The sequence below is a fragment of the Mangifera indica genome, chromosome 1 (assembly GCF_011075055.1).
Source record: "Mangifera indica cultivar Alphonso chromosome 1, CATAS_Mindica_2.1, whole genome shotgun sequence".
Taxonomy (NCBI): Eukaryota; Viridiplantae; Streptophyta; class Magnoliopsida; order Sapindales; family Anacardiaceae; genus Mangifera; species Mangifera indica.
The window spans coordinates 2,034,340-2,095,572 of record NC_058137.1 but is presented as its reverse complement, the minus strand read 5'-3'; the positions used below and the strand labels follow the sequence as shown (position 1 = coordinate 2,095,572).

General features: G+C 31.7%; 5 protein-coding genes across 10 annotated transcripts; 3 read left to right on the top strand and 2 right to left on the bottom strand.

Moving 5' to 3' along the window:
• Positions 1–624: 624 nt before the first annotated feature.
• Positions 625–4,755, bottom strand: LOC123213713 (kinesin-like protein KIN-10B). Of its 2 annotated transcripts, none has more exons than XM_044633198.1 (13): positions 4,441–4,755; positions 4,178–4,346; positions 3,141–3,534; positions 2,809–3,014; positions 2,424–2,725; positions 2,267–2,330; positions 1,948–2,023; positions 1,564–1,862; positions 1,432–1,478; positions 1,304–1,328; positions 1,135–1,197; positions 1,017–1,055; positions 625–916 (listed from the first exon to the last, which is right to left on the bottom strand). In XM_044633198.1, exons 1-13 carry the CDS (start codon positions 4,698–4,700, stop codon positions 833–835), a joined length of 2,028 nt encoding a protein of 675 aa, XP_044489133.1. In that variant the 5' UTR covers positions 4,701–4,755; the 3' UTR covers positions 625–832. The 2 variants fall into 2 exon arrangements, with proteins under 2 accessions (XP_044489133.1, XP_044489140.1); XM_044633205.1 differs by having other exon boundaries at positions 1,304–1,325; positions 4,441–4,753.
• Positions 4,756–6,328: 1,573 nt separating this feature from the next.
• On the top strand, positions 6,329–11,508 carry LOC123227324 (transcription factor MYB3R-5). Of its 3 annotated transcripts, none has more exons than XM_044652092.1 (9): positions 6,329–6,487; positions 6,861–7,040; positions 7,255–7,306; positions 7,601–7,658; positions 8,381–8,475; positions 8,573–8,676; positions 8,928–9,056; positions 9,697–10,695; positions 11,071–11,508. In XM_044652092.1, exons 2-8 carry the CDS (start codon positions 6,895–6,897, stop codon positions 10,682–10,684), a joined length of 1,572 nt encoding a protein of 523 aa, XP_044508027.1. In that variant the 5' UTR covers positions 6,329–6,487; positions 6,861–6,894; the 3' UTR covers positions 10,685–10,695; positions 11,071–11,508. The 3 variants fall into 3 exon arrangements, with proteins under 3 accessions (XP_044508027.1, XP_044508032.1, XP_044508042.1); XM_044652097.1 differs by having other exon boundaries at positions 6,334–6,487; positions 6,889–7,040; XM_044652107.1 differs by having other exon boundaries at positions 6,339–6,487; positions 6,878–7,040.
• A 97-nt stretch (positions 11,509–11,605) lies between these two features.
• On the bottom strand, positions 11,606–23,234 carry LOC123227316 (E3 ubiquitin-protein ligase PRT6). 2 transcript variants are annotated; one of them, XM_044652080.1, is made up of 18 exons: positions 22,850–23,234; positions 21,442–22,533; positions 19,223–20,379; positions 18,934–19,074; positions 18,077–18,320; positions 17,276–17,995; positions 16,711–16,902; positions 15,929–16,578; positions 15,625–15,676; positions 14,871–15,507; positions 14,002–14,210; positions 13,374–13,912; positions 13,188–13,292; positions 12,944–13,010; positions 12,752–12,829; positions 12,153–12,221; positions 11,895–11,983; positions 11,606–11,801 (listed from the first exon to the last, which is right to left on the bottom strand). In XM_044652080.1, the coding sequence occupies exons 1-17, from the start codon at positions 22,907–22,909 to the stop codon at positions 11,909–11,911; spliced, it is 6,087 nt and encodes a 2,028-aa protein (XP_044508015.1). In that variant the 5' UTR covers positions 22,910–23,234; the 3' UTR covers positions 11,606–11,801; positions 11,895–11,908. The 2 variants fall into 2 exon arrangements, with proteins under 2 accessions (XP_044508015.1, XP_044508005.1); XM_044652070.1 differs by having other exon boundaries at positions 11,606–11,983.
• Positions 23,235–27,271: 4,037 nt separating this feature from the next.
• On the top strand, positions 27,272–30,706 carry LOC123194767. Of its 2 annotated transcripts, XM_044608168.1 has the most exons (7): positions 27,272–27,462; positions 28,269–28,365; positions 28,796–28,843; positions 29,598–29,693; positions 29,781–29,900; positions 30,019–30,110; positions 30,191–30,706. In XM_044608168.1, the coding sequence occupies exons 1-6, from the start codon at positions 27,287–27,289 to the stop codon at positions 30,103–30,105; spliced, it is 624 nt and encodes a 207-aa protein (XP_044464103.1). In that variant the 5' UTR covers positions 27,272–27,286; the 3' UTR covers positions 30,106–30,110; positions 30,191–30,706. The 2 variants fall into 2 exon arrangements, with proteins under 2 accessions (XP_044464103.1, XP_044464111.1); XM_044608176.1 differs by lacking the exon at positions 28,796–28,843.
• A 5,721-nt stretch (positions 30,707–36,427) lies between these two features.
• On the top strand, positions 36,428–38,198 carry LOC123208459. The gene is made up of 6 exons (XM_044625998.1): positions 36,428–36,585; positions 36,719–36,838; positions 36,944–37,072; positions 37,206–37,337; positions 37,489–37,617; positions 37,718–38,198. Exons 1-6 carry the CDS (start codon positions 36,574–36,576, stop codon positions 37,745–37,747), a joined length of 552 nt encoding a protein of 183 aa, XP_044481933.1. The 5' UTR covers positions 36,428–36,573; the 3' UTR covers positions 37,748–38,198.
• Positions 38,199–61,233: the final 23,035 nt, after the last annotated feature.

Below are 61,233 nucleotides of genomic sequence, written 5' to 3'. Positions count from 1 at the left end.
ACACTTTCATTTTGTATTTACAGCTTCACTGTCATTCTTTCTCACAGTCTAAAAATGTCTTGCTGTGATGAAAAGGCTCAAACTGCCGCCTGTGGAGAGTAAGTTCTCCGTTTCCCACGTCCATTTTCTGATAACATTAATCAAAACAATATGAATTGCTTGCTTCTTTTTATATTATGCAGCGATAAAAAAAACTGCTGGGACTCTCTGCTCGTGCTGTTGCACCCGAGAAGCCGGAAGTTTTGTAAAATCCTGACCTCAAATTCTCAGAATTTTAGATATCTTTTTTTTTATGTTTGGTTTCTAGGAGAAGTTCTTGTGAGGTGAATAATGCTGGCAAGGTGAGGGAGCCTGTAAATGTGAGAACTGCAAGTGCAGACCCAACTGCAACTGCTTGTAACAATGATAAACGAGAGACATCTTAACACCTGTAAAGAGCAGAGATGGCTCTTTCAATCAAATAAGAGACATATTAGGTGGGTTGATCTTGTAGGCTTTCTGGTGAATGTTTAGATGGTTTCTTGGCATGAATATTTACCAGCATCTGCTTTGTTTATATATATATATATATATATATAAATATATATATAAAGAAAACGATTTAAGAAAATGATTGGAAGCTTCTTTTTGTAGTAATATATTTTGCACAATACTCATTCCAACTTTGTTTCAGAGTTCATAAGCAAACCTACCTCACATGTTAAACTAAATCATCCAAACCTACATCTTGTTACACTGAATCATAGTCACATTAAGGAATTCATTACAACATATCATAAAAGAATATGAAGCTCCATTAAAATGGTTACAACCAAATACATATTTATGTGACTTAGAAGATTTCTGGACAACCAGGAGTTGCACTTTCTGCTCCATCAAAAATTCCTTTTGCGGTTTTGTTGAACAAGTTATAGACCTGTAACAAGTTTTTAAATTGATTGTTATTATATAAGTTCATTATTCCTATATTTTAATAGCTGAAAGTCTGAGTTTTCTAAAGGTAAGATAAGATATACCTGTTTGGATGAAAGCCCTATTTTCTCTAAATCGGTTAGCTGCAAACAGTTTAAATTAGCTTTTTACTTGCATAAGTGAAACAAAATTGAAGTTCTTTTACTTGCAGACTTTACTTACCAACTTCAAGGGGCTAGTTTCTCTTAGCTCATAGATATAATCTGCCAACTTAGGTCCAATCCCCTGAATGATACTCGAGGGTCAGTGAAAATTATTAAAAAAACAAAAACCATCTGAGATTACTTGATAAGAATTTGTCAGTCATTTCTATTGATCAGAGGTGGCATACCTTTAACTCAAGTAGCTCTTCTCTGCTTTGTAAAAGACAATTGCAAAATTAGTTTTCATATATCATGATATGTGGACATATAAAAATTAAAGAAACATTGAAACAGAGAAATAGAGAAATAGAGTTACCTGCTTGCAGTGTTCAAGAAATCAATGTATTCTTGTATAAGTGAGCTCTGTCAGTAAAATAATATCTTGAAGTGAGAACCCACCAAAAGTGCATAAAATGAATTGTTATGGCTTTAGATTTATTTATTTTACCTTTAAACTAGCACTTTGTGCACCAAATTTCTCGAGTGGAGTGTTAACTGGTTGCAATTTGTTAGCACATGCCAGAGTAAAAGGTGTTCTGGGGGTCTTTGGTTCAGTTACTTGGCATAAATGGTCAGCGCATGATAGTTCCTCATGATGATTTGGATTCACATTGAAGTTGACAGGGGAGAGTGCTTTTCTTAAGGGACTTTGCCTTGCAGCTATCCTCTCACAAATTGGTGAAGACGCCATAGGGTTTATGATTGTTGCCTTCTCTTCTGCTGGCATATCTACAACAATTTCAAAGCCTAGGAAACTCTATAACATGTCCACAATGGTTCCTATAATTCAACATTATTTCTACAGTTTGCATAAACAATAGAGACAACATACCAGTTGATTTAGGTACCATTCCGTCAGTACCAATGCTTGTTTCTTCTGTATCGTTTGTTACTGAATTGATGAGGTTCTGCAAAGATTCGTAGATTTTAATAACATATAATCTGTTAATAATCACACCATAATACCCAGTATCCTAAATTTTCTAGCCGTAAAAATTGGTTGTTTAATGATAAAATCAACAATCAGTCCCCAATATTCAAACTGTTTATGATGTTGGCCTGAAGGAATCCTAGAGTCCTACTACCATTGAGGAATTATTTTGTATAATGGTGATGGACAAAATCTGTGTTCGCTAGATTCTTGAACTTACCACTGAACAAGAATCACTTAAACCTTCAGTAACAAATAAGTTCCTGAAAGGACCACATAAATCCCTGCATACAAGGTTAAAAAAAAAAAAAAATTAAATATCATGCATTGACTATCCGGTTAAAAGAACAAGAAGTTAACTAGTTATATCTCCATACCTGTCTTTAGCAATAGAAGTGCTTTGGTTGGTGGAAGCCTTCACTTTTGCAGAGCTGTGATTAATGGTTTTCTTGACTGAGGTTGTAGGAGCTTTGCCTTGAAAGGGAGAACCAAAAGCTGCCATTCTTTGTGAACTCTTAGTCTTGCCTTTTGATTCAAGCCAAGCTTGCAACTTTGCTTCCATGTCAACTTTAACTGTTGGAGTCTCAAACTTTTGGGCTGATGGAACAGAGTTTGAAATGTGGCGTGATCTAGCAGCCAAGCTAACAGTATGAACAGATTCATGGTACTCTCCTGGATTCTGTTCATGGACAAAGTTGATTGTAAACTTAAATTATGTCAGAATACAGATAGAGAGCATAAGCTTTAAAAAGAATTCCCTACCAGACAAGCAATCATCAAGGCACGACTTGTCCCTCCAAGTGAGTCTTGCAAGATACGAGTCAATTTGCTTTCTCTATAAGGCACTCGGGGTTTGTTGTTATTCAGTGCATATATCACATTTGACAATGCAAACAAGGATTGGTTGATCTTGCCACTCTCTAGAAGACGAATCCCTTCATTGCAGCTCCTTCTATTATCTTCATTACCTGATTTGAATGACAAAACCAGATAATAAATAGAAGATAGCACCTACAAACTCGTAATTAGCAAACAGGGAAAAAAAAACTGGAGTTGCAGAAACAGTTGGGCAACTTAAAGTATGCAAAATTAACCTGCTAAATCTATGAGGTTCAGCTTCCCAATGAAGGGAGCACCAGAATCATCAAGCCTAGGAGTGGAAACAGATATCACAAGCACACCATGGCTTCTACTAGAAACATCATTCAATCCCGTGTGTGCTACTTTCCGTCTATAGATTCCACAATAGAATACCTCTTGAAATTCTGTCATGGAGTTAACTGGAACTCGAGAGAGTCCCTTAAGATGTATTTGCCCATCCTTGTCATCTAAAATAGCAATTTCTTTTGCTTTTAGCTCTAAAAGATCATAACACCTATCCATATAGACTTCATAATATGAAATCTCTGCTGTGCTTCCTGTTCCCTGGCACATAGATAAAATTGTGGACATGGCTAATGACATTAGGCCTGGCTTCTCATCAGTACCCTGCATTGTCAGTCACGCCCCCATTATCTTTCACCAGTATAATGTGATATACTGACACCACAAAATCTGAGAAAATTTATCATTTAGAAATACATGAAGTATATTATATGCAACCAAGACTTTGAACCCCATGAAAATAAGACCTTGAGTCCTTGAAACTCTAAATAGATGAAACTAAGACCTTGAACCGCTCAAAAAAATGAAAATTCAAACACTTTAGTATGATAGCTGAAACTAAGACCTAAAGCATATTTACTTAAGGGCAGTGATGCACAAATTTCACACTCCCTTATTAACCATGCCCTCATTATCTTCAGTAGTATAATTAAATTAACTTGATAATTAGACATGATCTCTAATAGGAAAAAATTAGCTGCCAAAAACTTAGTATGGTAGACGAACTGAGACCTTGAACACCTTAAATTTTCAATTAATAATTTACTCAATGGATGTTGAACTTTTAAACTTATAGCAAGCTAAACAGCATCATATGAAAATTCAAAAACTTTTAAGTACCATAGATGAAAGTGAAACTTAAATTTGGATTTCCCTTGCTAACTGTTCTTATGCCCTAACTTAGAGGTTGGGTCTTCAAATTCCAAGCCAAAATATCAGATCAAATAAAATAAAATAACAAAAGTACCTGCATTGTGTAAGTCTTTCCACTACCAGTGGCTCCATAAGCAAACACCGTAGCGTTGCAGCCATAAAAGACTCCTGGGATCAACGGGCTCACTTCACTGTAAAATATCTTGCTCACTGTGTCATCTGTTTGGTCGAAAATCGAGTCCAACTGATAGGTCTCGCTCCGACTTAAAAATAAAGAAACCCATGCATAATTAGCAGCGAAGACCAAATCCATAAATAGAAATCAAAAGAAAGAAAGTTTTAAAACACAGCACTCACATGGTATTAGGATCTTTGAGATGAACAGTAACTTCATTACAAGATCCAGATTCTTTATCGAGAACTGAAATACAGGACTTAGGGTTTCCCTTCTTCGCCGAAATTTCTTGAGAGAGGAAGGGGCGAACTCTGACTACTACCCTCACCTTAGAGATGGAATTTGAGACAGAGCGTTTTGAAGGAGTGCTTAATGTTTCCATGTTGAATTTCCAGAGAATTTTGTTAAGGAGAAATTGTGAATTTTGAGAGAGGCGAATCATCAGCAGGAAGAAGGAGTGGGAAATGTTTGTTTAAAAGGATTTGACCGTTGGGAGAACTTCAGTGGACGTTACATCTGATTTGAATTTGTCTTGCCGTTGAACATTCGGGTCCACGTGGAGTTGCTTTTACGTAGTATTGCGAGCAGCATCATGAATCATGTGGGTCCTCATGGATTATAATGGGAAGGCCCAAAGACTCCACCCAAGCTTCAGTGCTCCCGCAAACTCTTTCCTATTAAATTATAAAAATACAAATATTCAAATATCTATTAAATATTATTGTTATAATCAAATATAAAAATATTATTTAAAAAAACCCGTTTTTCTATTTTAGTTTTGAAAAATTGATAATCCTCTTTTAGTCTAATATTTTTCATATTTAAAAACTAATTTTTCCCTTCTCAACTGTAGGGTTGCAATCTCTCATATTTTTTTTGTTTGTAGTCACCCACCAACTTTTTGAAAATTTCAATTTCACTCTCTCTTTAGCTTCAATTTCCAAATCCCCATCGATATCCTTCTCCATTTGTCTCTGACATCCTCCTTTGCCAAAACCGAGTTATTGTGGTATCCTTTTTTCATCTTCTTCTCATTTGATGTAAAATTTGGCTAAAATCAAGAGATCTCGTTCAATTTTAATTAGATTCACATTGACACGAGTCACTAGGGAGGAAGGTTGACACCAATAATGAGAACAAAACAAACCAAAACCCTAAACCTTTTTTCTGGATGATCAAAAGAGACATGTGATAAAATTCGAAAGAGAAAGAGACACACGACGACTGGAAGGGGAAACATTATGAACTTCTTAAATTGTGATGCCTTACTCCAACTCGGCTACCTTAATGGTGATGTCTTACTCCTATATAATAAAAATTTTAAACAAATATAGTTGTTGAATTTGATTAATACCCACAACTTCCACTTAATTTAGTGAATTATTGAATTAATTTAATGAACTTTTTATTTAAAAAAATACTAAAAATGGGAAAAAATTATTTATCTTGATTTTTAATTTAAATTTAAACTAATATTTAATTCATCAAAACTTATCACAATTTCAAATTTCTTAAATTTATCATAAATCTTTCTAGACGTTCATCTAAACCTAAATTTAATTCACATTTTGTTTCTCTTTTTTTAACCGACAAAGCAATTTTAATATTTTTCCTTCAATCCGACGGTCCATGTTACACTGAGCAGATCAATCGTTTCTACCAAAACCGTCGATGTTACGTGATATAAATTTGGACTGTTGATATCCCATCATCATCTGATGTCCCAGTCAACTTTAATCCAAAGCTTCCTACAATTAATTAATTAAAAAAAAAAAGAAATATCGTGTCAATTAATCTCCCGACAATTAGTTCGCATCCAACGGTCAGAAATTACCCGCGAATTCATCAATTCCTTAAAATATGTTCGAGATTTAACGTATACATAGTTGAGTTGAGTGCCGTTTGAGTTTCAAACTTTTGCTCCCTAACGTTAACTTTACTCGCTAACCGCCGTTAACTGTAGGGGTTTAAAGCCCCGCAAAAAACACATTAGTTTTCAGTAACGGCAATTAACGGAGACGTCGGTGCCAATATATTCGTTACAGTTTTTTCATTTGTTTAATTAATTAAATATTATTTATTTGTTTTGTTACTTCTCTCTCTGTCTTTTGGTTCAACGGGCGAGGATTTTTCGAAACAAGTTGTGTTTTTTTTTTCCAATTTCCTTGTTTGTTTCACGAAAGGGTTTTCTTTCGATGAGCTTTAGTTTGATTCTTGTAACTTAAAGAGGTAAGATTTTAACTCTTATGATGTTCGGAGATATATTGTTTTTTACGTTTTGTTTCACTGTTTTTGATCATGTTACCGTTATATTTTGAACCACAAATAGCTCTGATTGTTACAAGATTGATTTTCTTCTTGTTCTGTTTAAAACCCTAGAATTGTTTATGATTTTATTTTTGGGTTTTTAATTTGTTTTTGATCTGATAAGTGATTTTTAAGATCTGGGTTTGTCTGTATGTGTGTTCGCGGTGGTGGGGTTTGGAGAGTTTTGCTCAACAATAAGATTTTTAGGGCTTGCTGTGATTTTGATTTTTTTTTCTTGAGAATATTGGGAAGTGTTAGTTTCTATTTTGTTGTTTACTTAGTTTTTGTTGATTAGGATTTTGGGTTTTGGAGATGATGTGTAGAACGACATGGCAGAGTTGAAAGTAGAGGAGTGTTGCCTTGAGAATAAACAATTAACAGCCGCTTCAAGCTCTTCTGTATCTGAAGGTAGTGGCAGTGCTATTCTCAAGTCCCCTGGAGTATCAAGCCCTGCAACTAAATCACCAACTCACAGGTATTCATAATTAAGTTATTTTTTATATTGCAGATTGCTTTCAAGTACAACTGGGGTGCGTATATCATGTTCAGAGTAATATTAGGACTGTGATTCTTTTGGACTAGGGTTTACCTTGAATGTTTTTACAGTTCTAGCGGTCAATTTACATTGGTTTTGATTGATGCAATTGATGTTTGACCACTGAGCTTAATTGGTGGATTGGATTTTGCAGGAGGACCACTGGCCCGATTAGGCGAGCTAAAGGAGGTTGGACACCAGAGGAGGTTAGGCATTCTTTTCTTTAAATTACGTTACGTTGTATATTTAAGTTGCTGCTAGCTAGAATTTGTTTGCTACATGTTTGTTTTTTCCGGATGCTTATGCAGAGTGAGTTCAAGTCTTAATTTATCAAATATGGGAAAAATTAAAGCTTAAATCAGTTTACTGGTTTTTAGCTGAATTGGATAGACAATAGCTACTAAACATACATTATTTCTTCAATAATAGGTGCTTGTGTTTTCAATACTCTTTATAGTTTTATTATCTAAGTTACCAACAATTTTTACAATTGTTTACAGGATGAGACATTAAGAAATGCTGTGGCAACTTTTAAAGGGAAGAGTTGGAAGAAAATTGGTTTGTTTCTTTTCTCAAAATTTCTCAATATTACTTGGAAAATCTGCTTCTTGAGTATTTAATTTTTTTTAATTAAAATTGATATTTCATACAACACTACGCAATATAACAACATTCTAAGGGCTATGTCTCTCCTTATCAAATTGGCCTATTACTTAAAGAAGTTATATTTCAAATTGGATAATATGAAGAAACTGAACAATAGGCCACCCAAAATAGAACCTGAACCTTCTGACTGCAACATGACATCTGTTGCAAGTGACAAATGAGACTCAATTATATACAGGGAATGCAAATAGTTGCACATTAGTAATTTTTTTACTCTTAGGTGTTATCTGGAGTGTGTAGTCACTCCTTTTGCGTCAGCCTATTGTTCACCATTAATGACCAGATTCTAAGATGACTTGGAAAGATATGGATTACCAAATAATTTTGAAAGTGAAGTGTATGAATAGAAAATAATTTACTGGTTATTGCTGCTTGAGCACAATATCAATTATATCATAAGCCTATTTGGAATGCAATCATGCTGTTTTCAATATGTATTATTATAATGTTATTTAGTGATGCATTTTTGTGCCCATGTCCATCAGAAAGTCATCTAGTGGCTATGATATTGAGCACAAACGATATTGACTTATGCAACATCTAGTTTTTGTGTTAGCTACTTTCTGTTTAAGTTTATAAAACAACTCTTATGCTTGCTTTCAATTTGTCTGCAGCTGAGTTTTTTCCTGATAGATCAGAAGTGCAATGTCTGCATCGGTGGCAGAAAGTTCTCAATCCAGACCTTGTCAAAGGACCTTGGACTCAAGAGGTGGGCACTTGACTGCCACCTCCCTTTTTTTTTTTTTTGCCTTTGTTCCAGAAATTGGATTCAAGCACTAAAGATTTGTTACTTGTTTGGCTCATAGGAGGATGATAAAATAATTGAACTTGTGTCAAGATATGGGCCCACAAAATGGTCTGTCATTGCGAAGTCTTTACCTGGTCGCATAGGGAAACAATGCCGAGAGAGGTAAGTTGTACAAATGTTTATCAGTTTAGATTTTTTTCCTTCAACAATTTTCAATACGAATACATGGCTATGGAACGTTTGCAGAATATAAATTTGACACGATGCCACTGCACCTTGGGCAATTTCTTTTCTTTTCTTTTTGTAGTTTATTGATTCCTCACTTTGTCATCATGCATTCTTACTGGTTGGATTTTCCAACTTTGGTTCTCCTGCTGAATTACTGATCTACTTATTGAAATCCATGTCTGCAGGTGGCACAATCATTTGAATCCTGATATAAAGAAGGATGCCTGGACGCTAGAGGAGGAATTAGCTCTAATGAATGCCCACCGGAGATATGGGAACAAATGGGCTGAAATTGCAAAGGTTTTACCTGGAAGGTATCATATTTTTTTTTATTTATGAAATTTTCATATGCCGGAAACTGTGATGCAATACTGCTATGAATTTGTAATATATTATTGACTGCAGAAAGATGTTTCATGTCTTGGACTAATATTGGTGCACCTTAAAGCTTTTAATGTATTGAATTAAGTTATAGACAGTAGATGACTATTCCTCTGAGCCAGAAGAACTGGTCCAAGTAAATTGTAAATTTGATGCTGTGGCATCGATCAAAAGACAATATTATTTTGTTAATTTACTAAATTTAGCAGCTTTGAAATACATTCTTATCACCTGCAGATTAACGCATATTAATGAAATTTTCATAAACATATTCATGTTACAAGATGAATATATAACATTCATGGGATGAGTTCTCATGGCAAGAGATATTCATGAAAAAAGTTATCATGTAAATTCATATTTATGAAACACGTACTCATCTTTTGTGGCTCCTGGAATATGCATGCTTTGAAAGTGAATGATTTGTTGGTGGTAGTGGAAAGTTCGAATAATTTTTATCTTCTTCAATGCCAGTGTAAACTTTTCAAAAAAACTGTAGCTATGTGATAGGGATTTCAGAATGTTGTAGTGATTTAATTATGTCAATAATGTGACTTAGTTTTGTTTATTCAGGACTGATAATTCCATAAAGAATCACTGGAATAGTTCCTTGAAGAAGAAATTGGATTTCTATTTGGCTACTGGGAAACTTCCTCCTGTTGCGAAGAATGGTCCCCAAAATGGCTCCAAAGATACAAATCAATCGACTGCTGCTACTAAACATTTTTTTATTTATTCAACTAGAGACTCTGATTCAACTGCCCAAACTTCATCAGGAACTACAGACTTAGGCAAGCTGGATGAAGACGGCAAGGATCAACTAGAGTCCTCAACTCCAGTTCTAGATATGGCAGCTTCATCCTGTGTTCGTCCAAATGATTCTCTAGATTCTGAAGACGTTGAATGTAAGCTAGAGTCACCTAATATAGATCTTAGCTGCTCAGAGTCAATGCCAAAGATTGAAAATTGTGCAATCAATTCTGAACATGTTGATGACAGAGTGATTGGATCACAACAGCAAATTGGAACTCCAACCTACGGCTCTATATACTATGTGCCGCCTCAGTTAAAAAGTAGTGTTCCATTAGATTCAGATCCTTTAAACACATGTTCTCTGCAGCATGAATGCAACTCTACCCCCATTACTTCACCTATTAGTTACTTCACTCCACCTTGTGTGAAGGGCAGTGGTTTAAGTGCAAGAAGTCCTGAATCTATATTGAAGATTGCTGCTAAGACCTTCCCCTATACTCCTTCTATTTTAAGAAAGAGAAAGTCAGAAGGTCGAGTGTTGTCTGGTACTAAAATAACTGGAAAAGTAGATGGGGAGACAACAGATACTAGTAGCCCTGTTGAGCCTACTGGAAAAGATTTCAATGCATCTCCTCCGTATCGGTTAAGATCCAAACGTACTGCTGTTTTCAAGTCTGTGGAGAGGCAACTTGAATTCACTTTCAACAAGGAGAAGCAAGATGATAATACCAAATCTCGGGAATTGTCTGTGAATGCAAGTTGTCCTGTTATTGAAGATTTGCACATAACAAAACTCAGGGTGACCTAGGACTTAAAACTGTAAGTAAAAGTTCCACTTAACTGTGATCTCTGATTCTAGCATTCTTTCATCCAAACTGCTGGCATTTTCTGACTGGGGCTTCTGTACTTTGACTAACGTTTGGTCATGTGAACACTGAAAATTTTCGCAATTTTGATCAGTGGTTATTGACGATGGAGATAAAGAATTATCTGTATCATGGATTACAATGTTCTTATCATATTAGGCCGTTGAGCATGATTCTCCTATGCCAAGGAACCCGGAAATATTTTATTCTCAATAAAGAAACATGTTTACAATAGGACACACTGTTGGATGTTATATATTGTATCAGTGATTGATTTTATAGTGTGATAATTGATTTTGACTCATTTGACATGTTTGTGATGATACAGGGACAAACGAAGATACTCTGGGAATTTGTGAAATGAGAACCGAATTTTACTCTGCAAATGTTCAATAGTGGCGAAGATTACAAAATTTTTCTCATGCTCAAGAATGTTAACACTTTTCACTTACAGACTGCTTGATCGTATTGCAGAGATCCATTCAAGGGTTTTTTTCTTCTACAGCTCTACTCTTATTAGGATCTTATTTCTGTAGAATAAGAAAATTGTGGGATTGAATAATCGGAGAATACTGACGGTAACAGTGTACAGAGTCACTTCTCAAGACAAGAATATGCTCATAAATTTATCAGCCAATATGCCCAGATACATGATGTAGCATTATTTAGGTGACTTCATTTCAAGAAATTGAGGTTTTGCTGTTTTCTATGGACAGCTTCTACTTTTCAAGAGTTGAATATGCAACAAATGATATGATTCTTTGGCTTTTTTGCCTTCTACTGAAATGTTATTGGTTAGGAATACAAATGGAATTTCATACAAAGTTATTAATTAGGCTATATAATTATAACATGATCAACACTAAAAATAAAGAGTAATCACTTAAACTTCTTGATAGGCAGTTTAATGGCCGAAGGGTCAAAGTCATATGAACAAATATGGTATAGAACGTTATATACCAAAGATGACAATTTCAGTGGTAATTTCTCAAATTTATTTTCGATGAACTAAAATTGGGTAATTTGGCAATCTTAAGCTTTTTGAAAAACCACACTACCCTGAAAATCATCAAGAAAATATTGATTTAACCGACAAGCAAAGTAAATATGAAAGAAACAATAAGCGAGCAGTAACAGTCACAGGAACCTTACAGATAAACTCCAAACTAAACCAAGAAAAGACTTCCAATAGTAGTTTGGCCAAGAACTTTAGAACTCCGATCAAGACCATGAGTAGCAACCTACCATTAACATTAACAATACATTATTATTATTATTATGAAAAAAGTAAAAAAGTCCTGTACAAAGATCCAAATAAGCGCACTTATGGTCTTCATAATCACTCTCCATCATAATAAATAAATTAATTATAAGAAAGATAAAAATAAAACAAAGCAAAGATCTCCTCACCATGTATGTAAGTGCAGCATAACGCTCCTCATTCAAGAATAGCGGCTTTCCTCTTTGCATATCCATATCCTGCAACAGAAATAACTCAATATGTAGTGCACCTTCAAATAGAAAACTAAAAATAAATCTGATGTACACGTAACGAAAGCAAAAAGCATAGAAATATAACAGAACAGTCAAACAGGGCCTATCATCTTCATAGATAAAGATTGAACTCCAGAAAAAGTTACACTGATCCAAAATTTAAATGAGCTATTTCTAGTTTTACTTTAGAAATGACAGTAACTCATGTCCAAACAACTATCATGGGCATCAGAGAAAGTTTGGTTCCATGTATTCAAAGAAAGATTTAACATTGACCTTTGATCAATCAGTCAATTGTGAGAAAGTTTTTCAATAAAGTGAAGGAGAAGCCATACTTCAAAAGAAACAAGAAATATAACTCTGGTACAGTTAAAATTTCTGTAGGAACACGTATCTTCTCCCAGGCAGAGGATTAAAAGCCAGCTTATAAAAGTTGACAAGCATACAGAAACGAAAATTATTACTTCCTTTGTTTACTACCTCAAAAAGTAATAATACAAAAAAAAAAAAATCACCTCTTCACCAAATGCATCTAAGTAGGGAGATGGCCAAGGAGCCTGGCGAGCACATCTTTGCAGCAGAATTGTTGTTCTCTATAACAATAAAGGCTATTGGTAATGAATCTAAGCCAGCAACAAGTAAAATGAAAAAGAAAGAAACTGGTATATACAACACAAGATAATATTCAATATTCCTATCCAACATACCCTGATCAACAGGAATACACCAGTACCAGCACCACAGGTCCGTGCATGAATTTGAGATCCACTTTTCCTTCAAAATTCAAAAGAGGTACTAATGAAAATTTAAAATTTGAATAATACTAATATAAAATATGATAGTTAAGCTCAACAAAATAAAACAAGCTGGCCATGCAGAGCAGGCAAGATTGTATGTCTTGCCACCACATAATCTTAAGAACTTTGGCATGAAGATAGATGGAACATGAACCTGCAGCATGACTTCCCGCTAGGAGAGCATAATCTACCACACAACAGACACAACGCAGGCTCTTGAAGAGAAGATTGGCAATCACGGCAACTCAGTTTTATATACCTAATGAAACACAATAGTTAGAAATGACTTTTCGTAAGAAATAAGGGCCCATAGCATAAAAGAGACAAGTTTAAAACAAACCTCTGCAATAGATCCTGGTAAAGATGAGGAAGTTGCATCAACTTAAATGGAACAGTTGGGTTGGAGTACAAAATTGTTTGAAAACTGTGAACTTCAAACTTCTTGCAAAAATGATGGAACCATTTTAATGCTAGAGTGCGTAACACTTCATCCTTGAGAACAGAATCCAATGGGGGAATCTTAAACCACTTCTCAAGTTCCTGAATTTCATTAAGGTCAGCTACAGCACCATCACAGCTATCCATCATATCATCGATATCATGAAGTGATTGATCTAATACATCATCTCTATCAGAGAAAGGTGTTGAGGCAGTAGAATTCAGTAATTTCCAAAGTAAAGCACACCGCCTTAAGTAAGGGAAACTAAATTTACGAATCATATCATTAATATCACAAGAAGGGTCAACCCAGTTTGAAATAAAATACTCCCGTGCAGATCCAAATCCTCCCAAGATTTTGGAGATGTCAGTAATCAGACTTTCAGAAGGACCTAAGTAATTAATTTTGCATTCAGGTCTCCCACAATATGAAATAACAGCCTGCATTTCAACATACTTGGATAAGGAAAACTGGCTTGTAATGGTACACTGAAATTACCAATACAGGGCAAGAAGTAGTAGTAACACACCTGAACTATAGCCACAGCGTAGAACATATGCACAAGGGATAATATGGACTCCTTACATGATATAAATGGGCATGGTAGACAAAAAAGAACCCACATCAATGATGAAAATGGATCGTGAGCAAGGACTGGATCAGATGCCCGATTCCAAAATCTAATATCAGGATATGACACTTCTGTATCAGCATCCTTCACAATACTTAAAATATTACCTGTGAAGCACAGAATTGATAAAGACCAATTTAAATGAAATATAACTTTTAGAAAGAATAAAACATTTAAAAAATAATCATAAACAAAATCTGAAATGCATCACTTTCCAGACATGGTTGCTGCACACGCACATAAGGACATGTGCCCCTTCAAATAACATGATTACAATTTGAAAATCTCAATTAAACAGTAGCAACCACTAACAAATTTAATTAATGCAACTTATAAGTGTCATTCAGCTGATGAAATTTGTGCAATGCGTTACAACCCAAAATGGCTAACATACAGTACTTAAATTCTACTAACTTCAGCATCATCAAACTTAGTTTCAGTGATCATGCCATTTCAATAGTAGTTACCACACTTTTGGGTCCTTATCTTTACCAAAAACATGTTCCATTGGGAGAACAGAAACTTTGATCAAATTAAGAAAGAATTCAGTAAAGTTCCCTTACAAAGTCTTAATAAAATTATCATGACCAAATTTGATGATACATCTCAAAAGTTAAGAATCAACATAGAGCAGTGCTCTCTATGCGTGCAAATGGCATAAAAAGTAATAATAATGTTTGAGATAGAACGATGAAAGCTTAAAGAAATATAAAACAGCAATGTTTTCCAACCATATAGAAAGGCAGAAGAAGTAACAAAAAACATACCTCCTCCCTCACATGCTCTGTTGGAATAATCTCCGAAAATCCCAGAGCAAATAGACTCTGCAAAAAGCTGAACACCTCTAAATCTTTGAAGCACATGAAGAGAATTCTTACTTCGCATACTCTGTACAACTTTTAGCAATAAAGACAATACAAATCCACTAGAAGATTTAAGTTCTTTATACAATGCATTAACATCATATATTGGAGTCAGAGAAGTCCTTTCACAACGAGCAGCAATTTCCATTGACATGAGAGTGTATTTAAGAGTGTCCCACATGATCATTGAGTGGCTAACCCTTGCAGATCCAGAAAAACTATTCTGTTTGTTTTGGAAATACATTTTACCAATCAAATGAGAGACAGGATCAAGATTTGCTGACATTTTTTCATTTCTTTGCAGAGGAAAAGCTTCTATCAAAACACCTTTTCCAACCACATTGGCAGCAGATTGCAAGAGAGACAAAGCTTGCTGAAGCCAGAGAGAATTGATTTCTGCCCCTGGCAGAATTGAGTTGCCAATAAGTGGTGCACCACTACTTGAAATCATAGGTTGCTTGTAAACCTTCTGGAATTCCCCAGGCAGCACAGGCAAGACAGAGTTCACTAATTGTCGACATACAGGGCAAAGAAACTCCCCCTTACATATAGAAGGATGCAAAAGATAAAAAATTAAGAAAGTAAATAAACAAAACTCATTGTGAAACACTTAAAATAAATCACTGGAATAAAAAATAATGATGCATATAACATGTACCTGATCTGGATCCACGATATGCCCACCTTCAAAAATAATTCTTCTATTATATCTGAGTAAACAGTACAAGAAAATATCTTAAACCCTTCTTTCATTTTTTTGTGCAAACTTATACAATTTTTGACACTTTGTCACTGATAAGATGCAACATTACTAACACACATAAAAGAAAATGTTTGCATCATATGATTGAAACATACACAACATAACAAAAAATATAGGGGGGTTGGGGAAAGCAGTCAAGATATTCCTCATAAAGATAGAGATTGAATTAAAGTTTTCAATTTTTGTCAAGAGAACTTGCCTTTCTTTCAAAGATGATAAATAACGTTCAAGACACCCCTGATGTACAGCATGCCCACAGGATGAAAGATGAATTCCATCACAATCCATGGGACCAAATCCATCATAACCTTCAGGTTGCGAAGTAGATTCTGTTCCTGTTCTATCACTACGAAAAGTTTCAGAAGCTGAAGGATTTTCCCCCATCTCTATTGAAAGAGCAGCTACATATTTTGCAAGTAAGAGAGATTCAGCACGCCGACTACTTTCAAGACCACCTGCAGCAGCTGAGACTCCATCCTCCTCCATCAAATTTTCACTTCGAACATTATCATGCGTTTCTTTGCAAATAGAGAAATACAGATCTTGCTCAAACATCTCTAAGGTGGATGCAGTACTCTTCCTTCCACTACTGGATGTGGAAGGTCCATGAATATTTCTCACTGAAGGAAACTGTGCCCTAATGAATTCAAGAAGAGCATTTACTTCCCCAGGTTTCCCATTATGATAATGATTGACTGCATTTTCAGCCATTTGAGCACTTGATGAAGTGTTTTTTCCTAATTGATCAGTCATCGTATCTGCGGCCATAGAGCCATGCCCCTTGCCTGATCGGTGAACTTGATTCCATGAGGGGGGGCCTCTATCAACAAAGCTCAAAAGCCTAGATTTCTATTTTCCAAGAAAAAAAGATAAGAAATCAGGTTAAACAGTGTTAGAAGTCCTACAATAATTTCAGACTCGTTTAACTAAAAAGGGTTAATTGATGACCCCAAATAGAAACAGGCACAATGTGCTACTGACCTGGAGCAGAATAAGGTAAGAAACAGGAGTTGTGGAATTTGGATCATGGCAGAGAGAGCAGACATCTTGTACAGACTCTTCAGAATCATAATCCAAACCAGAGTAATGTACTCCTGGCTTAGATTTGGAATCATCATCAGCATTTGAACTAATGCTTGACAAAAATTTGAACTGCTCAGCTTTCATTTTTTCCTGCATCACACACCAATTCTGAGAGAGATAATTCATATTTGGAGGAAGTATGCATTAATTAATTCAGGCTAAAGGTTCATCTGGATTCCATTTCTACCTGAACCTTGGTCTGGTATGGGCAAAAATAAGTTATCACTTACCATCTGGGCAATAGATCCAGAATAAAATTCCTTTTCTTCTTCCCCTGATATTTGGGGTGCAGATCTAGCCCTTCTAATTCTAACCATCCAAATTGGAAAATATGGAAAGGAATTTCCAGTGACAATTTTCATTCTAGCTGAATTTTTTCAAAACTAAATATCATTTTTATATCCATTTTCAGCAACACTGTCAGTGACAAAAGTATAGGAATGTACACAGAACAACATCTCACCAATATGGCAGCCTGTCTCTCTCTTGCTTTTGCCTTGCGTTTCTCACTATCAGAATCTGACCGTGATACAGTAGTATCACTACTTGGACAAGATAATGTTAAATGACTAACAACTTCAGGTGCAAGTTGTTGCAGTTTGGTCATGCATCTATAATCAATCTCAGCAAACTTCTTAAGTAAGCTTTCAATCAAAGAAGAAATACTGCAATGGCCTGCTTCCAGAAAATTGTCTAAATTTTCTTTCTTGTGCATCCCCATCAAGAAAACAAGAAGTGATAACAAGCTCTGGTTACCAGCACTGTAATGTAACCCCTCAGGAATTTCTTCGGCCGCCAAAGCTAATAGGGGAATTGAATCTCCACATGACTGATCTATGGACTTCCTTTTCTGAAAACAGATGTCTAATGCTAATACGAGTAAGTGCAATGCAGTAAGAAGAACACCACAAGGAGGAGTACGAGGCTCTGCCATTTTATCAGAGAAAACAGCATAAAATAGCACTGCACGGATTAATTTAAGGACAACTTCACATGTAGCGACACTAGCTATGCCCTCAAGAGGAGGATATATTTTTGTCCACCTGGGCAGCTGAGTGGTCAATGCAGAGACACTACAGTATCGCAAGTATCTCTCTTCTGCATTTTGAAAATCTCGAGAGCTCCAACGAGGGTAATACAAATCCAGTTCTTTCCAATATGGCCATCGTAGTGAATACATTCCCTGAAATGAAAAAGAAAAATCAGGACAACTCCTTGAAAAATTGTACATTCTGGAACATTAACAGACAAAATAAAAAGAAACCTGATTAAAACCAGATGGTTTTGAGTACATAGCAACTGCATCTAAAAGTTGCTGAAGTTGGTCAAGCTTGGAGAGGTCACATGGCAGTGACTTAACCAGTTGACTACGAGTGGCATCTCCAATAGCTAACTTATGAACCAACTCTCTTTTCAAACTTTCCGTGGTTGTTAGCCCACAAAATCGCCTTTCTTGAATTATCTGTACAATAAGAGTGAGCATCTCCTGTACCAGAACAGGTTCATACCTGAAAAGATTAGAGATTTTTAAAATAACTTAAACATAACCCACTAAAGATCAAAGTAGACTCCCACCTACATTCACTATTAACAACACAGAAGCCAGCACCCTAACACAAAAGAACAGATATATATAAGAAAGTACAATATAACAAGAAGATGTGCTTCCTATAGAAAGACTTCATGACACCAAAGGTATAAAAGAAGAAACCTTGAATAAAAACATTTTACATATTCATGCATAAAATGGAAGTTTTTGAACAGAGATAAACACCAAATTTACATCAAAGAGATGATGCCTCTAGTTGCTCTGCTCCATATCCTAAAAGGCTTCTTATACGCTCCACCCTTTATAGGTTAGCCTAATTTTTCAAGGTTGTAGGAGGAGAAGAAGAAGCATGCCACAAAGAAGGGAGATAAAGAAACCAATATCTAGCCTTCATATCATGACAGACTCTCAAAACTTGCATAGAAAGAAGAGTTTGCCTTGATGGGCAAGGTAACAACAAATCAATTGAGTCCCCTGCTTACAGCCATGCTGAATATTATTCCACTTAATATGATAGGATAAGCACAATTAATCCATAGCATCCAATGATAGTAGGGAAGATGATTACATACTCGCTCGAACATTCAGGAAGAAGAGAAAGGTAGCTCAATAGCCCAAAGCGCTCTATAATTCTATTGACAAAAAGATTAGGTGGAGCCAGCGCAGCACAGCACTGTAACAGAAACAGATCAAGCTCTAAACCCTGTTCAGACCTGAAACAAAGAACCATCAGAAAAACCATAAGCAAAATAATACTAGTTAAAACCCTGCAAAAGAAAGGAAAAAGAAACCAAGAGAAAAGAAATCTATTTTGGATATATATCTTTAGAAATATGATCATGTAAAGCATCAATTACGTACCAACGAGGTGAACGATACCACTCAAAAGATGACAGGGCAGTATCCCCATTCTTACGCCACATTCCAGCATGAACCTGGGCACAGAATACCCTAATTCGCAAAGGATGCTCCATAATGAAGGCAGAAAACCCGTAAGGGTGGCATCCCCCAAGGACATGCCCAAAGAAGTCCGTAGGGGCTGCTGAAAATGAATTTGCAGAATCAGTGCCAGTAAGTTTTGAAGCCACAGATTCACCATAACACCTCCTTAATGCTTTTTGTAGTGTCAAGGAAAGTAATCGATGTAAAGGTATGTGAACTGATACATCTTGCCGACTAACATCATAAATAATGCCTGGCCACTTAGAAAGACTCAGAACACGTAGGCCTTCTCCTTCCATTCCACTCTCAGTAGAACCAGTAGAACAGGATGCAACTATGTCACTTTCACCAGTAATCATTGCTCTACTGTTACCAATACAAGTAGCTGGAACTTCACTCGAACCAGTAAATCTACCAAAAATATGTTTACCTTTTCGAATCTTAGATAATGTTTTCTTAAATGTAAGGAAGTTGTTACCAGAAACACTGTTGGTATTGGTAGATTGTATGTCTTGAAGAGAAGAAGCTGCATTATTATCAATACTCAACCAATTTTCCATAGCCCTCAAGCACTCATGTATCAATGACATGACAGGTGGAGGGACTAAAACATTATAACTAGTTTCAGATATAACATCAGTGGCCTTTGATGTACAATCAAATGAACTACCCCTTCCCATTGCACCACATACAGAGCTTTCCTGGGAAAGGCGTCCTACTTTTGCATGTCTTAAGCTATCTCTGTAACCAGCATCCATCATGTTAAAATTATCATTTGTCTCTTCACTAACAGCAAAAGAAAAAGCTCCATCCACCCAAAGTGGTTGAATGTTGGCAATAGAATTATCCAAAACTAAAGGTTGGTGCATAAATTCACTTTCCTCTTTTATATGGATGCCAGTTTCCCTCTTGTGAGAATTAATCCCTTGCACAAGAGCCAAGATTTTCATCCAAATTTTTGAGATATCTGGTTGGTAATGGGTTGCATATTTTGAAACTGTAACATGGCTCATAACAAATCGAATATCTCCAATCACACGATTAGTGGTTTCATACAAATTAGACCACTTTGTAACCTGGAAAGACAAATAAAAAAATTCAGTAAAGTAGTGAGGAGAAAAAGAATTGCCCTCATTCAGTAAAACAAAGGCTGCCAAACAGAATTTAGACAAAAAGGTAAACAATAACCTGACAACAAACCATATTAGAGAAAAAAATATCATCACAATTAGGAGGCAAGAAGACTAATAAAAGAACACCCAAGGTAACCTCTGGGGAAATCCCCTCTTTCCTTTTTTCGTATCTATATCCCAACAAGGGGTGCTCAGTTGGATTCCAAATTCTTCCAAGTGTCATGAAACTTAAGGAGGTATTATCCTGTGCCAATGGTGGCTTTTGCACATAGCAAATTAAGACATTTCTATGAGTGAAATTAGCACAAGAAACAGAGCAAAACCAAAACAGAAGAAAGAGCAAAAAAAAAAAAAAAAAACAAATGTCAGCTCAATACCCTTATATAAACACACATTTCAAATAGATATAATTCAGGCAAATGGAACAAAATTAATAAAAGTTAAAAAGCATATGAAGTCAATTTTGGGTTTCAAATCAAAATTTAAGCATATTACAGCCAGACATTGTACTAAGGAATTTTTATTGTACCATTAATTGTATTATCATAAGTAAATGTTAATGGAAAAAGCCAAAAGATGAGTCACCACCAAAGTAGGAGCAATAAAGTATACAAAAGAATCGCCATAGAAAAGAAGCAGCTCTTATTTATTAGATTCAGATCTAATGAACCAAAACAAAAAGTCATGAATAGCACTCCAAGTGCTCTTTTTGCCTTTATTCTCAACTCTCCTCCAACTAATCAATAACAGAAAGCAAAGAAAAATGTGGCAATCAACAGTTTCCCCATTTTATATGCATATAACTGCAGATGGTTAATTTTATTTTTTCGGTCTCTACCTTAAAGTGTTCAGCCCTTAAATGCATCCATCCAAATGAATGTGTAAAGGCAGACACACCTACACGTTGAAATATGCCACTAATGAAATCCATCCACAAGCTTTATGATTGCACATACATATGAAACATAATTATTTTTGTAATCAATAAATTAAAAGGAAAATTACCTGTACACACCCATCTTCTCCAGCACAGGAAATGAAAATGTCTACCAAACACCCTAATAGCATTTCCAGTAGGTTCATCTCTTCAACAAGACGTGGTGTCAGAGTTGGCACAGTGAAGATCTGCACAGAGAAGGTAGACTGTAGGGGATACTTCTTAATAGAATCATCACTGCAGTCTCTAATGGCTTCATTCACACAATCAGCGAAATAGTTTAAAAATACTTTAGCAAATTCATATTTGAAGACAGGTTCTCCCAACAGTTTTAAGAGCAACTTATGGAGTTCACTCACAACCACCTCACTCAAAAACCTCTCAGCCTTTAGCAGAATCTCCAATAAACCAGGCAAAGAGGTCACCTTTTTGGAAACAAAATCAAGCAGACTCTCACTGTTTTTGCAGAACTCTAAAAGCATCTCAACCAGTGCAATCGTTAATTCATTTGCAACATTTTCAGCTTCTGAAACACAATCAATCTCTCTAGAATTGTCCCAACTAGATGTTTCTGCAGATGATAGTTTGTTTTTCCAACAGATGAAAAGGTTGTTGAGAATGGGCCCAACTGAATTTGCAAACTTCTCAGGAAGGGGCTGTATCTGCTCTGCACCTTTATGCTTTGAGCAAAAGCCATCACGCTTCCATGCCGTCGCATCCCCACAATCACAACATCCACCACCAGTGTAGATAATTGAATAATCATGATCCTTGTGGTTCCCATTTTGGAAACAAGGAACACAAATTGCACAAGTCGGATCATGCTCACATGTTCGGCACCTATATGCTATATCATTATGTCCCCAAACAGCCCCACAAACACCACGCTGCCCAATCTTGGATAACTTCTTCAAAACTTTACCTGGTTCACCCTCAAACATTAACCACTGTAACCACACCATGCTCTCACGGTATCTGTGTTTCATTTTTGGCACTAATGTAACCGTTATATTCCTTGCCTTATATTCTTGTGCAACTTCCTCATCCGGAGGTAAGATAGCAGATACTATATCCGGTATCCGAGACACATTAACCTTTGCAAAAGTAACTAAACCAGAGTAATCAAGGAACCCCTCTGGAACTCCAATACCAACCAGCCTCTGTTTCAACATATCAAAACAAATTATCAAGATTCATAAAGTGTATTCAGATAACAAGAGCTTATATAACAAAAATACTTCTATATCCGGTCCACCTTTCTGCTTCCATTTTAAATTCAAGATAAACAAACTCATAACACAACAAAACAAAGTCATAAAATAACCAAACATAGTGGCAATTTCAATAATTCAACATTTCTAACACAATTGCGCCTCCAATAGAAACAAGGCCAAAAAAAAGTAAGAATCCGTACATATTTTCAGCTGAACGCTCGAGAAGAGAATCGACAACTATAGCAACAAAATGAAGCCTTACCCGTATGATTCGATCGCGAGGCCTAAGCGGAATTGGATCAGGAGGGGAATCAACTTCCATAATGTCAATATCAGAAGCAGACTGCCAGTATCGCACCAGCCAATCTGTGCAAAAACCCAAACACTGCCTTAATCGAGAACTTCTACTCCCCAGTTTGCTCCAAATCGAAAGGTATTCACTCCCTTCCAAAACCTAATTTTGGATTTTAATCTCTACTAACAATCAATTCACAACTAATTTCATCTCAAATATGTGCGCTTTTTTATTTTATTTCATAATATACATGTTTCCAGAGTTTCTATCAAGTAAGGCGGTTCACGTTATGTCGCGAATAATCTGTAGATATGCTTTTTTATTATTTCTTTCTTTAATTTTCGGAAATTGACTGATAATTGTGTACTAACTCATGCGTTTTCGTAAATCATATAATAGATTCGAAACGCCCTCTTTACTTGGCCAAGTTTTGCACTGTAACGATTACGGGCATCATTTGTCACGTGAGGAATAAAGATGTATGATAGACCGGACCAGTTAAGGTCCAAACTGAAAACAAATGGGTTTCTTATTGATAGCATGTAAATGTCCAAATGGTCCGGTCAGTCTGGCCTGCTATAAAAAGGCCAAAGGACTTTTTCCCACCCAAGGTATGCTACATTCTCAAATTTTCTCTTTTTAACTTTGATAATTTCAAATATTCATTCATAAACAGTTAAAATTAACGATAATAAGGGTAAAATCGTTATTTTTTCTATAATATTAAAAATAAACTAAAATATAATCTTTTATTGTCCCTCCTAAACTTTAAAAACTAAAAGTTTTTCCTAGTCTAAGTTTTAAAAAATGACAGTTTCATCCTAGAGTTTCGTTTTGAAATCTCTGATATCAACTCCGACTCCATTGTCGGCGGCCTCTCCCTCCGACGGTCTCTCTCCTCCCATTTGAAAGTCTGATCGACGTCGGAAGAGTGGTCGTCGTCTTTCACCACTCCTCCAACGTTGATCGAGCTTCTAAATGGGAGGAGAAAAACAGCTGGAGGGAGAGGATGCTTCGGGAGGGAGAGGTCGCAGGCAATAGAGCCGGAGATGACGTCCCTAAACTTCCAAATAAAATCCTAAGATGAAACTGTCATTTTTTAAAACTTAGACTGGAGGAAACTTTTATTTTTTAAAGTTTAGGAAGACAAAAAAAGATAAAATTTTAAGAAGTTAGGATTCCGTTAATTTTAATTGCTTATAAATAGGTATTTGAGATAATCAAAGTTAAAGAGAAGAAACTTGAGAATGTAACATACCTTGGGTGGGAAATAGTCCTTTGGCCCTATAAAAAAAACCGGTCCACTATAGCATGGCCTTCTGTTTTGGTGGATTGTGTCAGACACACAAGTGTACAAATCATGCCAAAAGGTCAATTTGCCAAAAAAAAAAAATTGAAAAATGAATTTGTAGCATGATGGATTGATCCACCAAAAATCAACAAAGACATGTTTTAGGGCCTCTAACCCATGCCTCGACCTTGCCATGCTAGGGGTTAGTATAACTTATCTTTTGGCACATCTTAGCACCACACATTCAATGAACACAATGGACTATGCTAAATCAAAGAATTGTCATTAAAATTAATAATATTATCAATATAATTAATAGTACATCACTAAGATAAATATTGTTATTAGAAAAGAATTTGAGTCAAATTCAAATAGAACCATCATAATAAAACCCTAACTCTAATTCAATTTGAATCAAATCAAATACGAATCCAGCTTGGTTTTTTAACAAACCTAGAGGCAAGTTGTTAGCCAAATTTGTTTGATTCTTAAATTGGTATTGCATTTGCCTTTGTATATTTTGATTGTTTGTTATGTTATATATGTAACTTCTATTTTTGCTGGACATCAAAGTTTCGTTATGCTTTTGCCATAAAACTAGGCTTCTACATTTATGGGTTACAACAGAGAAGCACAACTGTTGCTGAATTGAAAAGTGAAAACAAACCTTTCTTAGCAAGTGCTAGAAAAAAAGAAAAACTCTATGCTTGGAAAAACTCGAGTGATTAATTCATAGATCCGCTTAGGCCTTACAATGTTATTATTGTAGTAATGAAATGAGTGAAATAATGCCATTTTTTCCTTCCAGAGGGCAGTCATATATTTTATTAACAACCCGACTGGTCATGACCTATACTGTTATGCACAACAAATGATGAACTTTGTCATAAGATTGTAGAGAAGGTTTTCATATAAAAAATTGAGATATTATTTTAAACTCCCCGAGATTTAATGATACATATTTATTTGTAGGAGGTTTTTGCACATAATTTTTGTTTAAAAATAAATTATGTTGTTTTCTCTGGAAATAGTGATTATATATATGTATTTGATAATGTCGATACTTTTGCATTAGAATTATGATGAGTAACATGACATTATTTCTAATATTGATCGTAAATATTAGTTATATGAACAAAAATCTGAAAGAGAAATAGATCGGCTCATCGTATCTCTATAAGAGTTCAAGTTATCAAGACTAACAAGTATAAGTTGATTGGTGATTAAGCGATATTTTAAATATTTCTTGTCGGATATCCAATAATAGATGCGGGTAATCTCTTTAACTTGAGATAGTTGGCAAACTTTCACTTAAGGGGGAATTTATCAAAAATCTTTTACATATATTTTTCTTATTTCATGTCAATAACAATATTATGAAGGTATCTCCACCCTAAACAAGTTCTGCAAATAACAAATCAAAAGACAACAAAAAAGAAAAAAAGAACCTATAGAGAATAACCCTAGAGCTGATGGGACAAAACACTAATTAATCTTCAACTTCTATTTCCAAGTATGCTTGTGGCTTGCAACCATTTGAATGTGATAAGTAAACCATTATCTCTGCAATTCTGTGTGTCGTGAATTAGCTAATAGCAATGGTGATCATCACTGAATTTGATGGCAACGACAATGGAACCAGCTTAGATTTGAACATGTGGCAAGACATTAGCTCCGTCGGCTAATAATAACCGGTGGCATGCCCGTTTCAACTATAAAAAAATTGCAGCCACCTTATGAATGTTAACACACTCTTGTGTGCAAGTCCTGAGGTTTTTAACATGTGAAGTTTTAAGATAAATAAGCCAACCAAATCGTGGACTCCTGAGATGCACATTAAAAATTTCAAAGCCATTGTATCTATGAATTTTCATGATAATCAAAACAAAAGAAATTAAAAAGAAGGAAAGCTTAAAATATAACAGACATGAAATGGATAACATCTGCATACAGTAGTAGTATAATCCATAGATTTATATAGAACAATTTAAACATAAATTTCTTCAACTATGACACCTGGTACAAGCTCCAAATATGGGAAAATATTAAATTTCTGTGCTGGATTTTCACCAAATTAAATGCTTTCAATAAATTAAAAAGATTTTATATGGAAAAACAATAAATTCAAATAAAAGAATAAAGGAATCTACAAATCATGTCATTAATTTTCATTTAAAAGGAAAGAATGGATTAATGTGTACATTGAATTTACCAAATGGACAAGATTTACCTACCATAAAGAATTAACTTACCCAAAAAAAAAAAAAAATGAGCAGACCACCCAGACAGATTTATTTTTATTAAGAAAGCTTATAAATGGTACTAAATCATTAAAAAAAAAATTCAAAATTGGAGACTTAATAATTCTGTGTATTATAAAATGAATTAGAAAGTTTGTATATAGCGAAACAATAAATTCAAATAAAAGAAAAAAGAAAGAAACAAATCATGCCATTAATTTTGAATTAAAACGAAATGTTAGATTTGGCAACCCAGGACAGAATTCTTTCCATCAAGAAATCTTATATATGGTAAGAAACTACAGCATTCTAATTGAAGATTTTATAAATTAAGAATTTTGAAATCCTATTAAAGTATCTATAATAATTTTCTTTTTTGGTAAGTAATATCTGTAACAAATTCATTATTTCCAAAAACTGCAAAATCCAGCCGTTTCTTTCCTATCCAATACTTGCCAACCTGAGCCTCGTTGCATGCATTGGATGACAGCTCAAAAAATATAAAAAATAACGGAATTTGTCATATGCTTATCTGTTTTTTTAGTTTTGGAAATTAATTACTGATAATTGTATTATGATAATAATTTTAATAAAATATAATATAAAAATAAAATATAAATTATTTTATGATGTAAAAATAAATAGTTGATAGGTAAAAAATAAAACATTTGCAAACATGAAATGTAAAAAAATATTAAGCCAATTACTTTTTTAAAGGGGGCACAATAATTGATTAAGAAATTACAGGGGTTTTTGATACGCTCATAAATTTCTGGGGGGCAGGTGTTATATGCCGCACTTCTCGTGTATAAATAGGCGTAGGTTTGCATTCACCAGCCTCATGGCTTGGAAGCCTCTGAGTGCAGGAAAGACATGAGTCTTTCACTCTGCGAATGTGTGTTTCACTTTAACTTTTCTCCCTCAGATTCTCTTTCTCTATTCTCTCTCACAAGTTTGTGTCTACGGTTACCAAATAACAATGGTGATATCATCAGTTCATCATTAAGTTTGATGGCAACAACAATGGAAGCAGCTCAATTTCGAGCAGGGTATATTTTAGTTTCTCATTGTTTAATTAAGTTTCAGGTCTTCTCAAACCATCAGAGATTTGGTGGCTTGAGATCATAGATCTGCTGTTTGTTTAACTGAATATCTTGCTGGGTGTTTGTTTTTGTTGCTGATGCTCTCCTTTTAATTTATCTACTGTTACTTATCCAAAGTTCATTTACAAAAATCACAGTTAATTTTCGCTCAAAATAAGGTTGATCCATATATACAAAACATTCTAAATATGATCAATGGGGATTAACCAAAGGGATTTCATACCCTCTTCAACTATCCTTTAAACGCAGTAAAGCTTTATGAGGATTCCATGGAAATGTTTCTTTCATTATCATTTATGACTAATTTATGTTTGGAACATAATGTTTATACAAAAATATGTAACATGATCTAGTACTAAAAAATGTATAATTAAATTTGAAGATGGTAGAGTTCCAAGATCTGTTAACAAAGAGAACATACAATTAAATCTCATATAATGGTCATGGTGCCACATATATATGTTCTTTTGTTTGCCAGCTCCTTTCAATTTCTTTTCAATTATTTTTCTGGTTACATCTTAATCATGCTAGCCTGTTAATAGCCTTATTTTTTAATTTATAAATAGATCAAGATGATTTATGTATGTTGCTGATAGCATGTTTATATCTAGAACTCCTTTTTTCTTGTAGCATATTTCTAATTTTTGACCTTAATATTCTTTCTTCAGTTTGTTATTGTCTCTATAATCTTTTAAAGTGTATTTCTTTGATTTTTGCGCTCAGTAGCACTAACTTAACTTTTGTCTGTCCAGATTTATCGTAATATTTTTCAAAAGACCAGGCATGGGTTCTAATGTGTTTCAACCATGCTTGGCAACACATGGAGGACACCCGACGACAGAAAATCTAGTATGTATTTTGCTTTCTCTACACTTGCCCTTTCTCTACTTTTAATAATAAAATCATAATTTGAGTTATTGTCGTAGTGTGTTTGCAGACAAAGATGTCTTTATGTATAGTGGCAGTTTATAGATGAAGAGACATGAATGATAGGTTCAACACAATTTAAGAATATTATTTCTGTCTTTAAAGTTGATTAAAAAAAATTAGGGATAGGTTGGAATTGCAACCAATCAATTCCACAATAAAGAAATTGTATATTTTATGAGTTTTTATATCACATAATATTTTTCTTAATACATCGTATCTGAATACAAATATCTAATATTTGTATTGACTTTATTCAAATTCATTCATTAATTTGTTCTTGTCTTTATGAACTTTAGGTGCATATTTATTTAATTTTGTCACTAACAAACATTTTATTAATTTGTATCAGTCGCGGATGCATCAAAATATTTTTGAACTACCAGCGATGGATTCTTATGTATGTTTTTCCTGAAGCATCAACACTTGAAAGATATGAGAGAATGGAAAATATAGTAAATGTTTGGCTTTCTCTACATATAATCTTGCAATAATTTTCAACAAGAATGCATGTCTTTTACTTATTGTTTCAATGGTATAACAAAACTTCTTTGTGAGTTAATAAAATACATATTCAAGAAAACTATAGCAAGCAATAGTTTTCAAGAACAATGCAATTTACAATCCTTTAATAGAATACAATATAACAATTGACAAACTGTTTGTCATTGATATATTGCTTCACGTGACCTCATGAGATATGTTAATTCTTTAGTGTCCTTATTTTAAATTCATTTATATAAGACTGAGTTAGTATTTAAATGTTAATAATTGACCATTATCTATTTATTGTTTATCTTAAACATTTATAATTATGTTATAAATATATTTATTTCTTTTAATATAATAAAATATGACAGTTCATTATTTATCTTTAATCCCTACTTTATTTTTCAATCTTTAACTACTGGTATGTTAGGAGGCTTAGTGATTTTATAGTGCATATTCCCATAATCAAAATATTTTCAAACTACCAAAGATTGATTGAATTGTTTTTTCCTACTTATCAACACATGAAGGACAGATGAGAATGGAAAATATAGTACATATTTTGAATTTTTATCTGTTAATTTCTCTTGTCAAGTAATCTATTCCTGTGCAAATTTTTCTTTGATAAAAACTTCCTAAAGTTTACTATGATTGACATGATGCAGAATGTTTTCGGGGCCTTAGAAGAGGCCAATCCTCCCCAACCGCATGTTGAAGAATTTCAACCACAAGTGACGAAGCATCTGAAAGAAATAGTCCTCGTAAGTTATTTTATTTGCTCTCTTCTTATGTCCCTATTGCCATGCTATTTAAATTGTCAGTGTTTGATATTTACGTTCTTCTTGTAGCAAGCGGTGAGGGAACTAAAACTGCTGTGCCAGCCATTGGTGCCACAAAATCAAGAGGGAAACAATGTAATCACTGACGTTGTGCCGATTTCGTTTCGGATGATGCAGACGACTAATCCGGTATTCTAACACTAAAACTATTCTTCCCTTGCTCTCTCTGCCACATTTTCTTTATTTTTTTTTCTACACTGAGCAAGAACCGACAAAGTTAACCTATTAACTTATTCTTACGTTGCAGAAACGAAGCAAGGAAAAACTAATAGGGGATATCACAAGATCTTTTACACTTCCTGTGCAACTTCTTGTTGGTCATGAAGATGACTAGATAATGTAACTATCTTTGTTGTTTCATTAGTTGTATTATACAGAATAAACATCTTCCTCTTACAATTTTGTGTTAATTACTACAGTTCCTGTGCCTGCATCATTGTTGGGTCAACTGACACCAGGTTTTAAATACACGAAGCTATATCCTTTCACCGAGAAATTAGATAATTGGACGGTTCTGTGTAAACAACGGGTCAATGGAAAGCTCCACATAGAAAGTATTTCGTTCTCTGAGATAGACATCCTCAACTAAAGTCATCCATGCATCAGGGTTTGTATCGGAAAACTTGCGTATTGCTATTCTAACATTAACTGCAAATATCAGTCGAAAGAAATAGAAGGCAAGAAGAGAAGCCGCTTATTTGCTCAAATTTCTCACGACTACCAAGGAGAGATGAAGATTGCAATAACCCAAGATGAAGCACAAAACTTTCTTGAAGAAGCTCACAAAAATCTCCAAAATCTTTTCAAGAACGAAAAGCACGGCAAAAGCAGTTCGAAAGCAACAAGATTACAAGATTAGCTTGATATTGTAGTGAACCTTTGATTTTTGTAATATATGATCATTAACGCAACATATATATTTGTTATAGGCCGAATGATAATTTCACACTGATGAAACAATATTTCTTTACTTTGAGATGGAAAAGTCTGTCAATCTTGTCTATTGAACCAAAATCGGGGTATTCAAACTTAAACCCATATAAAATATCAGGCTCAGGTTTTGATTTTGTCTATTTGAGTCTCAAAATTTTTATTCAATCTTATTTATTAAATTAAATCAATCTTTGAGCTTGTTTTGGATCTATTTTGGATATGACATGTAATTTTAAAAAACTATAAAAATATATATGCAATTTTACAAACCTAAACAATAATTAATTAAAGACAACTAACTCAAATATCCATAAGAGTAATGTTATATGTATAACTTTCATGTATAATTTTATGTACAAACAATGATATATCATTATATGTTTAGATAACTGAAAGTTAAAGATAATCTAATACTTAATCACATAGTGATACATCATTATTTATACATAAAGTTATGTATATAATTTTATTGTATCTATAAACTATCATTATATTTGATATACTTTGAGGCTTACTTAGGAAAAAAAAAAAAAGGTATAAGACTTTTCAGATCCTATTGGGTCTAAATTTTATTCCATGCAAAATTGGTTATTTGGGCCAAATAATCGGACTTTGGGTTTGCCCGATGCAATTAATAGATTTACCTATCATCCAGTTTAATTAATAAAAATTATTTAATATTATTTTAAATTAATAGTGTATTTTTTTTAGTGAAATTATACTCTAAATAATCAATGTAAATGTTAATTACAAGTCTATCACTTAGTTCATCCTCGCCGTCAACAATACATTCTCACCACTGTCACCAAATAAAGATGGAATTCAAATTTATCTTATTAGGTTTGGATGATAATAATACGAAAATTGTTGGCACTCCTAAAATACATATATTGATTTCTCAAGTGACCAAACAAATAGCACCAGAGATCTTGGGAAAAAGTTAACCTTTTTCTTATACATGGTTTTCTAATTGAGATTCTGAAATTCTACTAGAAGTACCATTGCAGCATTTTTAATATGAATGTTCTTGGAATCTCACTGGCTTTAGTTTCGCGACTTTGTTGGTTTCATTGATCTTGCTCTGAAATACCAACCAGTGAAACTTTGTTCACGACTCTCCATCTTATAGTACAGATTCACCAAGGCTTAAATTATATTTTCAAGTTCTCTTCTTTTTTGTCCTTTCTTCTCTTCTCTTCTCTCCCTCTTCTCTTCTTTTCAAGCGGTTGTTGCTTAGCCTGGTACTAGCGGCCAGATTTGGCCATCTACAAGCCAAGCGGCTGTCACTGCTTGCCACGGCAATCTCACAAAAACTTGACTTGAGGTTCAACGGTGGATACTGCTGATTTGATGAAAATAATTAGGTGAGATTTAGATAAAGAAGTGGACAGAAAATAGCAATTCCACCTTCATTATATATGTAAGATATATATACCTAGATTTTCTTTGAAATTTATTATAAATACAAATGAATAGGTCATTTTAATGTTTTTTTTTTTTTCAATCACAAAGTTACAAAATTGAGCTGGATGTTATAGAAAACCATAATAAAAACCATTTAAACATGAAGAATCTTATAATAATTTAAATATAATCAATCGTAGATATGAAACTTACAAGACTTATCGGCCAATAGTGAGAAGTTCATTACCAAATGTGCTTGCGACTTGAGAGCCTCTGCATGTAATACTTTTCATCATTATAAATGACCATTTCCCACATGAACCTTGATGAGACGGTTATTTTCTTTCTTTTGAGTTTGAATTATCTGTCAATTAAAATTGTAAGTGAGTTTTAATCTTAATTAGTGAAAAATGTATATTATTTACATTTAATTCGCATATTAAATATGTTATTCTAAATTTTTCAACCCAAAATATATTAAATATGTATTTTATATTTTTATTATATTAAACACATATTTATGTCATTTTAAAAGTTTTCCCTTTTTTATGAAATTTTATAATATAAAAATATCTCTTATATATTTAATTAATTACTATAATGTCATAATTATATAAAATAAAAAACTTAATTTTTTGTCATCTAAATTTTTAACAAATATTTTATATTTTTAATGACATTATAAAGGTATTTTATAAATCTCCCATACACATTTAATTTTCATAACTTAAATATCAACAAATCATAATATTTTGATGATGATTTGATAAAAAATTTATGAAATGATAATTTTAATTTTATTTAATAATAAATTAAATACTTTATATTTGATAAAAAATTCGTGACATGATATATTTTTTTTATAATGATTAAATTTTGATTATATATTATGTTAAAAGATTTAATAATTAATTAAATATTTTATATTTAAAATTTTAACAAAAAGATTTATGAAAAGTGCTAAAATTATTATTGATATTGTCGTATTTTTAAAAACTTATTATTGATAATATATTATATTAAACTTATATATACATGTTCTGTATTCGAATTTTATGGCTTTTTTTTACAAATATATTTCTCATAATTTATCATATTATATCAATATAATTTCTTTATCATTTATTTCTATTCTCATATTTACTAGTTAGGGATTTAACAATTAAGTATTTTTTTTATTTTATACGAGTAATAACACTATCTTTAACTACTATATCTTTATTTTTTCTTTCTCATCAAGCTTTTCTTTTTTTATCTTTTCTCCTTTCTTGGTATCAAAAAAACACACAAGGGAAGTTTTCATATAGAGCAATGTTATATATAAACTTTTTTTGTATATAATATAGGTATATATATCTAATCATATAATAACAAATTATCTATATATCTAAATTATATACTAAAAATATATATATACAGTGCTATTATAACTTTGCCTATTACTGTACTTGTATTAATTGCAACTGTTATTCACGGGAAACAAAAACCTGAAGAGAAACATATCAGCTCCCCATATTTCCAATGGCAATCCTGAAGGAGGAGATAAAGGAAGCCGTCCAAGTTTTTCTTACAGTTGCTTAAAACAATCCCATTAATGAAAACTGTGCTGAGAGTAGTTCCAATGTGAAGAACAAATCTGAACAGGATCTAGATTCTTGTCAGTGCAACAAAAATAAAGAATCCATAGAGAATGAATTTGAGATCTGATGAGGCGCTGTTGTTATTAATCCATCAATATAAATATATAGTCGCTCTAGTTACACCCTATTTGTCCGTCAACTGTCATTGCTGAATGTGCTTATGGGTTACAACCGTCTGAATGTGATAACGATGGTGATCATCACTGAATTTGATGGCAACAACAATGGAATAACCATGGATTCGAACATGGTGCAAGACATTAGCTCCATTGGCTAATAAAAACCAATGGCAGGAGTGTTTCAACCATATCGAAACTGCAGTATCTTAATACACTCTTGTGTGTATGCCGTGAAGTTTTTAACATGCGAAGTTTTAACATAAATTAGCCAACCAAATCGCGGACTCCTGAAATGCACATTAAAAATTTCAAAAATTGTGTCTATAAATTTTCATTATAATGGAAAAAAAATGTGAATGCAAGATTGCTCAGAACAAAACAGACATGAAAGGGATAACATCTGTATACTGTCATGTAATTCACAGATTTATATAGAACACTTTAGACATAAATTTCTTCAACTATGATATCTGGGTCTAGCTCCAAATATGGGAGTATTAATTTTCTGTGCTGTTATCTTTATCAAATTAAATGCTTTAAATATATTAAAAAGATTTTATATGGCAAAACAATAAATTCAAATAAGAGATTAAAGGAATCTACCAATCATGTCATTAATGTTCATTTAAAAGGAAAGATTAAATTAATATGTACAGCAAAGGGATAAGATTTACTTAACAAAAAAAAATCCACAAGACCACCCAGACAGATTTCTTTTTATTAAGAAAACTTATAAATGCTAATAAATTTAAAAAAAAGGACAAATTTGGAAAAGTAATAATTCTCTGTGTATTATAAAATGAATTAGAATGTTTGTATATAGCAAAACAATAAATTCAAATAACAGAAAAAAAGAAAGAAACAAATCATGCCATTAATTCTGTCTTAAAAGGAAATATTAGATTAGGCAACACAGCACAGATTTCTTTCTATCAAGAAATTTTATATGTGGTAAGAAAACACAGCATTCTGATTGAAGATTTTTTAAATTAAGAATATTGAAATCCTAATGAAAATCTATAATAAATTATTTTTTGGTAAGTATTATCTATAACAAATTCATTCTGTCCAAAAACTGCAAAATCCAACCGTTTCTTTTCTATCCAATACTTGCCAACCTGAGCCTCGTTGCATGTTGCTGATGACAGCTCAAAAAAATATTAAAAAGATAACAAAATAACATAATTTGTCATATGCTTATCTGTTTGCTTAATTTGGGAAATTAATTACTGATAATTGTATTATGATAATAATTTTAATAAAATATAATATAAAAATAAGATATAAATTGTTGTATGATATAAAAATAAATAATTGATTGGCAAAAAAAAAAATTTTTAAACATGAAATGAAGAAAAGTATAAAGGCAATTATTTTATTAAAGGGGGCATAATTAATTAATTAAGAAACTACACAGTTTTTTGGTAAGCTCATAAATTTCGGGGGCCGGGGTGTCTCATGTGACCCCCTTCTCGTGCATAAATAGGTGTAGGTTTGCCTCACCAGCCTCATGGGTTGGAAGCCTCTGCATGCAAGAAAGACATCAGTCTTTCACTCTGCCGATGTGTGTTTCACTTTAACTTTTCTCTCTCAGATTCTCTTTCTCTATTCTCTCTCTCAAGTTTGTGTCTAGGGTTACCTAATAACAATGGTGATATCATCAGTTCATCACTAAGTTTGATGGCAACAAAAATGGAAGCAGCTCAATTTCGAGCAGGGTATATTTTAGTTTCTCCTTGGTTAATTAAATTTCAGATCTTCTCAAACCATTAGAGATTTGGCGGCTTGAAGCTGTAGATCTGGTGTTTGTTTAACTGAATATCTCACCGGGTGTTTGTTTTTGTTATAAAAGGGATAGTTGTAGTTTTTACTTAGTTAACACTATATATTATTCTTACTTATGTCTCCCTTTTAATTTATCTATTGTTACTAATCCAAATTTTTTTTATAAAAGATCATAGAGTTAATTTTCGCTCAAAATATTGTTGATTTATATAGAAAAATCATTTTTAATCTGATCAATGAGGAATCGCCAAAGGGATTTCATACCCTCTTGAACTATTCTTTATGAGGATTTCATGGAAATGTTGCTCAGTATCATTTATGACCAATTTATCTATGGAAAATAATTTTAATACAAAAGTATATTATATGATCTACTAGTAAAAGATAAATAATTAAATATATAGATGTTAGAGTTTCAAGATTTGCTATCAAAGAGAACCTGAATAATTTTTTCCTTTGGTTTCCATCTTTCAATTTCTTTTCAATTTTTTTCCTAGTCACATTTTAATCATGCTAGTATCTTAATAGCCTTATTTGTTATTAATAAATAGATCAAGATGATTTATTTATGTTTTTGATAGCATGTGTATTTCTATTTTTTCTACTCTTCCATTTAGCATATTTCTTAGTTAATTTAAATCCTTGTTTAATCTTAGTGAACATTACTTTGGATAATTGAATTTAGATTGACTTCAATCTTTGATATTCTAGTTATTTCTTCAGTTTGTTTTTCTTGTTTTTATCTTCTTTTAGAGCATATTTCTTTGAGTTATGAGACCCTAAACACTAACTTTAACTTGTGTCTGTCCCAGATTAATTGTAATATTTTTCAAAAAACCAGGCACAGGTTCTCATGTGTTTCCATCTGGACCAACACAAGAGTTTCAACCATGCTTGGCAACACATGGAGGAGACGCAAGGATGGCAAATATAGTATGTATTTTGTTTTCTCTATATACAATTTTATAGTTGTATATCATTACAGCAATAATCTTCAACATGAATCCATTTTCTGATTCTGCCACTCTATACAATAGATGAGTGATGATTTTTTTTTTCCTTTTAGCAAGCGGTGGGGGAACTAAAACAGCAGTGCCAGCAAGTGCAGCCACAAACTGAGGAGACAAAAGCTGCATTTACAGATGTTGTGCTGATATCTTTTCGGATGCCACAGGAGAAGTATCCGGTATTCTAAACTAAAATCTTTATGTAGGATTTTCTCAGGAAATTGTGATTGTAGATTTTCAAAGTCAATGTGCTCATATTAGTGATAACGAAATGTTCAATGCAGATCTATCAGCACCTGGCATTGGAAGAGTTTTTACATTTAGTGGTGGAAGTAGACAACTATATTCTGTGTGAAATCTGTCCGCGCCATTTGCTGAAGAATGCCATGGAAACATCAACATCTGATTATTTTGTGAGTAATATTTTATATTCTATATTCTTTCAACAGAATTCTTTTTTTATTGTAAAGGTATGTGTCAAAGCAGTTCTGTAAGATGCCTACAATTTTATCATCTTACCCCTACAATTTTGTGTTACTACTACAGTTTCCTATGCCTGCACCATTATTAAGACAATTGAGACCAGATTTTAAATACGAGAAGCTATATACTTTCACCGAGAGACTAGAAAATTGGAGGCTTCTTTATAAACAACGGGTCAATGGAAAGCTTGACATTGTGAGTATTTCGTTGTTATGAGATAGACATCCTTTACTAAAGTCATCCATACATTAGGGTTTGCAAGTTCAATCGAGAAGACTTTTCTTACAATAAATGTTTTCATATTAAACCTTCTAACATGAGAAAATGAAATTTATGTTTCATGTAGTACTATAGGCACGGCAAATCTGACAAGTTTTTCCGGTCAATGGTGGAAGTCGTCAATTTTATAATGTATGAAATTTATCCCTGTCACTTGGTGAAGATTGCTAGGGGGAAACCAATGGCGGAGCCTTCGGTGAGTTATATTTTGTATATTCAATGAACAAAAATGTTTTACTTTCATAGAAACACACGCATATTGCCATTATAATATTAACTGCAAATATTATTCACAGAAAACCGAAAGCAAGAAGAGAAGCGGATGAACTGCTGAAGTTTCTCATAACAACCATGAACAGGAGATTAAGACTACAATAACCCAGAAGGAAGCAGTCAAATCTTTTCTGAAATAAGCTCACAACAATCTCCAAAATCTTTTCAATAATAAAAACCGTGATGAGAGCAGTACTAAAGTCAATAAAAAACCTCGGAGGATATCTGATTGAGAGATTTGAATTTTATTATTATATAAATTGACAGAATATAAAAAAATTTGGCTTGATATTAAAGTAAGATTTATGGGCTCATTAGGATGACGACAAGATAAAAAGGCTTAGCTTGACATTGTAGTGATGTAAGATTTACTGACTCTTTATGATGACAACAAGATTGTAAGTTAGAGCTTGGTATTAGACTGATGTAAGATTTATGAACTCCTTATGATGACGACAAGATAACAAGTTTGAGTTTGATATTATGATTACATAGGATTTATGAACTCCTTATAATAAAAAAATGTTGCTCTTATAATGAAAAAATTTAACTTTTTAACTTTTTATGAGAAATGTGGGATGTGAATCTTTATAAAGATGTACTTTTGATGAAAAATTAAGTTATATTTCTAGCCTTCACAACAATTTACATCAACAAAATCTATTAGATGGAAAAATTTAAAAAATTTTTTCTTTTTGCATAATCCAGAAATGGGGTTAAGTGATAAAAATAAATATTCTATAAATTCCTCCTCAATTCTTTTTATGTTTTGTGTGTTTCCAAATACGATAAATTAATATATATTTTTATATCTTCAACTATATGAAAAACATGAAATTAGGTATGATAGTTTGATATTTAATTGTTTTTTTTTAATGTAATTATGACTTACCAATTAACCTTTAATTTTTGTAATTATAGATCATTAATGCAAACAATATTTTTTATTGATGAAACAATATTCCTCTACTTTGCGGTGGAAAAGTTTGTTTATCCACTTATACATGGGTTTATTAAGTAAGTCAATTGAATCGGGTTTAACTTATTCAAATTTAAACTCAAAAATATTTTCAACTTGTGCCTTGAGTTTTCCCATTCAAGTCTCAAAATTTTTATTCGGATCTAGTTCATTAAATTGAATCGATCTTCAAGCATATTTTGGGCCATTTTGAGTATAACTTACAAACTTATAAAAAAAACTCTTGTAGTAATTAAAATTAAAATAACATACTTTTGAATGCATAAATGAGTTAATTGATGAAATATTATCATGTGATTAGATGATTTTGATTTAAAAATAAAATAATATTTAATTATATGATAATACATCATATGCATATTTATTTATATACTCAAAATTATGTACATATATTTTTTTTAAGTGTATACATATAGCATTGTTCAAATTAAAAATAACCAAGTCAAATATATATAAAGTTTCATACGCTACCTTTATATCTAATATTCGTTTAGGTCTACCAGAAAACAAAAATTTAAAAACAATAGTTTCAAACATCAAATTAATGTGTAAAAGAAAGGATCCTTTGACATAAACAAATTTAAAAAAATATAATTAGAGAAGTCTTGTAATTCTATTGAATATAAGAAAATTTTAACTTGAAATATAAAATTAACAAACGTTATATACTTTTCAAGTCCTATTGAGGCTAAGGCTTGAACAATCTCTATTCAGTGCATTGTCACCACCGCCAACCGATAAAGTTCATTTTTCATATTAGGTTTGGATGATACAAAGCAAAAATTGTTGGTACTCCTAAAATACATATATGATTTCTCAAGTAACTAAACAAACAACTCTTGAGATGTTCCTAAAATACATATTATGATTTCTCAAGTAACAAAATGAACAACACTTGAGATTGAGATGTTGGAATAAAATTAGTTTTTTTTTTGTTAATAAAATTATGTATACATATTTTTTAGTACACAAATAAATATACAAATAATGTGTTATTATATTATTAAATAATTTTGAATTAACGATAAAATAATACATCTCAAACTACCATCAAACTAGTCTGCTCTAAGATTTCAAATATTTCAATGCTTCTAAAACATAATAATTACATTAATCGAATAGGCAACATGTCTCTATGTTCAAGAATAATTTAATCACATTATGTTCATAAAATTGTCATAGAAAACACCCTTACATATCCTAATCAATTTTACAGGTCAAGTCCTTTCAACAGAACATAAACAAGATTTTCATTAAGGCCATGTCATTCTATTCAGTCATACACCATCAACCATTCAAATGTATATAATTTATTCTCATTATACCATCACCTAACAACATAAAAGAATAAGCAAAATCACTGCTAGGTATGGAAATCATCCTAAGAGAATACGAAGACATATAAATACAACCTCTACATTTAGCCTAGCAAGAAGACTTCATGCTGAACCTTCAATTTGATCACCTGAACTCTGCCTCCGTTCCTTGGAAAATCAACTCCAAAAGTGTCGAGATTCTCTCCTCTCTCAAACTAGGATAAGAGTGTTTAAATAGCTGAAAAGAAAAAATGATCACATCTCACAAATCATGGAACATGTTCCTTATTTAAATTTACTCATAACCAATGTCACGGTTGTGCATCCCTTGATGCATGATCATGCGCCTGATTTAAATTCTCTGAATGATATCTATATCGTCCATGTGACAGACTAATAAACAAACGTGCATCATCCACGTACAATTGTACATCAACACTTTACTATTTTCATTCATTGAATCGTACATGTGACTGTTACATGCAAAAAGCCAACTCTTAACAATTTATCGTACATTTTGCAAGCATGAAATTGTGGATTTGGTTGTTTAATAGCGGTACCTGAATCATTCTACACAACAATGATCGACGAAGAACATGGCAAGACAACAGTTAGGTGACCTTCGAGTTCCTGTGCTCCCATATGAAAAGCACTTGAGCTCTCCAGTTAAAAAATTCTCTTTATTCAATTTTGAATTTACTACCTATAGATTTGATATTGGAAAGTTAGTTTCTGGACATGCAACATGACTGTACGATGGTACTGAGCTAAACACTCTCTATGGATAGCTGAAGAATCAAACAAAGAAGAAAAATTGGCCATCGACACTAGTCAGAATGACTCCGATACCATGAAAAACTTTAAAAGCACCAAAAGAAAAATCAAGGAATTAAAAACTCCAAAAAAAAAAAAAACATACATTTTGAAGAATAAGCAAACTGTATTTTTCAATTAGATATTTCAATTTATATACACGATTACAAGGTCAATCTGGCAGTTCAAGTTAAATTAGATCTAAACCTTCTATCTTATTACGTACAACTCACAAGAATTCGGTTACTTTCCGTCTGATTAAATTGGTGAAACAATGACTCTAAACTTCAGCTCTAGAGATGGAAGATGAAAGAATAACTTTTTTTTTTTTTTAAATGAGAAAGAAAACCTTCTATAACATTAATTCACTGATCATATGCAAAAACGACTCCACTTTACCAATCCAATACGTACCATTTTACTAATCTTTATTAACTTTCACTTAACAGAATCTCAACATTGTGAAATTCTTTTCCGAACACCCTAGTTTGATTACAATTTGAGTCAAAATTAATTTATGTTGTGAAAATTGAGCTTGCACATATGTAGCTTTTCTCTGGAAATTAATTGTGATTATATATATTCTGCTTGGAAAAACATGCTCATGATAGAAATTATGAAACGTTTCATGTAGTATACCATTAGCAACAGGCATTGCGACAGTTTTTCGGATCAGCATTCAACTATATGTTGTATGCAACCTGTACACACCATGTGCAAGCGATATATATTCAGTAAACATAAATATTATATGTTTATCGAAAGAGAAAATATAAATTCCATGAGATTACATATGACTAGCGTATGAGAACACTAATATTATAACTGCAAATATTAGTGACGATACTCTCATCTGGTCTGAGGATGAAGAGGAATTCTCTGGCCTCCTTTGTACAGAATTAATGACTAAAGAAGATACTATAATTTTATTTTCACTAATCATTTTTGACCTAATAATACAGAATTTCAAATTATAATATTTTAGACACTTCGTTTGTTGTTGAACCTGAGAATCCTGAGGAGGGAGAAGTGCAGAACAAGTATATTGGCTGTATAGCCAGCACTAGCTGCTAGTAATCCTGGAGAAGCGGAAACTGCTTGAGCTTCTGCCATCTCGGATTCTTTACAAATATTTTTAATCGGTTCATCAACTTGAGATCCTTACAGAACCCTATTACAACCCAAATGATTTTATTTTGGCTTCGTGTTTGGTGAAATTGCTGAATTATGGCGAAGACGGATTCTTGGAATTGGATTTTTTTTCCAGTGTTTTTATTTTTCGTCCTTCTTCATTGGGCCAACAAAAACCGAAGTTTCATAACTAATAAAAAGATTGATATGTGCTTATAGTTGGGTTGACACACTCTTAATTATAAGAAAAATATAAGAACATTTAATAAGAAAAATAAATTATTAAATCAAATATATAATCACGATAAATAAAGCTCTCTAGCATGGAGGTCTTAAAGTTTTTAACATGTGTAATTTTAAGAAAGATTAACCAAACGTTGTTGCATACCTTTGATCCACAACACAATTAAATTTTTAAAGCATTTTTATCTAGAAATTTTATTATAACGGAAACAGAAGAAAAACTAAAAGGAAGAAAGCATAGAACATAAGAGGTATAAATAAAGAGCAATAATATATGCTTACGGTTTGAGTATACAATTGGTAAATTGGGTATTCAAATAATAAATCATTATATAATTAAATGTTATTTAATTATTAATTTAAAATTATTCAATCATACAATAACATATTATTCGTGATCTAATTATATACTCAAAACTATATGTATATAATTTTATTGATAAAGTATAGGTTCTCAATCACAACCCAATCCTAACAAAACTGTATGAAGCATTTTGTTTCTCACGTCCACATACTTTAATTCACAGATTTAAATAGAACAATTTAGTGATAGATTTCTTCAAGTATGATATCTGACATCATCTCCAAATTTGGAAAAGTATTAAATCTCTGTGCTGCTTGTTCACCAAATTAAATCACTACAGAATTAAAAAGTTTGTATAGAGCAATATAATAAATTCAAGAAGAAGAAAAAGGAAATATACAAACCATGCCATTAATGTTCATTTAAAAGGAAAGAATAGACTTGGCAACCAAATTAATTTGTGTACACTGAATATGGACCACCCAGCTAGATTTCCTTTTTGTGAAGAAATTTATATATGGTATGTAGCATTGTAACTGCAGAATTTTGTATTTAATTCATGGAAATCCTGTTGATTCTCTGTGTTGCATGTTCACCAATTAAAATGTTTTAAAATGAATTGGAAAGTTTGTATATAGCAAAACAATAAATTCAAATAAAGAAAAAAAGAAATAAACAAATCATGCCATTAATGTTAGTTTAAAAGGAAAGAATAAATTAAGCAACCAAATTAATATATGGATATGGCATATAGTGATTGGACAATACAACCCAACAAGGATTTCTTTTTAGCAAGAAGTCTTATTTATATGGTAAGAAAACCCAGCATTCTAATTGAGGATTTTTTTCTCAATTTAAAATTATGGAAATCTATTAAAACTGAACTGCAAAATTTTGCTGTTCCTTTCCTCTCCAATACGAACCAACCTGAGCCTTGTTGCATGTAGATGACACATCATAATGAATTTCACTTCACTTAGCGCACAACGGGAAATTATCATTCATCCGCGAGATATTGCTTAACTTAAAAAAACACATAAATATTTTGAACAATCTTGATAATACATACTTTCGTCTATACAAACACTTTCCCCCAACAAAATATGTGATATCGATTTTACCCTAGGAAAAATTATAATTATTATATTCTTTTTTAATTCTTCAATTCATTTTTTGATAAAAAAATGAAAGAAATTATAAAAATGTTAAAAAAAAAAAGCAAAAACAAAAACAAGAACAACAGTTGTTGTAAGCTTATCTATTTGTTTATTACTAGAAAGGTTATTATTTTTCTTGTGCGGATAGAGATATTAAACCCAACGGTGGATTTGTGTCAAGATTGATAAAATTTCAAGTAGTCAATTTGAGCTCGGATACATTTTTTTCAAGCTGGTGATGAGTTTGATGGAGAAATCATTAAGGAAAAAGAAAAAGAATAATTAGAGAATAAGCTAAAAAAACATAAGAAATCAAAAGTAGACAAAGAAGATTTAAATCACTAATGAAGATGAATCTATAAATAAATTTTCGACAACTTGATAACTTTAGGTGTAGTTATCATAGTTTGAGTTCAACTCATTGGAGAAAAATATTAAAATAAGTCTAATCCAGCTTAACTCTGATTTAACTCTAATTAGACAAGCTCATGATTTGTTTAATCTTTAAAAGTAAAAAATCTTAAAACAAATTGGTGATTTTGAAATCAAATTGAATTAAACAAGCTAGCTAATTTGATAATCATGTAATAGTATCATAGTATAATGTATATGTACCCTTGAGGTAAGCATGTCAAAATATCTTGCTAAAAAAGCAAGAACAAGAATTGACTGGTTCCCAAAATTTAGAAATCAAAATCAGAACTAACTAGATAAAGTTCTTATCCTATAACCTATCTAATCAGTTTTGATTCCTCCTAACATTGTTCATGCCCTGACCGATTCCATAAAAAAAGATTTGGAATCTATTTGAGATAGGTTGGTTTTTCTTTAATGAATACACTATTCATTTATTCGTTCCAACAAATGAATGGTGTATTTTCTCTAGCTAGATGCTTCATCCAAGCTTGGTGTTTTCTTTGATTCTTAGCTAATCAAGCGTATTTCCTTTTATCACAACGTCCCATATTATTTCTCTATCAAGCAATTAATCAAAAAAGAAAAATACAATTATGGTTTTTTTTTTTACTTCTTGAAAACAAAAACACAACAAAAATAAATTAGAATCAATATGACATACTTACCCTTTCTTTATTTTTTAATAATAAAATCCTAATTTGAGTTATTGTTATTGTGTGGTTGCTGATGATGATGTCTTTATGCATAGTGGTAGTTTAATCATGAAGAGACTTAAATTATAGGTTTAACACAATTTAAGAATATTATTTTTGCCTTTGAAGTTCATAAAAATATTAGGGCTAGGTTCCTATTTTGGTTTCTTAAAGGGCGGAATTGACACTATCCAATTCCACAAAGAAAATTGAAATCCATTCGAGATAGGTTGGTTCTAGGTAGAATCGACCTATCTCAGGTATTTTCTTTAACAAATACATTATTTATTCGTTCCAATAAATGAATAGTGTATTTTCTTTAATCAAATGTTTCGTCCAAGCTTGGTGTTTTCTTTGGTTCTTAACTAACTGAGCTTTTTCCCTTGGATCATGATGTCTCATATTGTTTCTCTATCAAGCAATTAACAACAAAAATACAATTATGTTTTTTTTTTTATTTCTCTAAAACAAAAATACAACAAAGATAAATTAGAATTAATATGATATACTTACCCTTTCCTTAATAATAGAATCCTGATTTGAGTTATTGTTATCGTGTGGTGGCTGATATGAAATCTTTATGTATAGTGGCAGTTTAATGATGAAGAGACTTGAATTACGGGTTTAACACAATTTAAGTTTTTTTTTTTTTTTTTTGCCTTTAAACTTGACAAAAATATTAGGATAAGCTTCCAATTCAAGTTCCTTAAGGGTTGGAATTGAAACCGACTGATTCCACAAAAAAAGAGTTGAAACCTACCAAAGAGAGGTCGCTTTTTGCTTTCTATGCTCGCCCGCTATATGTACCAAATTAAACAATTTATTTACGTACAATAAAACTATATGCACACACTTTTAAGTATACTATTTGGTATACAAATTATTTGTCATCATTTTATTAGACAATTTGAATTAAAGATAAAATAACACTCGATCATATGATTGTACATTATCTGTATATCCGATTGTATACTCAAAAGTGTGTACACATATCATTGCTCAATTTACATATACTTGGTCCATCCCCTACTTGTGAGAAAAATCTATTCCCCATCCTCGTGCTTGCAGAAAAAATTCTCCTCATCATCCCTTACATGAAGAAAAAAATCTTCTCCATATCCTCATACCCTCGAGAAAAGATTTCATCTTCGTACTTTCTAAACATAATATAAATATAGTAAACAAAAAATTAACTAAAATTAAAATCAACTTATTATGTCAAATGTCACAAATAACATATATTAATTATCTTATTATGCATAACAAAAATATAAATAAATTTAAAAAATAAAAAATTTAAAATTATAAAGATATGCTAGTATTTTAAGTAAAGATATTAATATAAAGAGGCGGGAAAAGGCACGACCACGAGGGCAAGGCAAGATGGGGATACAAATATCTCTGTCTCTGATTGAGGGGATTTTGTCATCCACGTTTTTGTTCCCTTTTCCAATTTATATTAGAGAATCATTTCCCCATTAGGGTCAAAGATTCTAAATTCAGACCGGAATTGTTATCTTTAGTTTTTTATATAAAACAAATATAATTACAAGGTAGGATTTCAAGTATTTCCAAATATTAAAAACTTGCCAATTATTCATGTCTAGGTCTACCTTGCCACGTTAACTTACCAAATGTGCAAGTGGGGGTTGGTGGCCTTTGTATGCTATATAAGACACCAATTATGAAGTACTTTGTGTCTCTCTCACTTTCAATTCTATATAGTCTTCTATTTTAACTCGTCTTTCAAACTCTCTCTTTATCTCTTTGTGTGTCAATCTAAGGTTTATTAATCATAAAAAATGGTTATCATCAAAGAGTTGGAAAGCAACGACTTTGGAAATTTAGATTTGAGCATGGTATATTTTAATTTTTGCTTGTTACTTATCAATAAAAAAAAATTTTCTTGTTAAATATCAAGTATTCTCAAACCATAAGAGAGTAGCAACTTAAGGCCATAGATCTGGTGTTTTTTTAACCGAATTTCTCATTATGTTTTTGTTTTTTGTCATGCAAGGGCTCCCTATAATTTTGATTCTTAGTTAACACTAAATATTACTCACTGATGTCTCCCTGTAGATTTATCTATTGTTATTAATCCATTATTCACTAATTAAAATGTATAGAATTGATTTTGGGTCTAAATGATTTTATCTATATATGAAAAATATTTTAAATCTGATTAATAGGATAAATGAAAGAGATTTCATACACTCTCATTTACCCTTACTGCCTAGAAAAACTTTGAATATATATATATATATATATACACACTGTTTTTTTATTATCATTTATAACCAATTGTGAAGGAAAAATATTTATACAAACATTTATAATATCTAGTAGTAAAAATATAAAACAAAATTTATAGATCTTAGAGTTTCAAGATCTGTTATCAAAGAGAACTTATAATTAAATTTATAGATTTTGAAGTCATATCTTAATCATAGTATTATATTAATTAAATTTATTTGTTATATTAATAGATAACATAAATAAGTTTTTCATCTTTGAGGTTTGATGTGTCAAAGTAATCTTACATGATTCAATGGTTATAGTATTTTTATTTTTTTTAGTATTATAAAACTAAATAATTCTCTTCCATAATTGTAATCTTTGTTATTCTAAATTCATTTTTATAAGATAGTGAACATAATTGTAAATAACTGATATTTGTATTAACTTTAATCTTTGTTATTCTAAATTCATTTTTATAAGAAAGAGATAGTAGTTGAAGGTTGATAGTTGACCATTACTTGTTAACTGTTAAAATTTATAAATATGTTATATTACTTATGCTTCTTTTAATATAATAAAATTTAATAGTTAATTATTTATTGTTTGTATTGTTATAATTTGTCTATCTAATATTTATGTTTATCTATCTATATACACTAGTTTTGTTAATATTAGAAGGTTAATAAGTTTACCTGACACAACTAGAAAGATAAATTAGAGTTTATATCTTGGTTTATTTTTCATTTTCAATCTTATGTATCTTTCGTCCCTAGTTTATTTTTCAATTTCTAAATACTAGCCTGGTAGGAATCTTAGTAAGCATAAATTCAGATAGTTGATATTTGTATTGACATTAACCTTTATTGTTTAAGTTCTTTTCTTAGTTTGTTCTTCTTGTCTTTATGATCTCTTGATGTTTATTTCTTTAATTTTGACATTTATTAACATTACATTAATTTGTATCAATCGCGAACACATCAAAATAATTTTAAACCATCATAGATGAATTCAAATGTCTTGCCTTACGCATCAATCCATGAAGGACAAGAGATAATGGAAAATATAGTACATATTTTGCTTTCTCTACATATAATCTTGCACTAACTTTCAACATTAATGCATTTCTTTAATTTAGGGTTATATCTTGCATTGTTTTTCATTTTTAGTCTTATATATCTTTATCCCTACCTTCAAAGTACAGTCATGGGCTGCATATTAATTAGGCAAATTCATTGGATTGTAATTTAATAATCAGAACTGTTTTTGTACATGGAGTACACAACATTTCACATATATGGAAAATTTATAATTCTATTTCGTGTCATTTTTTAAGTAGCTGTTCGTGAGCGTACATAACCATTCTATAGGTTTCTTCTTCAATTTATATTTGTAAAATTTCTCTTGTCTTGCCTCTCCCAAGTTATCTGTTCTTGTGTAAATTTCTCTTTGATAAAAACCTCCTAAAGTTCACCAGAATGGACATGATGCAGCATGTTGCAAAGGCCCTAGAAGAGACCAATCCTCCCCAACCGCATGTTGAAGAATTTCAACCGCAAGTTACAAAGCATCTGAAAGAAATGGTCCTCGTAAGTTATTTCGTTTGCTCTCTTCTCATGTCCCTATTGCTATGTTGTTTGAATTGTAAGTGTTTGATATCTACATTCTTCATTTAGCAAGCGGTGGGGGAATTAAAACGGTTGTGTCAGCCACTGCTGCCACAAAATCAGGAGGGAAATAATGTAATCACTGATGCTCTGCCGCTTTCGTTTCGAATGCCACAGGCGACTGATCCGGTATTCTAACACTAAAACTATTCTTCCTTCGCTCTCTTTACCACAGTTTCTAGAGTTTTTTTTTTTTTTTAACGCTGAGCAAGAACCAGCAAAGTTAACCTAATTTAACTTATTCTTACCCTGCAGAAACGAAACAAGACAAAACTACTGGGGGATATCACAAGATCTTTTACGCTTCCTGCGCAACTTCTTGCCGGTCATGAAGATGACCTAGATAACGTAACTATCTTTGTTCTTTGATTAGTTGTATTATACAGAATAAAAAAAGATTATTAATCATCCTACTCTCACAATTTTGTCTTAATTACTACAGTTTCCTGTGCCTACATCTTTGTTGGGCCACCTGATGCCAGGTTTTAAAAACGAGAAGCAATATACTTTCACCGTGAGGCTAGAAAATTGGAGGCTTCTTTGTAAACAACGGGCCAATGGAAAGCTTGATATCGTAAGTGTTTCCTTACTATGAGATAGGCATCCTTAACTAAAGTCATCCATGCATTAGGGTTTGCAAGTTCGATCAAGAAGACTTTTCTCACAATAAATGTTTTCATATTAAACCTTCTAACATGAGAAAATGAAATTTATGTTTCATGTAGTACTATGAGCATGGAAAATCTAGTGAGTGTTTTCGGTCGATGGTCGAAGTTGTTAATTTTATAATGTATGAAATTTGTCCCCGTGACTTTGTGAAGATTACCAAGGGGACACCAACAGCGGAGCCTTCGGTGAGTAATATTTTATTTACTCAATAAACAAAACTGCTTTCTTTTCTTCGGAAAACTTGCATATTGTTATACTAATATTAACTGCAAATATTAGTCTCAAGGAACAGAAGGTAAGAAGAGAAGTCGGTTATCCTCCCAAATTTCTCACGATGATGAAGAAGGGGACATGAAGACTGCAATAACCCGAGAGGAAGCTGTCGAAGCTTTTCTTAAAGAAGCTTACGAAAATCTCCAAAATCTTTTTAAGAATTAATACAATGGTGAGAGTAATTCGAAAACGCCAAGACTACTGGATTAGCTTGATATTGTAATATATGATCATTAATTAATGCAAGCATATATTTTTGTTATAGGCCAAACAGCAATTTCTCACTTATGAAACGATTTCTCTACTTTATGGTGGAAAAGTTTATTTAACCACTTATATACAGGTCTATCAACCGGGCCTATTGAACAATGTTTGACTTGTTCAAACCTAGACCCAAAAGGATTCCGAGCTTGGACTTTGGGCCTGCTTGCTCAGATCAAAATTTTTATTCAAGTTTGGTTTATTGAATTGAATTGGTCTTGGAGCATGTTTTAGGTCTATTTCGGGTTTAACCTGTAAATTTAAAAAACTGTCAAAATACATTTGCAATCTCACAAAGTTCTGAAAACACTCCGGAAGTAACTGAATTAAAAATAACCAACTCAAACATCATATTTCAAATTTATTCCGTTACAAACTTTTTTATTTTAAGGAATATGTCCAAGCATTCTGAAAGATGCCTACCATTTCGTCTGTCCTACCCTTACAATTTTGTGTTAATTACTACAGTTTCATGTGCTTGCCTCATTGTTGGACCAACTGAAACTAGGTTTTGAATACAAGAAGCTGTATACGCTCTTGGAGAGATCCTTACCTAAACTAAAGGTATCCATGCATTAGCTTTTGCAAGTTCATTTTAGAAAACTTCCCTCACAGAAAATGTTTTCATATTAAACCTTCCTATGTGAGATAATGAACTTAATGTTTCATGCAGTACTACAAGCACGACAAATCTGACCAGCTTTTCGTGTCAATGATGGAAGTCGTCAATTTTATAATGTATGAAATTTGTCCTCGTCACTTGGTGATGATTTCCAGGGGGACACAACGGATCCTTCAGTGAGTAATATTTTATATGCTCAATGAAAAAAAATGCTTTTTTTTTTTTTCATTTGAAGATACTAATATTATTTGCAAATATTAGTCATAGGGAACATAAGTCAAGAAGAGAAGTCGATTAACTGCTCAAATTTTTCATGACGACAATCAAGAGGAAGAAGTCAAAGCTTTTCCGAAATAAGCTAACAACTATCTCCAAAATCTTTTTGATAATGAAAATCGTGGTGAGAGAAGTACTAATGTAAATAACAAATCTTGAAGGATACAAATTGACAGCAAGATAACAAGATTGACCTTGACATTGTAGTAATGTAAGATTTATTGACTCTTTATGATGATGACAAGATAATAAGATTGAGCTTGATAAGTGATGCAAATTTTATGGACACTCTGCGAAGAAAAAACATAATTTTTTATAATGAAAAGATGTAACTTTTTTTAGAAATGTAAATTTTATGGGAAGTTAAACTTAACTGTTATAAATAGGTGTTTGGTCTTCTTTACCTCTTACAATAATTTTACAACAACGAAATCTAATAAATAGAAAAACTTGAGTTCTTTTTATACATAATCAAGATATGGAGTTAAAGTGACAAAAATAATACATGATAGTTTATAATTTAATTGTTTTCTGTGAATATAATTATGACTTATAAGTGAATCTTTGGTTTTTGTAATATATGATAATGCAAGCAATATTTCTTACTGATGAAATAATATTTCTCAACTTTGAGGTGGAAAGGTCTATCAAGCAAGTAATTGAATCAAGTTTGACTTTTTCAAACCTAAGCTCAAATAAATTTTAGGCTCGGGCCTTGAGTCCACCCATTCAAGTCTCAAATTTTGCATTCAAATCTGATTCATTAAATTGAATTGGTCTTTGAGCATGTGTAACATCCCTCCCTGGAAGTACTATCCATCGAAGGAGAAATGTTACGAATTAATATTCGTAGCGTCTATTTTTTTTCTTTTTAAAAATACTTTACAATAAACGCATCTTTAAAAGTGTTTAGAAAGTATTCCAAGAAAACTGAAAATCTGGAAGCGAACAAAAGATGTATATACTCATATGAAGACTCATCTGAAAGTATCTGAAAATAGGGAGTAATCATATGTAACTGTACCATAATCTCAAAAGTCAAAAGTCCATAAGAACATGCTACTGTATGCATGTAATAAAAACCAGAGATAACCTGCTCCAGCTGGATCTACCTACGCTGACCTGACCCTGCCTCGCAGCTACCTCGATCACCTGTACCTGCAATCAGGAAAGAAAAGGGAGTGAGTGATAAGAACACTCAGTAAGGGGAAAAATTAAGTAAACTATCCTTTTTTCCTGTTCAAACTCACTTTTGGGACTCAACCCCACATCCTAACCTCTATAAGAGATTGAGGGGGTAATTTAGTTCACTCTTTACTATTTGGGTTATACTTTGTCCCATTTGGTGTCTATTTAATACTTTCTGGAAGCTAACTATAGGGATTTGGCACCTTTTATTTTTTTATTAAGCTCAAGCTCTTTTTCTTTCACTACACTATTTCTGACTCTGAATTAAGCTCTACTGCGAGCATGCTCTACTGCGAGCGGACCCTACTGGGGGTCTATGTCCTACTACGAACGTGTCCTACTGCGGGCGGTGTAGTGTAAAGTGCCCCCTCATAGTTTATAGCATACATACGGATCTTATATTTTACTAAACTTGCTTCCATTTAATTTTATTCATAACTCACCAGACATTACTCTTGGGACGACCCCTAAATCTTGAGTCCCAAATTCTTTTTCTTATTTTTCTTTCTTTTTCTTTCCTTCTTTTCTTTCCTTTCCTTTCCTTTCTTTCCTTTCTTTCCTTTCTTCTTCCTTTTCTTTCTTTCTTTCTTTCTTTTCTTTCCTGCCCAGAATTGCAAAACACTGTTCACAGAACAGTCATTTAACAGGGCAACCTTCTTTTTCATACAATTTAACATCCCAAACGGTTTCTAATTCATACAAGCTATATATCGTTGAAAAGAGGATTCAAAGATCTTTCCAACGACCTATAATAGCACTCATAATTCAATAGATATGGCAGTCAAAACGTGAGCTAAACTCAGTGATAAAATTACGAAATACTGTTCACAGAACAGACATTTAGCAGGGCAGCATACTTTTTATACAATTTAACAGCCCAAATGGTTTCTAATTCATACAAACTATATATCGTTGAAAAGAGGATTCAAAGATCTTTCCAACGACCTATAATAGCACTCATAATTCATTCAATCAGGCAGTCAAAACAGCAGATAAATTCAGTGGCAAAAACTGCCTCCCCTGTTTTTCTTTAGTAAAACAGTCCTTTCGGTTTATACAATCTTTAACAGTCCAAATGATCTCTAATTCATATAAGCTATATATCATTGGAAAGAGGATTAAAAGATCTTTCCAACAAGATATAATAGCACTCATAATTCATTCAATAAGGCAGCCAAAACATGGGACGAACTCAGTGGTAAAAACTGTAAATATTCTGTAACTTTCTGCCATGAGCAAAATCACATACATAGACATCCCAAATGGCAAAACAACATTCCTCAACATCAAAATCAACATATATAATATAGATCTAAGGAACCAAAACCCTAAAACATATCACATATCAAGGAGGAAACCCCTTACCTTGTTTCAAGCCAAATATTTGAAAGTTGGTTTCCTCCTCTTTGTTTTGCTTCCTTTATCACCAAGATCACTTTAAATCAATACCAAAACACACTAACATATACACATAACATGCATATAAACATAGATGAAAGAATAAGGAAGGAGATCTTTGGTTACCAAAGCTTCCAAGTGCTTCCTTTTCTTTTCTTCTTATTTTATCTTCTAATATTCCTTCAACTTCTTCCTTTGGCTTCAAGAAAGCAAAGAAAAGAACATGAAAGGAGGCTGCTGGAGAATGAACGAAAAATGATGGAAAAGTCTTGGTTTTGCCTTTTATTTTTCTCCCTTGATCTTATCTCCTTCTCTTTTTTCTTTTCCCCTTTTTGACTTTTGTTTTTTTTTGTTTTTTTTTATTTATAGATATATATATATATATCACACCCATACATATATATATTTAAAATGAGAAAAATCTCAAAACAGGGTCAAAAGACATAATTGCCCCTGAAATATACCTGAGGGTATTACAGCATGTTTTGAGCCATTTCAGATCTAACCTATAACTTTAAAAAACTATAAAAATGCATATGCATTTAACAAACTTATAAAAACACTCCTCAAGTAACTAAATTAAAACAATAAAATTATGTATATATATTTTTAAGTACACTAATAATGTGTTATCTTGCATTAGATGATTTTGTATCAAATATAAAATAACAATCAATTATATAATGACACATAATCTATATGTCAATTTATGTATTCAATATATATATATATATATATATATATATATAGCATTGCTTAAATTAAAAATAAACAACTCAAGCATACATAAACCACCTTTATACCTAATACTCTTTTAGCTCCACCGGGAAAGAAAAATTTAAGAAGAATAGTTTCCAACATCAAATTAATTTGTAAAAGAAAGAATCCTCTAATATAAACAACTAAAAAAAAATTATAATTAGAGAATTCTCGTAATCCCATTGAATGTAAAAATATTCAACTTAAAATATAAAATTAACAAACGCTATACTTTTCAGGTCTTAATGAGTCTCAGACTTGAACAATTTATATTTAAACCTATGTCTAATAACTTAATAGATAATTTTTTTTAGAAGCCCACTCAAGGTTCAAATTCTTTTTAACCCAAAAATGATTATTTGGACCGAACAATTGGGACGTAATTTATCTGATCTAATTGACATGTCTACCTATCATCTACTTTTATTAGTAAAAATCATTTGATTTTGTTATAAATTATTAATTTATCTTTTTTAGTGAAATTATATACTAAATACTAAATGTAAATGTAAATTACTAATTTGTCATATTAATTGAAATTATAGAATTACCCTAAACTAATTTTATTATAATTATATTATATTATTTTATGAAAAATTTTATAAATGGCACGTAACATTCTAACTGAAAATTTTTGTATTTAATTTATAGAATTCCTAATGATTCTCCGTAATAAATTAAATTGTCCAAAAACTGCAACTTTAAAAAAGTAATAATCCTCTGTATTGCATGTTCAGCAATCAAAATGTTTTAAAATGAATTGGAAAGTTTATATATAGCAAAAAATAAATTCAAACAAAGGAAAAAAGAAACATACAAATCATGCCATTAATGATAGCTTAAAAGGAAAGAATGAATTAAACAACCAAATTAATGTATGTACATGGCATATAGTGATTGGACAATACAACCCAACAAGGATTTCTTTTTAGCAAGATACCATGTACATGTATGGTAAGAAAACCTAGCATTCTGATTGAGGATTTTTTAAAATTATGGAAATATATTAAAACTCAACTGCAAAATCTTGCTGTCCCTTTCCTCTCCAATACGAGCCAACCTGAGCCTCGTTGCATGTAGGTGACAAATCAAAATGAATTTCTTTTTCTTTAGCACACAACGGAAATTTATTATTCATCCGCAAGATTTTGCCTAACTAAGACACATAAATATTTCAAAAAGTTGTGATAATACCCAGTTTTGATAAAGTTTTCTATACAAACACTTTGCCCCAATAAAAATATCCGATACCTATTTTACCTTTGAAAAAATTATAATAATTATATTCTTTTTTAATCTTTCATTTCAATTTTGTAATTAAAAAAAATCATAAAAATGAAAAAACAAAAACAAAAACAAAACTTGTCTTATACTTATCTATTCGTTTAATATTGGAAAGGGTATTAAATTCATGTGCAAATAAAGATATTAGACTTAATGGATTCGAGTCAAGTAAAGTTGAACATGTGTCAACTCGAGCTTGACAAAAATCCCAAACAATCAATTTGAGCTCAAGCACGTATTGCTCGAGCTGGTGATGAACTTGTTGGAAAAATTACTAGGCAGAAGAAAAAGAATTATTAGAGAAGAAACAAGAAAAAAATAAAAAGTAGTTAGAGAAGGTTGAAAGTAGCCATAGAAAATAAAAATCATTAGAGAAAATGAATATGTCAGCAAATTCCCGACAACTTGATAACTTCAAGTATAGTCAGCCTAGTTTGAATTCAATTCATTCAAGTTAAAAATTAAACTGAGTCTAAGCTAGTTTAGCTCTAATTTATCCCTTATTAAACCAACCCACACAATCTTCTATGTTCATTTTTTTAATCTTTAAAAGCATGAAATAATAAAACAAAAAAGTGATTTTAAAATCACATTGAATTAAACAAACTAAAATAGCTAATTTGACATGACATAGTCTAATATATATGTACGCAAAGAGTAAGCATGTCTAAGTATCTTGCTTTTTTAACAAGAATAATAATCGATTGGTTACTAAAATTTAGGGACCGAACCAGAACTGACTAGAACAAGTTCTAACCTGATAGCCTACTTAATCGGTCTTTAATCAACATTGATTCCTCCCAATGATGTTCATGCCCCAACTTCTAGATCACCTTCACTCTCACCTTTTCCTTGGTTCCAATGACTTATGCTTCTTGTATTTCTTCTTGGTGGTTTGTTCTTCAGCATTAAACATTTATTCTTCTTCCATAGAGGAATATAAAATAGAAAGAATTCATTCAAACAAAATATTTAAATCATCATCATGTTTAAAACAGAATGATGACTTTGAAATCAGATTAAATTAAACAAACTAAAATAGCTAATTTTATAATCATGTAATAGTGGCATACTATAATATGAATTTAGGGATGAGTATCCTAATAAAAAAGTAGGAACCAAAATCAGTTGGTTCCTAAAATTTAGGAACCAAAACCTGAACTAACTAGAACAAGTTTTTACCCAGAACCTACTCAATTAGTTTTAATTCAATTCTGATTCCTCCCAATGTTGTTCATGCCCTAACTTCACCTGTCTCACACCTTCTAGCCCTTATTTCAATGACTTCTACTTCTTGCATTTCTTCTTGGTGGGCTACTCTTCAGTACCAAACATTTTTCTCCATCCAGAAAGGAATCAAAAATAGAAGGAATTCCTTCAAACAAAACATTTAAACCATCATCATCTCTCCTTATTGTTCCACTTTACATCTTGAGTTTCTTTGCAAGTTATCTTTCCAATTCCAAATCTTCATATGCACTTATCCTAGTATTCGACACATCCAATTTAAGGAAATTCTTCAAACCTTATTTTTAGACCCCCCTTATCAAGGTCCTTCTTTCATTTCTCTGTTTTTCTAGATGATATAGACTCAATTTGTCTCAAAAGACCTAAAATTCACTTCATCTTCTTCCAATAAAACCAATTCCTTTAAGCTCTAATTTTCTTCTTAATTAGTCTACACTAATAAACCTTGTGATATCTTCCCATAATTTAACTTAACATCCCTTTTTGTTCGATTCAATTTTTAGGTTTCCGTAATAAGCACTAAAATCTTATAAAACAATTCTATGAGCAAATATTGTATATATCATAAAATTTTTCAACAAATGAATGGTGTATTTTCTTTAGCGAGATGCTTCGTCCAATTTTGGTGCTCTCCTTGATTCTTAGCTAATCGAGCTTCTTTTCTTTGATCACAACATCCCATATTATTTCTCTATCAAGCAATTAACAAAACAAATACAATTATGGTTTTTTTGTTTTTAACTTCTCAAAAACAGAAACACAACAAAGATAATGACAGTTTAATATGAGGAGACTTGAATTACAGGTTTAACACATATCAATATTATTTTTTGCCTTTAAAGTTGATAAAAATATTAGGGCTAAATTCCAATTCTAGTTCCTTAAAGGGTAAGCATAGAAACTGAACAATTCCACAAAAAAGATAACCAAAACCTACCCAAGATAGGTCGGTTCTAGGTGGAAACTAAAACTCAAACACCAGATGTTTGATGATTCAAACTCCTCTTAGATTGTATGGTCACCCCTATATGTATCACATTAAATAATTCATTTGCATATAGTAAAACTACTCACTTTTAAGTATATAAATGATATGTCATCATGTTATTCGATGATTTTGAATTAATAAGTATATTCAATTATGTACTCAAAAGTGTATATACATATCATTACTCAATTTGCATATACTTGTCCATATTGCATGAATAAGATTAGGGCAACCACATCAATTGTATAAATATGGAAATGATACATAGTAGCAAATAAGGGAACCAATCTCCTGTGGTATGTAATTTTATTGTTGATATTATTAGTGTATATATTATGATTTTATATACCACATCATTATATTTCTGTTTTTGAATTTATTGTAGTATAAAATTATTTCAAACACCTCTTATATTCTCTAATTTATCAAATTTACTATATTTCTAGGTTTTAGTATTAAAAATTTTATGATGAAAAATATCTAAAATGGGCTGTGTGATAATTTTAAAGATGTAAGAGGTGTTTAAGTAATATCATTTTAATTATTAATAGACTAATTATATGAAACTATATTTATCTATATAAAATTTAAATTCGTAATATAAAGAGGGAATCTTAAATAACTGAAAATAATTAATAAAGAAAAATAATATGAATAAGACTTTTTTGTACAAGTTAGGATTTTGAATTTTCTCCAACACAATAATAAGTAATTATTCATTGTGAGGGACTCAGAAATTTATATGTGAGGTGGCAATATAGTCCATAGACATTTTAATATTTAAATAAATTACATGTAACATATTAATTTTTTTTATAGTGCTTTTTAAAATATCATATTCAAAATTTAATGCTAAAGACCTGAATTTTTTTTATTTTCTAATAATGTTTGATATATTAAAAATTAAATCTAAGTGTAGAGTTAACAACAAATACTTAAGAAATGAAAGAGAAGTATGTTATGATTATGAATTGGTATACTAAAACTCTTTATTTAGATTTTTTTTTTTTTTGAATTATGAAATAGTTTAATAAGATATAAAATTAAAAAATAAAAGATAAATTGGTTTTTGATATAAAGCAAGTGATTAAGAGGTAAGATTTCAAATATTTCCATATATTAAAAACTTGTAGATTATTCGTGTCCAGGTCCACCTTGCCAAGTTTACTTACCAAATGTGCAAGTGGGGGTTGGTAGCCTTTGCATGCAATATAAGACACTGGTCTCTCAGTATTTTGTATCTCTCTCAATTTCAATTCTATATACTCTTTCATTTTAAGTCCTCTTTCAAATTCTCTCTCTCCATACACACACACTTTCTCTTTCTCTCTCTCTGTCTCCCTAGGGTTACTAGATCATTACAAATGGTTTTCATCAAAGAGTTGGAAAGCAACGACTTTGGAAATTTAAATTCAAGCATGGTATACTTTAATTTTTGCTTGTTAAATATCATATATTCTCAAACCATAAGAGAGTTGGCAACTTGAAGCCATAGATCTGGTGTTTGTTTAGTTGAATATCTCATTGGGTTTTTGTTTTTGTTATACAGGGCTAACTGTAGTTTTGATTCTTAGTTAACACTAAATAGTACTCTCACTGATGTCTCCCTGTAAATTTATCCACTATTATTAGTCCAAGATTCACTTATAAAAAAATATATAGTTGATTTTCAGTTTGAATAATGTTTATCTAAATATAAAAAACATTTTAAATCTGATCTATAAGGACAAATGAGAAAGATTTCACACACTCTCATTTACACTTACTACCTAGTAAACCTTTGAATACATATATGTATATGAGTTCCATGGAAATATTTTTTTTATTATCATTTATGACCAGTTTTTGAAGGGAAAATGTTTATACAACTATATATAATATCTAGTAGTAAAAATAGGTAAATAAAATTTATAGATCTTGGAGTTTTTAAATCTATTACGAAAGGGAATTTATAATTAAATTTATAGATCTTAGAGTCGCATCTTAATCATAATGGTATATTAATCAGATCTATTTATTATAGTAATGAATGACAGAAATAAGTTTTTTATCTTTGAGATTTAAGATGTTCAAATAATCGTGTATGATTCAACAGGTACCATACTTTTTTTTAATATTATAAAACCAAATAATTCTCTTCCATATTGATCCTTGTGTAATCTTAGTGAACATAACTGCATATAATTGATATTTATTCTTTATTATTCAAGTTATTTCTGCAATTTGTTATGCTCTTCTTTATGATCTTTAGGTGTACATTTCTTTAATTTTGGCACGTACTGACATTATATTAATTTGTATCAATCGCAGGCACACCAAAATATTTTTGAACTACCAGGGAGGGATTCATATATTTTTCCAGAAACAACGCTTGAAGGATATGAAAGAATAGAAAATATAGTAAATGCTTTGCTTTCTTTACATATCATCTTGCAATAATTTTCAACATGAATCCATTTCTTTTTCCTATTGTTTCAATGGTCTAACAAAACTTCTTTATGAGTTAATCAAATGCATATTCAAGAAAATTACATCAATAGTTTTCAAGAAGAATGCAATTTGTGATCTTTTAATAGAATAAAATAATAGAATTAACCTTTTATTATTTATGTAAACAATTGGTACATTCTGTGTCGTTGATCACTATTTATCCACTTTGTATGGATTGCATACTTCAAATATATGCATACATGGTTTATTGATAGTACTTAGATTAAATAAATCAAGAAAATTATCTTATTTTAATTCGTCACATGAAGCTTAAATGTTTTAAGCTTCATGTGGCATGATAAGATTTGAAGACGTTTTGGTTCACTTATTTAAAGTTCATCTATATAAGGTAGAGATAATATTAAAAGATTGATAGTTGATCGTTAACAGTTTATCGTTTACCGTTAACATTTATAATTTTGTTATAATTACATCTATTTCTTTTAATATATAAAACATAACAGTTAATTGTTTATTGTTTGTATCGTTATGATGTATTTATGTAATAATTATATATTTCTATTTATATAAACAATTTTTGTTAACATAAGAAAGTTTATAAGTATACCTAATATAATTGGAAAGGTAAATTTAAAGTTATATCTTGGTTGGTTTTTCAATTTTAGTCTCATTTATCTTTAATTCTTACTTTATTTCTTAATTTTTAATTACTTGTCTGCTGGAAATCTTAGTGAACATAACTATATATAGTTTATATATATATATATACACTTTAACTTTTGTTATTCAAATTCTTTCTTCAATTTATTCTTTTTGTTGTTATGATCTTTTAGTGTATATTTCTATAATTTTGGTACTTACTAACATTTTATTAATTTGTATCAGTTACAAACACATCAAAATATTTTTGAACAATCAACGATGGATTCAATTGTTTTTCCCGATTTATCAACACATGAAGGACAGGTGAGAATGGAAAATATAGTATACATTTTGCTTTCTTTACATATAATCTTGCAATAATTTTCAACATGAACGCATTTGTTTTTTCTTTACTGAATTAATCAAATGCATATTCAAGAAAATAACAACAATAGTTTCAAGAAGAATACAATTTATGATTTTTTAATAGAATAAAATATAACAATTGACCATCTAGTGTTATATA

Coding starts and splice junctions, on each gene's coding strand:
- LOC123213713 (XM_044633198.1), bottom strand. CDS start 4,700: ATGATTCGCCTCTCTCAAAATTCACAATTTCTCCTTAACAAAATTCTC. Junction 3,015..3,140: donor GAACCTCATAGATTTAGCAG/GTTAATTTTGCA, acceptor CATTCAAATCAG/GTAATGAAGATAATAGAAGG. Junction 1,479..1,563: donor CACAAAGTGCTAGTTTAAAG/GTAAAATAAATA, acceptor TTTTACTGACAG/AGCTCACTTATACAAGAATA.
- LOC123227324 (XM_044652092.1), top strand. CDS start 6,895: ATGGCAGAGTTGAAAGTAGAGGAGTGTTGCCTTGAGAATAAACAATTA. Junction 7,307..7,600: donor GAGGTTGGACACCAGAGGAG/GTTAGGCATTCT, acceptor AATTGTTTACAG/GATGAGACATTAAGAAATGC. Junction 7,659..8,380: donor GAAGAGTTGGAAGAAAATTG/GTTTGTTTCTTT, acceptor ATTTGTCTGCAG/CTGAGTTTTTTCCTGATAGA.
- LOC123227316 (XM_044652070.1), bottom strand. CDS start 22,909: ATGGAAGTTGATTCCCCTCCTGATCCAATTCCGCTTAGGCCTCGCGAT. Junction 16,903..17,275: donor AGAGACAGGCTGCCATATTG/GTGAGATGTTGT, acceptor TGTGTGATGCAG/GAAAAAATGAAAGCTGAGCA. Junction 12,222..12,751: donor TAGATGCATTTGGTGAAGAG/GTGATTTTTTTT, acceptor TTTCTGTTGCAG/GATATGGATATGCAAAGAGG.
- LOC123194767 (XM_044608168.1), top strand. CDS start 27,287: ATGAGTCTTTCACTCTGCGAATGTGTGTTTCACTTTAACTTTTCTCCC. Junction 28,844..29,597: donor TACCAGCGATGGATTCTTAT/GTATGTTTTTCC, acceptor GACATGATGCAG/AATGTTTTCGGGGCCTTAGA. Junction 29,901..30,018: donor TGATGCAGACGACTAATCCG/GTATTCTAACAC, acceptor CTTACGTTGCAG/AAACGAAGCAAGGAAAAACT.
- LOC123208459 (XM_044625998.1), top strand. Junction 36,839..36,943: donor TGCCACAGGAGAAGTATCCG/GTATTCTAAACT, acceptor TGTTCAATGCAG/ATCTATCAGCACCTGGCATT. Junction 37,618..37,717: donor AACCAATGGCGGAGCCTTCG/GTGAGTTATATT, acceptor TATTATTCACAG/AAAACCGAAAGCAAGAAGAG.